The sequence below is a fragment of the Phragmites australis genome, chromosome 12 (genome assembly GCF_958298935.1).
Source record: "Phragmites australis chromosome 12, lpPhrAust1.1, whole genome shotgun sequence".
Taxonomy (NCBI): Eukaryota; Viridiplantae; Streptophyta; class Magnoliopsida; order Poales; family Poaceae; genus Phragmites; species Phragmites australis.
In genome coordinates this window covers 29,585,822-29,646,442 of record NC_084932.1, presented here as the reverse complement: position 1 = coordinate 29,646,442, position 60,621 = coordinate 29,585,822, and the positions used below count along the sequence as shown (strand labels likewise).

Genomic DNA, 60,621 nt, shown 5'->3' with positions numbered 1-60,621 from the left:
GTAGCGTGCCTCCCGTCCTAGTTCAATTCACATGCCGGTTGAATGGTTTTGGGTTATGTCTTTGGATGTGTCCTCTGGTAACATGCATGCCCAAATTAATTCACCTTGCTTTCGTTGGATGGGAGTTGCCTGCCAAGGTATAGGGTACATGCTGGTATTCATAGGATATATTTGGCATAGCTTCAGCTTCAGATTCGAGATCCATACTAGATTTAGAGTTTATATGATAAAATAAAGTAGTTTAAACTTTTATTTTTAATTTAAAATAAAAATCAGATGATTTAACTAAATATCTTTAATTCACCACAGCTCGATCTAATATTTTTAGAACTAGATTTAATTCGCTTTAAACAAAATTAGATCTAGAACTGTGTAAAACGAGACCATATTCATTCAACTCTGCATCTCACCAACAAATACCTGCCCTAATTTATGGGCCCATTTACTCATTTGTCCATGTCACCTCCTTGTCCTGACCTGACCTTGGTTAATTGTTTTCCGCATATCTTAGAGTGTCAGATGTAGATGCATAAATAACATCTAGTAGTACCAGCATTTTCCTTTTGTTAGTTAGGTGAACAGAGGCGGATCTAAAATGCGCGATAACCGCGGTTACCGGTCAAAAATTCAAAAAAAATCGGAGAAAATTCATTTCGCAAAATTTGAATTTTGGAAAAAAAATTGCGATTTTAGCTGTTCGGTAACCGCTCGGTTTTTGTCGGTTACCGAGCGGTTTGGGTCGGTTACCGAGCGATTTTCTCGCATTTTTGAATTAGTCGGTTACCGAGCGGTTTGGGTCGGTAACCGCTCAGTTTTCTCGATTTATCGAGCGGTTTTATCGAATTTCAGCGCAGTTCAACAAAAAACCAAAAAAATAGCTCAATCTTGTAAAATCAATAACTAATTCATCTGAGCTTCAAATCAAGTGAAACAAATTTTGTTGGCTTCCTTGTAATATGATCTACATGATAAAAGTATTTATACTCATAAAAAAGTTCAAAATTTTCTGTGAGAAATTGTAATTGTTAAACCAAGTTAAATGCATAGTTTACTCTTTGCTAATCCAAAAATCATGAAACTAATTTTGTTAGTCTTCTTACATGATCCTATGTCTTTTAAAAATACATGAACTCATGAATTAGTTATTGTAACATGCATGATTGTCTAAATGTGTTGCGACTAGATTAATTCATAACTGACCCATCACACCTAAAAAATTAGTGAAACCACTTTCATTAGCTTATTTATATTATAATTTACGTAGAAAAAATAATAGTAGACATGAAAAAGTTAATTACGGTGCTGTTTCTTAACATATTCACTTTATGCTTGTGAACTTTGTAAAAATCATAGAGAATTTAATAAAACTCTAAATAAAGTGAAATCAATTTTAAAGATTCTCTTAAAATACGTTTTATACAAGAAAAATATGTGTTTGTATGTTACACTTTTCCTTAACGTGAGTTAATAATTGAGCCGCACGTTTCAATTTTTTTCATTTTTTTCAAACTTTCTCCCTGTAGAATATGATGCAAACGACATTATTTTTGAATTTTTTTTTCACAGAAGGTCTTAGAATTGTGTCTAGTTTTTTTAAAGATTTGTTTTGAAATTTTTTTATTTTTTCGAATTTTTTAAATTCAAGATTCGGTTACCGTTCAGTTTCTGAAACCGGACCGGACCGAGAAGGTCGGTAACCGCGATTTTTGGGCGGTTACCGATGATTTTTTAACCCTGGCTCCATCCCCGTACTGCTAGCCAACGGAGCCTCTGAGAACTTTTTATCATGACGTGGGAGAGAAGGAAGAAGAGAAAAATTGGACGGATAAGTTTTTATGGTTTGTTGGTTTATCTGTATGGATTAGTCTGTCTTGCATCTGGTGAGATATGTTGAGTTGAGTTAGTCTAGAGAGATGTAATAGGTATATTTGATTGGTTGCTTATGTTTAGGTTGGTAGAGAAAAATTGTGTTTAGTTACAGTTACCCGTATCAGTATACGTTGTATTACAAAAGAACTCACTTTTTCATAAAAAACATAAGATTGAAAATATTTTTATAAATTAATACATCATATCATAGGAATATTAGTGATTTTTTTTCTGGTTTTTGAATTTATTTGATGTATAAAAATTACTAGAACTTATAAAAGTAGATTTCTTTGGAGAATTTTAATTAAATATTGACTTAATATTTTTGGATCAAACCAATTAAAATAGGTTGCTAGTGAGCTCTAATTTACTCATAAAAACATTTAAATTTTTTTAATTACCCTTATACCCCTAAACAAAAATTAAGAGTTAAATAAAAAAATATACACGTACACCAACTCCACCGAGCGATCCAGGCCCGCAAGAAATGCGATCAAAATCTATTTCCCGCGAACCTAATCGGCACAACGATTTTGCACGAGGGGGGCCTGGCCAGCCCACACGCGCAAGCAACCAAACGCGTCGGGTCTACACATACAAAGTCAGATCGATGCCCGTACAAACAATCAAACACGCCCTACATGATTGCTCTGCATCTGCCACTGCATATAAAGATATATATGAAGGCACCTATGCTTAGATAGAACCACGGATTTGTAGGAAAGAAAAGCTGGCAATCGAGTCACTTGAGGAATGTGACATGCTCTTTAATTTTAACGTGGGAATTTTTAATGTATATAGCAGCGCACGAATTACTTTGGGAAAAGTGTATGTTTTTATGGTTGAGAAGGTGCAATGGTTCGTGTAGATGCATTCTTTTTCATGAATTTTCACTCGTAGCGTGTATTTCAGCTCCAAAACAAACTTACACGTCGCTTCAACCTCATGATCAGCAAACTGCAGACGTCCTGCTAGATCGGATTACATGGTATGGCACCTTTGACGAGAAGATCAACAGAGTTCTACACGTCTCATCTAGGAGAATCTCAAATTTTTAGACGTTGTCTAAGAGAATTTACTCTATGCCTAATTCTTTTGCCATCTTTTTTTACTAAACTCCTGAGAATCTTCTTACATACTTCTCTGGTAAATTTCTGGTTTTTCTAGAGAGCCAATACGTAAAAGATAGTGTAGCATGTAGACGGGCGGATTCAAGGGCGCTTGAGCCCGAGAAACACTTAAAAGTCCTCTAAGTCCTTATAATTTTTAGGCATTTTAAAGAAAAAAGAAGAGAAAAAAAGAAGAGAAAGAAGAAGAAGAAAAAGAGAAAAAAAGAAGAAGGAAAAAGAAGAAGAAATTAAACCCTTTCTAAAATTTTACTCTGGATCTACCACTGTATGTAGATAAGAACAGCAACAACCATTGTATGCATGGCGAGTGAGCAAAAGTTGGCTGGTAGTAGGAGCCCTAACTAGGTATGGGATAGCATGGGGCGTGTGGGCTTCATATCAAATTAAATGGTGTCGTGCAATAGTCTAACGACGTCAAAGATCGTGGTGTTATTCGGAGAGTCCGAATAAATTTTCGAAAAAGGCAAAAATAAAATAAAAATTTCCAGCGCATATGCTTCATTCCTCCATCTCCCATCTCCCATCTCCATTTCCATCTCCTCGCACAATAAAACCTGGATTCAGTAACAACATCCATCCACCCCACCACACCCCCCCTACAATAAAACTCCAAATCCGCCTCGCGTGCCCCGTCCTCTTCGTCGCCGGCGGAGCAGCCACCACTGAACCGCCGCTCGCGGGAGCAGAAGGAGGAGGAGGAGCTCGGTGGCGAGCACTTCCCGCCTCGCCTCCCGTTCCGCCTGCCTGTACCCCGAGATTGGAAGTGGCGGCGGCCGGCATGGCGGTCCCGCTCGTGCTCGTCGTGCTCCCCATCGGCCTCCTCTTCCTCCTCTCCGGCCTCATAGTCAACATCATCCAGGTAGCCTGGCTAGTCTCTTCGATCGATTGACGAAATCTGTTGCCTCTTTTACCCGGTTTTATATGGGCTTTGTGCCTGTGGTGATCTGATGCGGTTGCTGCGCAACGATTTGATTTTTCTACCTCTCCGGGGATTCCATTTACGGGCATTTTGTTGGGTTCCTGAATTATATAGTTGCGTTTCGTAGGTTAATTTTAGCTGAAGCTTGTTTTACTGAAAGATTTGATCTTTTTAGCCACCGATTGTTACGATTGCCTCACCGTTGTTCTGGGATTTCTCCCATTCCAGTGGTCCTAAACGTATTTTTACGCAAAGATGTGTCTTTTAGATGAAAAGCAACATATGGATCTGTTAATTTTCGGGTGTAAATTAGAACTTCTTCAGGAAAAAAAAAGAACTTTCCTTAAAACTACGGCTAAGGAGTGGTACTAATTACTCAGAAACCGCGGATTGTTATGAAAATGATAACTGTTGTTGCTTTTGATCCGTTAATTCACGTGAAGCTGCACAATAGAAGCACCACTTACATTTCTTGATCCGTTCGTATGTGCGAACAAAATTGCAGGCCATCCTATTTATGTCAATAAGGCCCTTCTCGAAGAGCTTCTACCGGCGGATCAACAGATTCTTAGCTGAGCTTCTGTGGCTTCAGCTGGTATGGGTTGTGGACTGGTGGGCAGGCGTTAAGGTATGTAGATATGATCAATGGCAAAGCAACTTTGCTTCTCATTTCACATCTGGATTTACTTGTAAAATGTAACTTTTTTTGCTACCACATTAAAACACACTTTTGCTGGAAAATTGCAGCATTGTGTTGGTTTGCAATATTCGATCATTCCTTGCTTCGGTATACATGTTATAGGGTGCATTTAGGAAACGTTGGGCAGTGAAAATAAGTAGCATCAATGAGCAAGCTGATTCAGTGTCACGCCCTAACAGAATCTGGTAGATGGATGTGTCAAACCAGATACAGTAAACAAAGCAGTTTGAAGAACTTAGCTCCAAAACGTCACATTCGAAAAATGAAGTTCTAAGGACTAAGTCAACAGTACAGTTAGGGGGGCATGATAGGGATCGACAACCTATTTTCTTGGCTAAAGTTGGTGTGATGTGTTCAGAAGTTCTACTGGGCAGAATAGCATTGTTGACACACTATACATTCATGTAGTGCTGCCTTTTGATGAGCTTTAGTTGCATATGCTCTAAATATGGAAGTTGGCCATATTAAACAAGTGTACTACTGCTGTTGGGGCTGTATCTGGCTTGTAAAAATGGGAGGTATTTAACTTTTTCTGCAGACTTATGGCAGACAAAATAGACTAACTATGATCAATCAAATTCTAATGACTAATATTTACATAAATGGTTCAAGTGTACATACAACAACCGAAATGCCAATTGAGGCTTTTGTTTCTACCTTATCATCAGTAAATCTGACTGACATATTGCTTAAGTTCTTATCTTACAAACTTAAATGTTTGAATTGATGTTTATAGAGCAATAAGTGTTATTTTTTTCTCCTGTGCCAAAATAACATCAGCTCGTGCTCTCCAGGTACAACTGCATGCTGATGAGGAAACTTACCGATCAATGGGTAAGGAGCCGACTTTTAAGATTTTCTAACACAAATTGCTGGTCCTTACATTAACCACCATGTCAGCGTAAGAAAAAAAAAGTAGAATTACAATGTTACATGAAGAATTCTACAGGTAAAGAGCATGCACTGATCATATCAAATCATCGGAGCGATATTGATTGGCTTATTGGATGGATTTTGGCACAGGTTGTTATTTTCCATATTTTTTAACAGTTCACTGACAATTCATTATGGTTAGATTTATCTTTAATAACTGATAATCATATGAGACTCCTTTTTTCTGGGCATGTTTTCAGCGCTCAGGATGCCTTGGAAGTGCTATCGCTGTCATGAAGAAATCATCAAAGTTCCTTCCAGTGAGTCTCATTCATTTTTTTTTAAATGAAACATGCAATTTGAATTTGTTTATTCTCATTAGCTAGTGCTGTTGACGTTACAGTACACGTCACTAGCTAATGAGAATAAATTTTTTCAAATTGCATGTTTTAGTATACAAAGAAAGTTATTTTTGAGAAAAGTAAGCAACATAAATAAATAAATTCGAGAGTAGGAAATTTTCTTGTCTAGTACCAAAATGATGATAACATGTTACTTTGTCATGTTTTCACCATAGTGGCTGCAGATTTCAGTTGCTGACTACCTTTGAAGTAATATAAAATTGCTGGAAGATTCCGTATCCTTGATATGGCATCAACTTATAATTATCAAGAAAGAATCAACAAAAGGCTGACTAAAATTTAAAACGCTTGAATTTTATGTGGACTTAGAGTTTTAAAGTATCGGCATCAATTTGTAGCCGTAAGTAGCAAAAGTGGTCTTTCATAAAAAAGTAGCAAAAGTAGGGCAGCAATGCAATGTGTCAAGACCCAAAGTGTGTAATAACTAATAAGTAACAAATAAATAAGTGCTTCTATAAGCACTGTTACCTATTGCAATGGAAGTTAGACAATATGGAAGGGCAGGATAAACCATGAAAAAAAATTGAAGTTAATACCTTTGACAGGGCTAAACCAGTGCAGCTGAAATCTGCTTTTGGTTAAAATTATGAATAGAGAGGTAGTGTAATTAGGTTCAGTTGTTTTGGTCAAAAAAAAAAACGAGGTTCAGTTGTGGAATACTTGTTATTTATGCTTTGCTAGTAGCTCAATGAAGCAGATATGCAGCTTTGAAATCCTGCCTGCTTGAGCATTCGGTGAAATCTCAGATAAAACTTTGTCACAGGTTCTGTTATAGTAGATGGCATATGCTTGATATCCTGTAAACCATTATTCCTTGTTGTAGGTTATTGGCTGGTCGATGTGGTTTGCAGAGTACCTCTTTTTGGAGAGGAGCTGGGCAAAGGATGAAAAGATACTAAAGGTAGTTTCCTACCCTACCTGTACATGGAATTCGAGTGTTCTTTTTTAACGTAGTGATCCTGTTGCTTTTGCATAGCGGGGCCTCCAAAGGTTGAAAGACTTCCCCAGACCATTTTGGCTAGCCCTTTTCGTTGAGGGTACTCGCTTTACTCCAGCAAAGCTTCTGGCAGCTCAGGAGTATGCAGCTTCACAGGGCTTGCCGGCCCCTAGAAATGTACTCATTCCACGTACTAAGGTACTTTGCTATTCCCTAGCTGGAATGCTCTTTATATGGGATAGCTCTTGTATTCTACTGTATTGCCATCTTCCTATTCTTACATCGCAAATTACATACTTCGTTCTTATGACTATTTGAAATATTTTTGTTACTTAGGTCACAGAATACATACATTAAAGATATGTTCATGATGATTAAGATATAGTCACCATAACTCTGGGCAGTTTGCTGCATGTAGAACAAATAACAACCTATTGGTTAAAATTTATTGAGGGCTTTATATATACAAAAAAGATGCAGCCTTTTGTATATTGATTTTTTTTAGATAAAGGATGCTTTATTCCATCAATTGAAATAAGTTCCGGTCTCTGCACTGAGTTTGTGCACATAGCCTTTTGTATATTGATGACACAGACAATGGTTTCTTCTATAATTGCCTCTATTTGGTTGTTTTTCTCACAATGCTATATTGAAAAATTGTAAATGCCATGATTAAATTTTCCAAAGGCTGAAATGGAACAGAGCGGCAAAAAAGGAAAAAAAAAAGTATTTTTTATTTGTTGGTAGTTGCAAATTGTTGTGGTCTCTATCTTGTATAGGGTGCTTCCATAAAAAAGTAGGAACCTGTAGATGTCTCTAAGCAGCAACAGCTGCAAGGCTTGCTGATACACACAAGAGATGAGATATATAGGCTCGTCCATTAAGACAGAGAGAAGTTTGGTATTTTGAATTTATTTTAGAGAATGATAAGAGGCTCACGTGAAAGATACATGTGCTGCCCACGTACAGAAATGTGGATGGATTGCTGCTCTCCACTAAGATTTACATACCCTGTATGTCTGCTACATGGATAATTTGTAGTAATAGTTGCTACTGTAGTATGTGGTCGCTGCATCAGTGTTATCGACAAGGGATCACTTCTAAACATTCACCAGTCTCTTTTGTGCCCGATTCGTGGTTCCTATTCCAAAGAAAATAATAGTAATTGCGAATGTATGGTTGTATCATTCATTTGCCTCCATATTTATTTCTTGTTTGAGACAATAGCACGTTTGAGATCCCGGATTGTTTGGCTAAGGGAGGGGGACGCTAATACTTCCTTCTTCCATCTCCACACCCGACATAGAAAGCGGAAGAATCTCATCGGGAAACTTCAGGATGGTGACCATTTGTACACCGGCCAAGCTGATAAACAAGAGGTGGCATTCAACTATTATAGGCAGCTGCTTGGTTCTGCAGAGGACCGTTCCCGTACCTTGGACCTTGAATCCTTGCAGATACCAACTCATGACCTCGGCGTTCTTGAGGATCCTCTCACGGAGGAAGAGGTGTGGGTCGACGATTAAACAACTAGCGCCCGACAAGTCTCCCAGGCTGGATGGACGACCTCATGGCAGCTTTTTGTGCGGTGTTTGACGGGGATACAAGGAAATTGGGGATGCTCAATTCAACCTTCCTCATGTTGTTACCCAAGCATGCTGAAGCAATTCAAGTCAAAGATTACCACCCCATTAGCTTAATTCATAGGCTAAGTTGGTGGCAAAACTTTTGGCGAATCGGCTTGCTCCAAGATTGCCGTTCTTGGTGTCTACTAATCAGAGTGTTTTCGTCCGTGGGAGGTGCATTCAAGATAACTTCTTGTTGGTGCAACAGACTGCACGCTTTCTCCACCAACAAAAAGAACCGAGGGTCTTACTCAAGTTAGACATATCAAAGGCGTTATTTTGTTTCATGGTCTTTCCTTTTGGTTGTCCTCAGGCACTTGGGTTTCAGTGTGCGGTGGCGCAACATCCTCTGTGGTCTTCTGTACACGGTGTCCACCCGGGTGCTCTTGAATGGGGAGCCGGGGGAGGCAATTCGACACCAACGCGGTTTGTGGCAGGGGGATCCATTGTCACCCATGATGTTCATTCTTGTGATAGATACCTTAAACACGTTGGTTGATCGCGCGAGTGAGGAAGGACTGTTGCAGCCCCTATCTCGGCGGCCGCTTCAGCACAGAGTTTCCCTTTATGCGGACAACGTCGTGCTTTTTCTTCGGCCGGTTCAATCTGACCTTGATATGAACAAAGATCTACTAAAATTTTTTGGAGAAGCTTCGGGCCTGAAGACAAACATTCAGAAATGTTCTATATCTCCAATCCAGTGTAGTGAAGATGACCTTGAAGTGGTTCGTGATGCTATGCCGTGTGCTGTAAAGGAGTTCCCATGTACCTATTTGGGATTGCTGCTCTCAGTTGGGAAATTGACGAAAGCGCAAGTGTAATATTTGTTGGATAAGATAGTTGACAAATTACCGGGTTCGAAAGCCGCCTTGATGCATTCTGCAGGTCGACTGACTTTTGTACGTGTCGTGCTAACCTCCATTCCAATCTATCAGCTCATCGCTTTGGATCTTCCGCGTTGGGCTGTCAAGGCTATAGACAAAACTAGGCGTGCTTTCTTGTGGAAAGGAAAGGCTGAGGTCAAAGGTGGACATTGTGTTGTTGCATGGAGCAAAGTCTGTATGCCATTTGAGCTTGGTGGCCTTGGAATTCATGACATCAACACTCTGAAGTGGGCGCTCCGTATGAGATGGTTGTGGTTTCAGAAAACACAACCGACTAAACCATGGGCAGCTTTCAGCTTGCCGGTGCACAAGAATGTCAAGGCCTTGTTTGCTATATCCGTTACCTCCATGGTTGGTGATGGCCGGAACACGCTTTTTTGGTCTGACAGATGGTTGCAGGGCCAAGCTCTGGCAGAACTTTCGTCTACCCTGGTAGCTACAGTTGGTAAACGGTGTTTTAAGAAGCGCACTGTGGCTGAAGCACTGCATGATCGCAGGTGGGTGAAAGACATTACTGGGGCCCTCAATGTTCAGGCGATTTCCGAATACCTGCAAGTTTGGGACCTCGTGGAAGGGGTGCTGCTTCATCCTGATGTGTCGAATATACACACATGGAAGTGGGCCGCATCATGACAGTACACGGTGAGCTCGGCATATCATACTTTCTTTATCGGAAAGATTGGCTTTGAGCCGTGGAAGAGGCTATGGAAGACGTGGGCTCCACCGAGGTGCAAGTTCTTTCTTTGGCTTGCCATCCGAGACCGGTGTTGGGCGGCGGATAGACTAGCCTGGTGAGGTCTCCAACATCCGGCTCGCTGCCCGTTGTGTGATCAATATGAAGAAACAATACAAAGAAACAATACAACATCTTCTCACGAATTGCGTCTTCACTTGACAGCTTTGGTTTGGCATATTGACACGAGTGGGGCTTGTGCATGTTGCGCCACAACCACATGAGGATAGGCTTAGCGAATGGTGGTGCCGTGCAGCTGCCGAAATTCCCAAGGAGAAGCGAAAAGGTTTTAATACACTGCTCATTTTAGTGGCATGGTCAACCTGGAAGCTTCGTAATGATTGTGTTTTCAACGACGCGAGGGCTGACATACAACGGTTACAATAAGTAATCTGGGAGGAAGCTACACAGTGGTGTTTAGCCCATGCAAAAGGGTTGTCACAACTATTGGACTAGAAGGAAGCTGAGGAAGGGTCGTTTCTTAGTTTCGTGTCCTGTTTTTCTACTTTTTGAGTTTGTGCTTTCCTCTTCTCTTCCTTCTTTGGTGTGAGTTTGTTTCTTTTCATTTCTTTCTGTTTCTCTTGGGTTGCTTTGTTTTGTTCCGGACTACTGTCCTTTTTCCTCCTTCTTAATATAATGGCGGGCAGCTCCCTTGCCGGTTTGAGAAAAAATATTTATTTCTTGTTATCTCTTTATAATCTATATGTTTTACAACATTAAATTTTTGTACTGATATTGTGAAAAATCACAGGGATTCGTGTCAGCTGTAAGCGTTATGCGAGATTTTGTTCCAGCTATTTATGATACAACAGTTATAATTCCAAAAGATTCACCTCAACCAACAATGCTGCGGATTTTGAAAGGGCAATCATCAGTGGTAAGTTTGCTAACTTAAAAGGGTATCTTAAGGCAGACCAATCAGGAAATAGTGTTGCATCAACAAAACACTGAAATGAGTTGTTTATTTTTCATTGCTGTAAAGTTTTTCAAATCAAATTGCATCTATAGTCTGAAATAATAAATAGAGTAGAGTTGTCAATGCTCATTTCCTTATTTTGACATGGAATTACTTAACTGCATTTTTCCTCTAGGTACATGTTCGCATGAAACGCCATGCAATGAGTGAGATGCCAAAGTCAGATGAGGATGTTTCAAAATGGTGTAAAGATATCTTTGTAGCAAAGGTATTGAATTATATCTATTGTTTTTCAGAGGGCTCTGGTTGAAATGCTCTATATATTGGTTGATCAATTAGTTCTCAAGTACCATTTATCCCCCCCTTTTGCTACAGGACACGTTACTGGATAAGCATTTGGCAACAGGCATTTTTGATGAGGAGATTAGACCAATTGGTCGCCCAGTGAAATCATTGCTGGTAAAACTCCAATACAGTAGCATGTACATGTTATATAATAGCATCGATTATACTTACCGTGTCGGTATACAAATACAATCTGCAATGGCAGTAACTGGCACCCTAAAGTTATAGATGGTTATTCACTTTGCCGATTAAAAAAAGTTGGTCTTGCTACCATGGGTTATTGGGCTTTGTGTAAATGTGCCAGGGCTTGTGAGTATCTTTTTACCGATGTGACTGGGGTTACCTGTGCCATGGAAGTGGCATTTAGTATCTTGAATTTTTTATGCCATAGGTACATGGTCTCGCATAACCAAACAATTTAAGTATCGGAATGGTCTTTTTTCTCCCCATCTTTGGTAAACATTTGCTGAAAATGGAAATAGAAAGTAGGAAAGACATTTCGAGTGAGCAAAAGAGAAGGTCATGGGTTTACCTTGGAATTGCCTAGGCCGGTTAGTTAATTGGCAATTGTGGTGGGGGAGACCCAGGGGGTCGTCATATTTTTGGGTTGAGGAACATAATAAGAGATATGGTTGTTTTGGTGCCGTACGTAAGAACACACTATTGGCAATAGAAGTACTTCCTTGAGCAAACCTGTAGCAATTGTTGCGTTGTTGCAGAGAACTCTTCTTTGGCACTTAACAGTCCAATTTGCTAGCCATTTCGTAGCTCAATGATTTTGTTTTATCCAAATGGACATCATAAATGTGCATTAGTACTAATGTCCCTGGCAACCTTGTTTTGAGAAACATAATGTCCCCGGCAACTGACTTCCTATTTCTGCTGATGGAACAGGTGACCCTATTTTGGGCATGCCTCCTTTTGTACGGTGCCTTCGAGTTCTTCAAGTGGACCGAACTCTTATCTACATGGAAAGGAGTAGGGTTCATTGTTGCTGGAATGGCATTGGTAACAGCGGTCATGCATGTGTTCATCACGTTCTCTCAGGCGGAGCGGTCGAGCTCAGCCAAGGCGGCACGGGACCGTGTCAAGAAAGATTGATATCGGTGGTTATATTCTGGGGGTCTCCCAATTCATTTCAGATTGAATTCACATAGACACCGTATTCGAGGGACTTTTGTGAACTGAACACCAAACTTAATATGCTGTCAGCAGGAAGGATACGAAATTTGGTGAAGTAGCTCACTGTGAGCTCAGTCCCTGTTGTACTTCAAATACAGGAAAGACATGTAGAGAGTTGTTTTTTTTTTTTTTGGCAGAGAAGGAACTGCAGTTACTCCTACATGAATCTATTTAAACTTCTACAATTGTGTGTCTGTTCTGAAAATCATCCATGGTTCATTTATCAGCCTCAAGCCTACAACTTTCTGCTTCAGATGGTTCCAGCTCTATCTGATAGTTTTCCGTCCATTGAATTTTCTGCGGCATTGCGAGCTACTTGCGAGACTTGGATCCTTTCACGTTGAAGGCAGCAGGCCAGCAGCACTGTGTACTGCCGCCGCGGCCCTCGTCAGTGTCTGGCCGGAAGGAGGTGGCTCGGCGGCCGTGCTCGTCTCGGCACAACAGGCATGTCGCAGTGTTACATGATACCTATATCTTTTTTTTTCTAAATCAGACGCTCTAAATTCGAGTCGAATTTCGACACTCGTGTTGGATTTCAAGTTGTATTTCACATGTTTAAATTTTTTTGCCGAATCCGACACTCAAATTCGAGTCGAATTTCAATACCTGTGTTTGTATCAGATGACACTGGTATGCCGCCGACTCCTCAGCACGGTCAGGTGGACAAGATCGCCGTCCCCTTTTTTTCCCGCCGGCGCCGTGGCAAGCACCTCCGCTGCCCAGTTGACACTCTTCCAAATTCCACTCCCTCCAGCATCGTCTTCCACTGCCGGCCACACTCGCATCAAATCGACCCCCAAAGTTCGCGACGCAAGCTTGCAATCGTCTCCCAAACCTTCCAGGTGCCTTGTCCGAGCACCAGGCGCCGCAGTTCAGCCGCCGGACGACCCTCCCAAGAGTCCAAGACGGACGCGCGGCGATCGCCGCAGTGCCGTGGTTACAGTCGCGGCGTCGCCACGCCGCTCCCGCCGCAATCGGCCACGTCCGCGCTCACCGACCGCACATCCGAGTTTGCAGGTACTGGGAGCATGGTGTGAGCACCTCTTCGCCACCGTTCACCCTCCGGAGTTCGCCAGCGCCATGCGCCGGCCTCGTTCTGCTTGAGTCCGCCGCGGATCGTCTCCACCGAAACGAGGGTCTTATCTGCAAACTTTTGGATCACGATCCCTTTGAAGGGCTTTTCTGCAAATACTGAGATCTCAATTAATAGTCGCAATCACGTCCATTTTACGATCTTGCGGGGTGTTAGACAGGGCTCGAGATTTAAGATACATGTTGGATTTAGATAAAGCCGTGTTAAATATGGCAACTCCACGATTTTACATAGCAGTCCAACTTATGAATCTTTTCACTTTTGTGTGCAATTTTGTTGAGGGGTAAAAATATTGCTCCAGATAAGGATATGTTCACTGAAAAACAACCGGCTCATCTAATTGAGAGGATATTACCGGCTTTTGCCATCAGTCCACTGATGAATCTGCTCTGTCGTAGATCTGTTGAGCAAATCTCGAGCTGGAAGCCCTACGTGTATATGTGGGATCCATGATCCAAATGATGGGCTATTTTACAAATTTATTGACTACGGTCCACTCTGATGGGAGCTGCCTGTATCCGTAGGATCCATGATCTGCAGACCATTGAGGCATCTGTCTCAACAAGGTCCAAGTGCCACGCCCTGAGATCTTCCCGCTTCGCCCCTGTCTATCCATCTTCGTCCTTGACCTCACTGTGGCGGCTCCACTACCTCTTCCTCATGGCCTTGACCTCACTATGGCGGGTGCTGTCACCCCGAGCCGGCTTCTCAGTCTCCTCATCTCGCCATCTCAAAATGCACCTCACCCAAATCAGACGAAAGTACGACGCATGAGCAGCGCTGGCCCTGGGGTAAGGCGGGCGGGGTGACCGCCCGGGCCTCCAAAATCTAGAGCCCCCAACCAGTGTCCTTCTACCTATCAATCTAATCTAAATCTATACGTTCAAATGAGTCTTCAAATCTATAAATAAGTTCAAGTGAGTCTTCAAATCTATAAATAATTTAAGACCCAATGTTACATTACCTAAGTAACATAACCCAATCAAATCATAGATGATGGATCGTTTCAAATTAACAAATTAACGAAGCATCGTGCGCAAGCCTGATCGTACGATACTGCAAACATGCCATCATCGACCCCAATCAAAACGATCCTAATTACCAGCAACAACAGCGATTACGATCTTTGTCTGTTCCCCTCCCATCCTCTCGGCCTCTCCGTGTCTCTGTCCAAAACGACGTATCTACATCAGCTCACCTGATCCTCATCCCGAAGCTCAAGATCGATCGTTCAAAATTAACGAAGGCCTAATCCCCAACCTCGATCGCGGTAAGCCATTGTTCGCCTGTTCCCATTCCCTCTTCTTCTCCTGATCACCGGCAGGCATGGTCCCTATGCTCAATCGAATCAAGGATTAATCTCCAACTGGATAATTTCATTTATTTGATTCAATTCTTTTACAACTTTACACTAGTTGTCAACTGTTAATGACTTTTTTATTTTAATTTTTAGGAGTGTTTGTACCTAATTATTATTGTGTGATAATATGATATCTAGAAAGCATATATCTAGCAGCGAAAAAAGAAAAGAAAATATGAAACAAGTCGACGAGTTGATAGTCACAGAATGTAGACTTTGACAAAAAAAAAAATACTTAGAATATTGTATTTTATTGATATATAAATATTTGGATGTTTATGTTCGATAGGTCACTATTTTAGTTTTGTTGGGGCCATCAAAATCTCCGGACCGGTCTTGCGTAGAGAGATGGCTGCTGCTGCTGCAGCGGCGGTGGCAGCTCCGTGAGCTCCAGGCCCTGTGTTGTGCAGCGCAGCGGCATCGGTGCCAGCATGACCAACGTCGTCGCCATGGCCGAGCTCCCTCCACTCTCCGACGAGGTTGGCACGAGCACGGCCGTCTTCCTCACGAGTCACTACGCCGGCTTTCAACTGAAAGATCGTCACCACATGCTGTCACCGTCCTGTTTTCCTTTCCTTCGATGCATCTCTGCTCGCTGTGCTCTCTGTATTCTCTGCACAAAAGCCTGGTGAGGAAGCTGTGCAAATTGCTCCACAATGGATATTTTTCTCCTCTTTCTATTTTTCTCGATTGTGGTGCAACTTCAACCAATTCAGTTGCCATTCATATGATTTTTTTTAATAATATTAATTTAATGGAAAATCGAAAATGATTTGCTCCGAGGGCATATTTGGGTGAGGAGGATTGCTTTAGAAACTTTTAGAATTTAGGGCAATTCCTTATAATGCCATCGCTAAACTCATAAATCCCGTATATGCTATCACGTGGGGCCTAATGATATATAAGGGATTTAAGTTTTAATCAGTGACATATAAGAAATTATCTCTAAATCTAAGGATTCAGGTCTCTGTCCACTATATCCGAACATGCCGTTTTAGTTCGCAGATGATATTGTGGTTAAATACAAACTTCTCTCTTGCTGCAATCGCTTGAAATTCTTAAAGATTCTTTGACCTCAGCAGTTCTCATTAGAAGTTGCTATTTTCACATCTATGTATTTTCTCAGTACAAGTTGGATATTTGACTCAAGTTCTTATGCAACCGATCCGATCGTACAAATATCCCTTCAATATAGGCATCCAAATTCCAAGTCCATTGTGTCTCGGGGCAAAATCCCCGGTGTTTTCTTACAGTTTAGGGTGATGAAATTCTAATGTGCAAAGACTCGAAGTGCATTTTAAAAAAACAAACTATCAACCATGGTTCTAGCTCCAACCCAACAGGAGACTGCAGCAGTATGGAATGTGAATTATGGCAAAGGCAAGGCAGAAGAACCTGACACCACCCAGTGTCCAATAGACAGGAAGATCCAGAAGAACTGATGATGCAGAAGTAGCATAGTCAAATTGCAGAGAGAATAAGAATGCCTAGATGCTGAAACAGGATACAAAAACAGCCTTGGGAATAGCCTCAAAATGAATTAGAATATATTGTAGCATTATTATTCATTGGGACCCCGAAGGGGCATCCCCTCAAAAGTTGCATTAGGAAAAACACAGACCAGACTTCTGGTACATACATTTCAGTAAGACAAGATAAAAACCAAGGGGGGAAAATTTATCATCCATCCTGATAACAACAGCTACCACACAATTTGAAGAACGCTAGAGCAGTTTTCTACTATACCAACAAAAACCCGACAAGGGGAGTCTATATGGGGGGCAGCGCCGCCGTACAATTGAACACTCTTCAGATATATATATCCCGCAATCTTACTTCACATCTCATCATCCAAAAAAACCAAGGTTGCCAAAATCTAAACTCGCTGTAGAAATCCGAAACCACAATCTCAAACCTTACATAGAATGCAAATACGTTTAAAAGGTCCTCTGAGGATATATATCTGATCATCAAGCGACTCCCCTGATTAGCTCTATTAACTAACCCATGTTTGTGAATCATGTGAGGTTCAAAATTTGCACCTGATGCACCTCCAGTCCTCTCCTCAACCTATTATGACAAATGCTGTATGTGAAAGAAAGATTCCTAGGTGGCGTCACTCCTGCACAGGGACAAGTAATGAAGTTATTAGTAAATAATCCAACACATGTAGCAAGATAAAGATCACCAAAAAAACTGTGCTTCCATAGTGTCATTTAGAACTCAAACAGTGGGTAATCGAAATTTGCATATGCAACAAGCTTATTGACATAGTTGATCTTTTCTACAAATGCAATAAGGACAGGAATGCCTCGTGTAATCAACAAAAGTCTGGACGCACTGGCAGATCCCAATCCCATAACGGGCTAACTTTCGAAATGCCCTACCCTCTACTAGCAATTTTACCCAAAAAAACAAAATGTAAGTGCATATCCCATGAAGATCCCTCAAGCTACCAAACTGCATCACCCAAAAGAGTAAACATGCAGGAAATGCCATTATTGGCTCTAAACTCGAATTATTGGATTTCAAATAAAGACACTTTATATCAGATCCAGCAGGTTATTCAACTAAACTTAATAATTGAATCAGTTCAGCACCATCCTGTACCAAACAGAAAGGAATTATAGAACATATTTCAGCAAAATTGCTCTAGTGATGCAGATGCAAAGATTGGCCTACTGAAGAAAGTGGCTCAAATGCAGGAGGGCTAGACTCAACAAAAAAAAAAAAGGTTGTAAGTAGCACTAAAGAATTTGAAGTACCAAATCTTGGATACACTAAGATCTATCTACTAGTTCATCACAACACTTGAAGGCTTTCAGCAGCCTGCAGCCATGACCCAAGTTTGCTCATAAACACCAACCAAAACACCAAAACATGGAAATTCAATTATCTTATTTTTTTCCAAGATGGAGAAAAAGGCCAGGGCTTCAGCAGAAACATAGGAAAAAGGCACAATTTTGGACTAGCATTACATGTACATTGAGGCTTTTACACATAAATATCCATGTATAAACACATCCTATTGCATAGACTATCAAGCTAATACGTTTGCAGAAAATGAATTAATAAGGATCATGTTTTCAACATTTGTGTTAGTGCAGTTCATGGGAGACATCTAGACAGAACGAAAAACATATTTCTATGTGAACAAGTAACTACACAAAGTAGAATTGAGGACCATGATCATTTAATTTGCTAAATAGATCATGCTCAGGTTTATAATAAGGGAAAATTGGTACTGTGACACCGAAAGTTTCCCAGTTTAGAAATATACCATCAAACTGACTTGATACATGTTAATACCACTAAAGCATCACTCTGTTCAGTTTTTTACCACTCCGTCCATTTTCGAGTTGGCTGCTGTTACTTGTGACCAAATTGCCATCATCTTCTTCCCCTATCTCTCTTCCATCCTCTCCCATGGGCCAAGCCAATCGAGCAGCGAACAACCGCAAGCCCGTCACTACCTGCTCCGGCTACCGGTGAGCCCGTCCCAATCCCACCAACGAGATCGTCGCTGCCAAATCAATCTCTAATCGACCTTCTACTCACCAAATCGAGCTCAAATCAGCGAACCAAGCTCAAATTGACCTTGCTGCCACCATGAAATCGAGCTCCAGTGCCCGAATCGAGATGCTGACCACTTAATCACCCCCTTAATCGAAGCCAAGCTAAGCAGATACCCAAAATCCAATGCGAATCCAGAGGTGCAGCTTCAAATCGTGGTGATGGAGTGCAACGCTATGTGGATTGATTACTTCTTTTCTCTCAGTCTCATGCTCCAAATGAGATCGTTAGGCCATGAAGTGGCCCCGTCAGAGCTACGGCTTAGGTTCGCACGCGCGGAGCAGCTGGCGGCTCTCATCTTCAGTGGGGTGGCAGCCTTTGCTTAGGTGGAGGAGCTCTGGTGCGGCGGCAGGGAGGAACTGTGCTATGCGTGAGGAAGAATGAAGAGATTGGAGAAGGAAGAAAGGCTAGATATGTCATCTTACCTGCTAGTTTCGGAAAGAAAAAAATTAAAAATGGGAAAGCTAGTGATGGAATTGGATAGAGTCGTAAAAATCTAAACGGCACGATCTTTCGGTGGTATTAAAGTGTACCGAGCCAGATAAGTGGTATATTTCTGAACCAGGGAACTTTCGGTGTTATAGAACCAATTTTCCCTTATAATATTCGGTACCAGTGTTACATGAAAACTAAGAAGCATAAGCTGATAGTAGATGTGATGCCTGTCTAGCAGTCCCAAATGAAGCTATCAAGTAGTGAGATACTTTAACAGCATCTTCAAGTTTACAGTGAAATGGTGAATCTACACCTAACAAAGGTGTATTATTAGCATCTTCAATTTTAATAGCATCTTCTAGTTCCTAAATATTTGTAACATCTGATCAACCAGCCATCATTAGCATTTTTATGTAGCCGTTGCACCACAATGTACAAAAGTTTTACTTCTTTAAGCAATAATGAAAGTAACTGCTTAATCATGATCTAAGAAGGTTCAAAGATATATCTTTATCCAGGCTTCATAGATATTCACATGTCACAAGTAAATTTCTCTGACATTCCCTGAATAACTAAGGCCAGCATGAATAATTCTAATAAATAATAAATGAACAAACTTTCTATGAGAATTAGAATGTAAGTGCTTTCATCTATGTCGGTTTAAAAATACTGGTTACACTCAACATTTGTCCTTTTCAATAGTTTTCAGTTTTCACATTGTCATAGTCAGATTAGGTGATAAGTTATAAGGTCCTTACCTGATTCCACTGGTACTTGAAACTACTAGTTGAAACATTATACAAAAAATAAAACAAAAATGCTGACAAGAAAATCACAACACAAGAAAGAAAAATAGCTAACCTCTATCAGTCAATGCCCCATGTAACCTGCTGAGCTCTTTGCTGTAACATCTGAAGCTGAATTCCCAAGCCCATAACCAAATGGGCCGGTTCCATCAAGCTCAGATCCAGATCTCCAAGTTGTGTCTCCATAGATGGAGCCACCACCTCCTGATGAATCTCCAAAGTTCCTTGCATATCCATTGCTTGATTGGTTGAAAGTATTGACACCACCTGATCCAGCATTCCTTCCATAAGCATTGGAACCCAGACCAAAGTTGTTTTCATTGGATCCATAACCAAAATTTCCACTACCATAGCCAGAGCCACTGCTAGCACCTTGAGCAGGCACAGGAGGGGTTCCCCAGTTCACGTTGTTGTTCCCAATTCCACTAAGGCCCCCATTTCCAGATGAGACAAAGGAATTAGAGCTTGCGGAGTTGGAAGAGTAATTAAGACCTGAATTACCCCATAGATTACGAGCCAGCGAGTTAAACACTGAACCAGTATTATCGTTGACTCCGCTGTAGTTGACATTACTATTGTATCTACCTGAATTTCCACTGTAGTATGGATTGAGCTGCCGTCCATACTGGAGATTATTGTTGAAGCTAGAGGTTCCCCCAATACCTGTGTTCATCCCTGGGTCAAAAGTCACACCAATTCCATAACCAGCACCAAAAGAAGGATAACTACTGCGACCGCCCGATACAAGCCCAAACCTTGTGTCCATCCTCATTCCATAGCCACCTACTGGGCTCGGATTGTAACCTTGGGTATATCCATTGAGGAAGCTATTGGTCCTACCCATGACATAGTTGAATCCACCGACAGGAGAGCGCATGCTAGGTCCAGGTGATAGTTCCTTGGGAACAGCCCTCTTGACTTCAACCATCTTACCATTCAGTTCATGGAAGGTCTTGAACAATGCCTTGTCCACGGCATCTTCTGAATCGTACGTGATGAACCCAAATCCTCTAGGACGCTGCGTGTTGTGATCATACATCACAACAACATCAGTGATCGTCCCGAACTGTTCAAAATACTTCCTGAAGTCTGCCTCTGTCACGGTAGAAGCTAGACCACCGACGAATATCTTCTTGGTGCGACTGGGCCCAGGTGATCCATGAGCACTGCCACCGCTCTTGCTAAGTGCATGCTGATCGTCCCTAGGAACAGCTTTTTTGGCCTCCACCTGAAGAAATCAATCCAAACATTCTGAATTATCTGCAATGGCAGCAACTACTACAACCTATGAACCAATACAATCTGGTGGCATGGATCTAGCAGCACAACATGAGCCAAGCATTTGTAAAAAGCAGCAATTTGCTCACCATGCGCCCGTCTATCATATGCTTCTCCATGATGACCCGCTCAGCGACGGCTGGGTCGGCGAACACGATGAACCCGAAGCCGCGGGCGCGGCCGGTGGCCCGGTCGCGCATGATGACGGCCTCCACCACCTCCCCGTACTTGTCAAAGTACTCACGGAGACGGTCCTCGTTGGTGTCCCACGAGATGCCGCCGATGAACAGCTTCCCGGCGTCCGCCTCCATCTCCCGCTGCGCCACCGCCGCCTCCCGCCCTGCACACACAAAGGAAGCAACTTTGGCGTCAGATCTTAGCCAGGCCGATCGAATCAACCGCAATCGGAACGGAGAGCGGTCCGGGCGGCCGCAAGATCCGACCTTTGGCGCGCCCCTGTGACCCAGGCAGCAGATCTAAGCAAGAAGGACAACGCACCAGGAATGCCCGGCTCCCAAAACCGATCGAACAGCTGCAATTGGGCACCAAATGAGGCGGAATTTGCGACGACGTGGGCCGGGGAAGATCGTGGAATTCAGGGGCGCACCGATTAATCTAGAGGAAGGGTCGCGTTAAAGCTAGCGTCTAGGATCTTGGGGGAGGCATGGCAACCTCAAAGGCCACACCACCACCACCACCTCCTCTTCCTCTTCCTGTTGTGTGTCTCTCTCTATTCTATCTCTCTCTCCTTCCTTTTTATCATTTATTTTTCTGCTATTCTTCTGCTTTTTTAGATTTAGATGTCCTGTGAGTCTTATATATAGCTGTCTCAGTTTTTTATGCCCCATTTCCTCCCTCTCTTTTCTGATTGTATAACGCTTGTAAAATTCACACATTTACTCCTGCAGGATCTTTTCATTTGATCGGGTCATATTATGAATCATGTATTGTAGTATATAATAATATACATTTCAGAAATGTATTTGTACATTGTGAAAGAAATTTCAACTGGAAAAAATCAATCATGGATTCAGGTCTTGTTTGTAACGCTGAGATTTGTTTTCTAATGTTAATGAAATAGAACTGTTTTATATGAAATTCTAAACTCATTCTTTTAGTTTTTTTTTTTTTTTTGCTATGGATTCTTTTATACATTAGTAAAAAAATACTTGGGAGAAGGATGCACATCTGTATTTTTCAAATAATGAGGCGAGTTACCTTTTTATCAGTTCTACTATATGGTATGAGTTCCGGAATTTCCTTATCTTCTTTGTTCTCTTTTGTAGTAAAATCAAATAATTAATAATTCATTTCCTCATCTCAGGAAAAAGTGAATCCAACACACTTTTTTAGGCTCCTCCCTAACGTACACTTCTTCTCGTGAAATATGATTATCGTAACTGTATACACTCTTCTCGTGAGATATGAAATATTTTCTTCCATAACGAAATGGTTTGTACTGTCGCTAACGTCATCTCCTCGAGCTAAGAAGTTTGTTACATGCTCATGTGTTCCACCTCCTCATCTCACATTCTCCGTGTAGCATAGCGTGTCATTATGGTGTACCTACATCCATGGTTGTTTTCATGTAAACTTCAAAACCATCACTTTTCTTGTGGCAACAAGGCATGGTGCTACTCCTATAGTATAAATTGAATAATTATAGTTGATGGTAGACCTTTCAACAAAATACAAATCTGAACTAATAGGAGTTAGTTCTATATTGTTGACTCTTACTATTTCGTAGGTGGTGCCACTTGAATAAAATTCTCAAATTTTGAAAAAGGTGCATACATTAAAATTTTAACATAGATTTTATCTTATATAAAACTGGCCACATCATCAACAAAATGGTGCGAGGTAATGAGTTGTGCTAATAACCTATCTTTGGTACTCTATCGGATTATTTTGAATGTAAACATTTTAGAAGTATGTACGTTGTTCATAAGTGTTCTTTAGGCATTGGGTACTACCTCCCCTACATGTATGAATTTGAACTTCCCTTCCTTTCATGTATTTCGTGCCTAAGCATACACTTAACATTTTGTAGTATTTTGTATCCTTGCCTATGATACATTCAGACAACAACCACTAGTAAATTGAAATATTTCTTAACAAAACCAAACAAAAACAAAACCAAAAGCCAGTGTTCTCTATTTAACTAGAAAAACCGTGGAATGTGCAACTTGCTCTCTACAACATTTTGATATTCATTTTTTTAGAAAACTGTTTTCATATCGGTCTCTCGTCTTTTCATATGATTGGATCTACATATGCCACCACGATCCTGCGACACTTGACAAGAATTATGAGTTTCTCGTAGCTTATATAGTATGGAATCTATTACTATAAATTTCATACATACACATCCTCATTTACTTAATTTGGGTGTCCTCAGATGTCACTATAAAAAATTATTTTTCGAGCCACTCAAAATGTCTTTTCACATACGGCTCATATGATAAATCACTTGAGCAGTTAGCGGGGGGCCTGCGGTTCCACATGTGACTGCTTACGACAAGCGCATGTGGTAATGGTACAATTTCTAGAGGTGGGCGATATAAAAATCTGTTTGTGTAAAAGGTCATTTCTAGAGGTGATTCCTTATATGACCCGTCTCTGATAATGGGATGATTATCGTAGGTGAGCCATATAATTAGCCATCTATGATAATAGTTGACAGTTTATCTAAAAAATTCATATTTTTTTTCATAAGAAGTTAGATATGGATAAACTTTATATAAAAATTGTAGTCCTCGATGAGATCTATAACTTTGTAGTTGAAGTTTTTTTTTCATTTGAAGTAATTTAGATATGCAAATAATCATTTGAAGTTTCAAACATAAAAGATAAAAAAGATTGCATATGCCATTAGTATCACTAGTACTTCTGTAGTGGGATGATAAGAATGTATTACGTGAGCTCTGAGGTCCTTAGGTTCAAGTGCCATAGACCATGCATGCACGTATTTTTTTGCACGAAAAATCTTGTGACTTGTGACCACGAGGGATTCCTAGTCAGGCAAAAAAAAATCGATTCGGGAACCGACTACCATATGTGGTTCTTTAAGTGAAACGTCTTTAGTAATGGGTTTCAACATGTGGTCTCTTTTGCGTATATGGAAATCATCCATTTCCATGTGACTTCGACTAGAGGCGGGTGACTAAACGTCTCTGTAAATGGATAACCATCTGCATCTGAAAATTATTTCTGTAGTAGTGCGTGCTACTATGGTGTTATGACATCTTATCCCCTAAAGCTTCTTTTTTATGTATTTATGAATTGTAATGTAAGCCGGCAAATAAATTGCCTAATTTGAAATTTTGAATACTACATACACAAGTGATTACAAACCAGCGGCATACAATTCTTTTTACTTTTCAAAAGTAGTAAATGATTGGTATATAGGTTTTTTTTTTGCGGGGGGGGGGGGGGAGTCTGTTACCAAACTCTATGATTTTACTAGAATGGAAAATGATGTAGAAATTGTACCGATTTATTGTTTCCCTTATCATAGGTCACTTTGGATATATTGCAACATTGGATTATCCATTGTGTTTTCTCATGTTTTATGTTTCTGTATTTTGGTGTAAAATAAAGGTTAAATCGTTGAATGCAATGTGGGCATTTTGGTTATTTCAAAGGGGCAGCATGACACCATTACCATGTGGAGGTTAATGATACAGCCAAACCTATTGCTAGCGCGTCTTATTAAGGTCACCTACATGGGAACATACGAATTTTCTACTAGAAATAAAAAAATGGCTACATATTTTTTTTTTCCAAAAAACGGCTACATATGTACTATTGTGTAAATAAAATAGTACATCTTAAAATTCATACAATTCAGTTAGGTAAGCTAAACTGATTGTTTTTGTAGTTCCGCCTTCAAATAATATTGTTTCCATCAAGCATGCACGATTTTATTTTTTTTATACAAATGGAACAACATTATACCTACAAATTAATATCATTTTTATGACCATAATATCAATATTTTTTCTTTTTTCCCTTGAGATGTAGAGGTGCATATATATTTTACAAAGTTCTATGCCAATTAAGGGCTTAGCTATTTGATGGCATCTATACTATAAACTAAGACTAGCTAGGTAATCTAGCTAATCTTTAGGATTGTGACTTAAACCAATTTTTACACAAAAATAAATCAGAACTACTTCATGCATAGGCCTAGCAGCAGGTGGTCTGCTAATTTTGTACTTTAGGGATTGTCCTAATTTTCTGATTGGAGGAGGGGAAAAAGGAACACTCATGCCACACTGCATGGTGGCCTTTCCAATGGCTTCTTGGAGAAGTTCATGGCTTTACTGCATAAGGCTGACTCGAGCAGAGCCTCCATCCCCAGCCGTATTCCTGTGCGCCAATGCTACAGTTCCAGTAGAGCCTCAGTGCTGCAGTGATGCGGGAGGGGTGAGGTATTTAAATTTGTGGTACTTTTTCCTTTCTCATTGTTTACAGCAGATGACGGTAGATTTAGAGGGAGAAAAAAGTAATAGGAGGTAGGAAATAAAGTATCTGTTGGAGATAAAAAATATAGAATATTGTAATAGTGTTAGGAGATGTTGTAATAGTATTATAAAAGATAAATTTTTAAAGTACCTGGTTTAAAGAATTTTCGATCTAGAGAGAAGTTGCTATAGAAGATTAATCTAGAGAATGCTATGTTTTTATGTGTATAGGAAAATTAGTCTGTACTTTCGAGAGTACATACTTCGGACTCGATCAATAATTGATTCCATTATAACTTAAGTATATACTAATTTCTGAGATATATATACTAATTTTTGAGATGTATATATTTTTTATAAGTGAAATATTTTTTTAAGATATACATATTTCTTTCTCAACACCCATTAGGTGGAGTATGTACACTGAGAGTATAGAAAATGTTTTTTATATATAACTGCTAGAAGCAAATGGTACAATGTACACAGAATCATACATATATACTAGGCTTCACAAGTCACAATTTGATGCATTTAGAGATGACTTTGTTAAGTTGTTGCTCTTGCTCAGCATGTAAGGTTTAACAGATGATTAATATATTATGATCGATGAAACGATATAAAAATTGCATGATAGCATTTATTTGGATGAGGTATTAAAGGATATTACTACACTTTAAATCGATGGCATTAACATGGAATAGAGAAATCACACAATTAAGTGCGTAAATTGTTGGGATTGGTTGTACAAAGCAAGCATAGGGGCCAAAGTGATAAATTTGAGCTCCTGCTTTTATATTAGCATAGACATAAGATTGCAATTTTGTTTTCTTAAAACAGGAAAGAAGGTGCTGAAATAAAATCGCAAGAATATGCCAGTGCCAACTTTGCTTCATTTGGCTCATATCTGTTGTGTTTTTTCTAGATAGTCCCATAGCTGGCCCCAATATTGACCATGTTATTTGTTCAAAGCGCCACATCATCTCTCAATACATTATTTCTTATTTGACTAATTCTCCTTAAAACAGTGGGCATAATTCACCAACACAACAAGGAATGTTTAGTGTACCCCACATGTAATATGTACTTTTGTGTGTTTGATAATTTTCATATAGATTAGGAAAAGTAGATGCCTTATATTTAGAAGTATCCACGCGTTGACTATGGAGGGGCCAATTTGAATTTCTCTCTTCCTGTTTTTCATGCCAGAGGCATGCAAAGTATGCAACCTTGCTTACGTGTCACTCTTGCTCCAAGTAATTAAATTAGCCAACATTTAATTCGCAGTATTTTTAGTCTGTTCACCACGTACTGCTAATTAACGACGTTTGTTATTTCATTTCCAACACCTACCGAAAATTGGAAACGCGTGAATCTTACAAAAAAAATCCTACAAAAAAGTTCCTGTCAAACTTGCGCGTTTTAAATGGTGTAGTCCGTATTGTGTGGTTATAGTACCATGAACGACTCATGTATCCATCCATCTGTCAACCGCCCAGTGCATGAACATTTACGCGAATTATATGTGGTAGTGAAATTCTACTAAGTTTTTTTAAACCCAGTACAACACGCAGGCACACAAATACACTCATATCATCACACACACGCACTCACGCAATACCTACTGAAGAAAGGAAATACGAAATTTGAAGATTGATGAAGTCATCACATAAGTCTCAGTATCGACAGGTACGCCATTTATTACTAAAAGAAATTTCTGTCTGGATAAGATACACAAGAAGTAAATATAAGATTTAATATCTAATAAGTAAAAAATACAGCCACATCCACTTACCAACTAAACAAATACTTGGCTCTCAAATTCTACTAAGTTTCTTTTTTACTAAGTTTGTGATACATAACCTAGCTAATATATATAATCCCCGTAAATTCCTGCTCTTTGGTTTGCCGATCCAGGTTATAAAAAACATATATTTTTCTTTCTTTCGAACATAAAAGCCATGTATCTGTTTTGAGCCCATCTAGTCTCTAGCTAGGTAGAAAAAACAAGGACATATAAAACTAAGAGTAATGCGTGCTTCAGTAAACAGGATTACAGGGGACATTATTGCTGTACCATCATTAGTCAGCTACATTTGAACTTTGGGCTGGGACTAATGACGTTGACAGGCAAGAAAATTCAAGTATCAATCGCCATCGATCCAACGATATGGCTATGTATGACCTAACCAACCTCGCCAACAGCATAGTCTCACCAAATCAGTGACGGAGCTTCATCAAAATTCAGGGTTAAAAACAAAGCAAATTCGAAAATGTTCAAGTACTAACCATTAAACTAATATATGGCACAATTTATAGTCATAATTTCCTGTACTTGGTTCAAAATACATATTCGAGTGAGATTAATAGATTATAATAACTATAAAAATCAGTAATATATATATATATATATATATATATATATATATATATATATATATATATATATCAAAATTACAACCAGACATGATCTATAGCCACTGCATATTAGCTCTTTAACGACTTTTATCCTTGAAGTCATTCATTATATTTTAATAGCTATACTTATCTATAATTTGATCATTAATATGTACTGGCAAACTATTCATAAGAAAGTTATTTTCCATCTTGTTCCGTAGATAGCAACGCTTGTTCATAAATAGCTAGAATAAGTGAACTCTAACCTAAATAAAATTAGACCACATTGCTGCATATCCTATGTTAAATATTTTTTTGACAAAAAGGCCAGGGGGGCACGACCCCTGTTGGCCTGGCATAATCTCCGCCCATTTAAAGGCAAAAGGAGAAATAAAAAAGAAAGAAAGAAAGAGATGTAGGAATTTGATTGATCGGGCTGGGACGATTTCTATCCCGTACGGGCTTCACTCCTGGTTGTATCATCTGTGGCCTACAATTGACACAAAGGAGCATCACTTAATTTCCTTTCATCTTTGCCCTAAAAAAATATCGATTCCGTTTCCTCTTTATGTAAAGAAAATTGTTATTTTTTGCTTAGACTAGTGTCACATTGTACAATAGCGCTCGTAACAGGTTCAGGAAACTAGCTAGTTTGCCATTTTTTGGCCAAATGGCCTACGTACCGGCTGCCGTGCCCTCCATTTTGCAGCCCTCGTAAATCAACTTGGTTATATTTACCACTAGTTTATACTCCAGAGTTCAGACAAGTTGATATAGGTGCCGGTTCACTGATAGCCGACAAGCTTGTCCGCACGTGGAATACCGACAGGCATGTCGATAATAAGAATACTAACAGATTTGTCAGTATTACACGTGCCAACAGGTTACGTCTATTTTTTTTAATATAAATTTAGGAAATATTAATGAGGCACGGTGAGAACTCAGTGTATATCCTATAGAAGAAGTCACACTCGTTCAAAAATAGCAACTACGGCTACATAGAGGCTGAGGCAATGAGGTGCGCAGATGTTTTGTAATGAGGCTGAGCTAATGACATCTTGAAGTGGTTTATTTTTTACTAATTTTGGTTCGATGTGATTTTGTCGACATCTATTTATTTAGTTGATCTAAATTTGTATAAGTAATTTTTTAATGAAGTAACATTGGGAGGACAAAATCTAATTTTGCGAACTCCCAATCTAATTTTGTGAACAATAATAATTGTGAATCACAATTATCATAGAATCCGATATAGAGGTTACATACGCTGATAACCATAAAGAGATGACGATAACAAATGTTGGCACGTACGGTACGTCTAAAGACTAACATATAGCATATCGCTACTAATTCTAACATGTCTTAAAAAAATGAAAATATGCTGGGTTACAATGGATGCTCTCTATTGAGTGCACCTAGAATATTTGCTATTTCTCAGGGCATCGGGACACTGCGCCTTAACGCGACGGGCCCTCTCCCGCTTCCTTTCCCTCTCTACTTCACGTGCTTCAGCCGCGGCATGCTCCTTTGCGGCCGTCCTAATGCGCTTCTCCTCTTGCTGCTTCATCCGTCGTTCCTCCTGATGTTGCTCGTACTCACGGTGTTCGTAAGCCTCCCTCGCGTTAAGTTCCGGCTGTGCCTTAAAGCTGATGGGTGGCATATCAGACCTTATCATGATCGTCACACCCTATGAGCGCAAGCTTCTGCTCAATTATTCGAAGCCAATCATCAATGTCACTGGGATCTTCGACGCGGGTGAAGATAGGAGGTTGAGTGCAGAGAAACTCAAAGAAACCTCCATGCAGGTCGGCTCCACCCCCAATAGGATGGGCTGTGTTCTGAGCGATGACCTTGAGAAGGTCTAACATCTTCGCCATGGGTGATGGCGGAGGTGGCTCTCCATCACGGGTATTCAAACCCTCCGGATTGTCTTTTTGGGCACCACGGCGGGTTCTCATCCTGTTTGAGATGATAAAATGAAAAAAAGGCGGATGGTCAATCTCCGACTTCACAAAACGGCGTTACCCGGATCCCAACAAGTGATGCATGATAAGGTATCATATAATGGGTAGAATGCACGATCCAAAATGTAGTGCAAGATGTGTGAAAACGTAGCCTAGCTCACAACTCACAACACGTTTCTTTCTTGAGCGCATCACTCTGCAACAAACATCTAGATCACAGGCATTCATATATACAATGACTACCAATCGTCACCCTTCATGCTAACTTTTACTTCTCGCACAAACGGTGCTTGTGCATCTCGCCGCACAAGCGACATTTCATACGTTGTTGCTAACATATTCACTTCCTATACCATTGCCTTACAGGACACCCCATGTAAGCGTCACATGGGTAGACGAACATAACTACCATCGTATGGTGGATGTTCATACGTTATTGCCAACATATTCACTACCCGTATCATCACCGTACGAGACACACCAGGCCTCTGCCTCGCACTGCTTGAGTCCCTAATATTTACCGCCATCGGGATGTGTTCCTTACCCTTTTTTTGTCGATGCAACATGATTTATAAAGAAATCATATAAGGAAACAAATAACTTAAATGCAAAAAACAACCGCACATTACAGTTAAGGGTATGATATAGCAAGTCTATACATATTAGCAAGAAGAGGCAAAAAGAAACTTCAGTGGGTTGCTTTAGTAGATTTGTTACCATCCTAACCCATGGCTTAAGTGTTTTTAGGCTATTTTATTAAACTAAGCTCTGATATCACGCTGTGAAGAATCGTACAAACAATATTCTAATGAATCAGTAAGTCAATTATTTACATAATCATGATTACAATGATTAGCCAGAATACCATCCCGATAGTCCTGGCACGTGTTTTGTGCCCAAAATCGGAACACATGCATTTCCAACATAACATCACAACAAAGCTTAAAAAAGAGCGAGTAATTAATATTATATTATAAGCATTAGAGTTAATACAATTTACAACAGTTTACAGAGAAACTTTGCAGCGAAAAAGTAACACCTATGAACAACAACAATTAGGTGAGGTCATATGCCCTTAGGCTCCACCCAAAAGCACGCCACACGAGTAGACATCACTACTCTTGCCCGCCGCCAGCATCGGCATACATGAAGTAGCCGACAACTACCTTTCCTTACTTAAATTCTGAAAGAGCATCGTAGGTACGAAGGTATTCACAAGACTTAATCTATATTGGGTATATATAGTAACCCGACTCTAAAGATTATGCAATTGAGCTATTAGCAAGCAATATGCCACAAGGTTATATAAATTCATATGCGTAAGCAACCTTAACACCTATGTGTGAGCACCTATACTTAACCACATATATTTTTCTACCCTGCAACCAACAACTTGAAGTTCGCGGTCAGACCGGGGTATAACGGCGATCGGAATCTTGGAAAGGGTGGTGGTCAGACTGGTAGGTTTTCTAAGTGGCCTGGCGGTCAAATCATGGGCGGACAGAAAGGTTTGGCACTGGCAGTCAGACCGGACCGGCCAGCGGTCAGACCGTGTGGTTCGGCCGTCAGACCGGCCATATGTCGACCTGACACCTAATTGTGGAGTTCAATTGAACACTCCGAACTACAACTGGTGATCAGACTGGCCAAGTGGCGGACAAACCGCTAGGAAGGGGTAGTGCCACTTTGGTGAGGTCGCCGGTGAAGGCTCCGGCGATGTCTTTGAGCATGAAGGGTACTGAAACGTTCTAAGGAACTAGGGGAACATTTCTAGAAAGGTTTGGGTGGCTCGCACAGGGCCAAACTCGTAAAACCCCGTGGATGGGACCTAAGCTAGGGTTGAGCTTGACCTACAACTATGAAGTGCGGGGAAAAACTAAGGGAAACAAAGGGGAAAAGGGTTGGGAAGCTTCACCTCGGTGTCGGGAAGCTCGCTTGATGGTTGGCCGGCTCCGACGAGGCTTCGATTTGGAGATTGGGCCTCTCCAGTGGGAACGACGATGGGGAGGAGCTTGGGGAAGACTTTGGGAAGCTCGGGGAAGCTGTCTCCGTTGATCTCCAGACGTCATCATGGTCGTGGTGGTCGAGGTGGAGCTCTCCTCTCTCCTTCGGCTTGGGGCTTGCTCCAGCGACGAAGAAGCTTGGGGACGAGCTTGGGGATGACATGGGGGACTCGTGGATGATCTCCTCCTTCGATCTCCAGCCTCTGTTAAAGGTTTAGGAAAACCTTTTATAGTTTAGTTGTTCCTGTCCAGAAAACTATAAATAGCTTGAGCCTTCAAATGAACATTTGAATAGTTGGCTCAAGCGGATCCAAAATGAATTTATGTGTACTTTACACAGGTGGAGGATCTCCTCTCCCTCCTCCTCTCTCTCCCTTCTTTCTCCTTTCTCTCTCTCCCTCTCTCTCACTTGGATGGGGAATGACCGAGTGGGTGGTTGAGCGGATAAGAGTTTGGTCGATGGCTTAAGTGGCAGTTCTAGATAGTGGAGGTCAGACCGCAAGATTGGGCGGCCAAACCGCTAGTATGCTGAGTCAGACCGTGAGAGTGGTCCTGTACTGAAAACTTGACTCTATTCCCCTTTTCTATTCTTCTTTATCTCCAAGGCATTTGGGGTTTTCTAAAGAGCTCTAAACTATCTCCAAGTACTTTTGAAACATGCTTACTCAATTTAATAACCAAATATGCATAAACATATCGTTGTGATGATTATGCACACTTAATTATGGAATTAACATTGTGGGACGTGACAATGAACAAAGTTATTACCTCGGGATCCAACACTGGTCAAACCTGTGCAAGGCCAGGTATAGCTCGGTGCCGTCCAAGTGTGTCCGATGGGTCGCATCGATCACAGGGTCGATGAGCTCCATACCTAAAAGCAAAGAAGGTTGTACTGCATAACATAATGAATATGACAAGCACATAGTAATGCAGCACAGAATATGCAAAATAAAAATTGAACTCGAGAGAAATAAAAGATAAAGAATAATACATAAATGAAATACAATATGAGGAGAAACGTAGCAGGTTGTTCGAAAACATCATATAGTACAACACATTATGTGCAACGAATTTTGAGTACGTACAAAAGTTGGCAACATTACAACAAAGAGTAAGTTAGTCTGAATATAACATAACATAAACAATCCAAATATTACAACATGGTCTAAATATTATACCAAATGCAAAGGTTATCAGGTACTCTGAATAAAACGTAATACAACATAGTCCAAATTTTACAAGGTCCACATATAACATCACATACTCAGGCTGTCTAGTAACTCCGAATAGTACATAATGCAACATGCTCCACATATTACAACACATACTCACGTTGTCTGAATATTACGTAATACAATAATATGCCAATATTACAAGGCTTTAACACATAGACAGATGAATATTACAAACATAGAGCACCATCTAATTAGTAATATAACATGGAAACAGTCACTCCTTGCTTCAAATAATAGTACCATTCGAAGGATTTTTCTTCTTCTTTGGCTGGCATACCGGGACACACCTAACCTTCTCGCCTGACGCCAGAATGTCTACCGGATACTGCTCGCACTGCCCCCTCGAATGCGGATCTCCTCATACCAGGCACTCCTTGCGGGCACATGCTCCCTCGTCATCATCCATATCATTCCTAATATGCTGAGTCTTGTGTCTCCCCTTTGTGTTGAGCTTGTCGTTTGAATCTAGAATCTAATACAGACCATTTTCAAGCGGCTTCGTGAAGTCCTACACCGCCCGTCACCCAAGCAACTCGTCGGACCAAGTACTTTCTACAACTTCCTTGCGGTAGTACGGTGACACAAAATAATCCAACTCAATGCTACCCTTCGTGCAACAAGTTAGCACATGAGAGCAAGGCAAATGCATCAGTGATGGCTTGTTGCAAGTGCACTCACACTTGTTGTTCACTGGCCACAACCTGCATTCCATTGTAATTTTCTACCTTTCAATACCCAGTTCGCCCTAGTCACACAACATCACCTCGAAGACGTACTAATGGTTACCAACAATATGAACTCTGTGTGACTGGCCCTTCCTGCTCTTCTCTTCCATGTAAGACGTTATCTTCTCCGTGTACACCCTTTGTGTGTTGCCCATATGTAGCACGGCCTTACTGTAACACTCTTGGAGATACTGCTGCGTTCCACGAGTGTCTCCCTCCACAATTGCCACTAATGGCAGTGACCTATTCCCCTTCATTACCCAATTGTAAACCTCAGAGAGGTTAGTTGTTATAATTCCATAATGTGAACCATCAGTATATGCAATGAGTGCCCATTTTTCCAGTGGTTCATGTCTGATCCAGTTAGAGAAACACTTAACCCTCCTTTCACCCTTCCTTCTCCTGGTCACACTCTGCGGCCCAAGTGGTAAAGGCTCAAGGCCCTCAAACTCCTCCTCCCACCGTACAAATGGCTTCTTCAAAACTTCATCCATGTGCTTACCAGTTAGTTTGTCCAGCTCTTTCCACAGTGCATCAAACTTTCTCCTTTGATTCTATTTGCACAACTTCTTAAATAGATCCATCAACCACTTGCTCCTGAATTGTTTGTAGAAGTTTGCTCCGAGATGCCACACGCACCAACGGCTATGCAAATCTGGCCACAACAGTACCTCGCTCACACTACTCTGCAACGTGTTGATAGTATTCAACAACCCTACATGATGATCGTGGAGTACACACACGTCAGACATGTTACCAACAACACCTCTCTGAACCCACTGCAAGAACCACAACCAACTATTCGTAGACTCGCGTTCGACGAATGAAAAAGCCGAAGGCACAACCTGGTTCTCACCATCAACCCTGATAGCTGTGAGTATCTGCCCCTTGTATTTACCTATGAGGAATGTCCCGTCCACGGACATCACCGGTCGGCAATGTCGGAATGCCTTGATCATACAGCCAAACGATCAGAATGCCCGCTGAAGGACTCGATCTCCATCCGGATTGACAAAATCATGAGTAGCAATGCAGGTGTCCAAGTTCCTGCTCTGAATAACCTCTAGCAGTGAAGGTAAGTTATGGTATGAGTCCTTATATATGTCAAACCTCTTCTCTAATACTTTCTGTTTCGCTCTCCATGCCATGTCATATCAAATCTCATACCCAAATCTGATGTTGATAGCATGCATAACTCCAAACGGAGACATACTAGTCTTCTTCACCATCTCTGGGTAAATCATATTTGCAACATAATCAGCACTCATGTTCCTGTGCGCACGCAGAGGTCGGCTCAAGTTGCAAGTATGTGGCTCAATAATAGACGCTAACCATACCGTGTTACACCTCGGCAAGAATCCATGAACTCGTCAAGTGCAACCTTCAGCTAAACATTTTACGTCGTATGTCCGAGGATTAGATATTACCACCTTGAACTCCCTCGCCTCCGAGAAACACCATCTCTTCACTGCATACTGCAGATGGACATTGTCATGAAATATCTGAACTTTGGTCACCACGATGGAATCATACTCCCATGCCGACTCATGTCCATCATTCACCGTCAACTTCTCCAAAGCAAAATTTGTCCATTCTTTTGGGATACCTGCACCTGAGTCCACAAATGTGCGGAACTCGTCGTTATCTACCTCCATCTGGTCCACTAGTGCCTCGTCCCGCTCTCATTGATCAGCATACATCGCGGCCTGATTTTCTTCCCCATCGTTATGTTCTTCTCTTGCAGTCTGTAGCTCAACTAGTATACTAATCTGCAGGGGTACCTCGGAACCACACTCTCCTACACCTCCTCATGGACAATATTTTCACCAACAACTTCTACGGTGCTAGGCCCGGCTTCTATGGACCTAACATTGCTCGCTTCTACAAGGATACACTAGGAAAAAACCCTGTCTCAACCCTAGTGACACAAATTGCTACCATTGCTTCGAACATGTATCCTCCAAGAGCTCCCACTGTCAGTCGGTTTCTCGACGTCTAGGAAATAGAACCTTCATCATCAACCGTTGATGTGCCAGACTAGGTTGCAGCAGATTATACAACCAATCTAATACTTGGGACTACCAAATCTCTCTCGAACTATGCAATTCGGTGTCCACATGCTGAAAGTTACTCAGATCCACCCCACTGTCATAATGCATGATATATTGAGGGCCATAAAAAACCCTGAACCCCACTATCGTCGACATACCTGATTCAACAAACATAATATACTCCGTCAGGTTAAATAATTGTAATCAATATACAACAGCTACGATCACAAAATCTATTTAACCTCATCACTTGTATTCTACATAACCATCAAATATCACCGTTAACATACTCTTTTAGTTCACACTATACCATTCTAAATATATATTGCTGTCAAAAAAATTATTCCATTTCTATTCTAAATATCCTATAGGTATATAATATTTATACTACATATTCATAACAATTCAACTTCAAACTAGTCTAGAATATCTAACTATTGCAAAATTCCTAACTATATATGCTCTATGCTACATTATCTATTCTACACCTATCTAAATTTTTCCGCTCTAAATTTTAAATGAATCACATTTCCCCCTTCCATTCTAAATACAATTCTACGAAAATCCACAACAATTCAAATGTAAAATTCCTACAATGACAAAAAATATATACATTTAATAATATCCAATTTTCAAATTATATTAAATAACCTATTTTAACTCTATATTACCGAAATATTTGAACTTTTCTAACTATTCTACATTTCCTAACTAACTATACTATAATTTCTACCTACTCTATTATATATCTTATATCCTTATTTTTCTAAATTATCTACTCTACTAGATATTTCTCTAATATTCTCTAACCATTTTCCTACAGGTACTACTAATTTTTCTAACTATTCCTAATTTCTAACTAATTTCTACTATTTTTCGTAAATCACCTACGGTTTTTCTACTACTCCTATTTTTTTTATATAATTTTCCAACTACTCCTCATTTTTCTAACTACATCTACTTCTTAACTAATCCTAAATTTCTAACAAATTCTAACTATTTTTTTAAAAAAGAAAAACACTTATCGGCGCCGCTCTGCTCGCCGCCCAAAGCTGCCCGCTTACCGGCTGCCGCTGCCCGTCGGCCACCGCCACCGCACGCCGCCACCCGTCACATGCCGCTCCGCGCCACCCGCTCGTCGTCGACGCTTGCCGTCGTCACTCGTCACCGCCCGCTCTGTGTATGGTCGCGCGTGGGAGAGAAATTAGCGTCCGTGGAATATATAAAAGCTTGTCGGCACGCGGAATGCCGACATACCTAACGCGGCACCTGTCGGCATTCCGCGTGCCGACAGGCCATAACGCGTCACCTGTCGGCATTCCGAATACCGACAGGCAACTATGCTCCACGCAAAACTTACGTGGCACCCACATTTAGCCGAGTCCATGACCTGTCGGTATTCTGCATGCCGATAGGTTCCCGAGCCCAGCGCTATGTAAGTTGTCGATTTTCGGAGTACCATTATGTACCTTATCAATATTCCGCGTACCAATAGATACATATTCTTGCAATTTTTTGAATTTAACTATTACTTTTACAAGGTTCTAATAAAATAATATTATTTAAAAAACTCGAGGTCCAACAACACAATTCAAGCTGATTGGCTGGTGATAGTATAATCCACGTAACACATACATGAGAGTGAGCGAGGGAGGTTATTGGATGGGTTATTTGTTTATTCGGTGCATGGATAAAATCTCGTGGCCCCGGGGGATCGTCAAGGCTGTTAGAATTTGTATATATATATATATATATATATATATATATATATATATATATATATATATATATATATATATATATATATATATATATATATATAATATATATAGCGCACGGAAATAAGAGAATATATGTTCCTTCGTAAAAAAAAGCTAGGTTGATATTTCGGTGAGGCCTGATATATCAACAGTTTAGGCGCATGGCCTGTGTATAAATATTTTGCATAAAAAAGTTATATATATTATTTCTGTAAAGCTCACGCTTAGAAATACATGTCGTTGGTGCTTGGTTGCATTTCTACTTTCAGAGAGAAGAATGACGTCAATGGATCAACACATAATCGAGTTTGTCGGAGGGTTAACTTCTATTGCAGGGATTCTGAGGGATCCCTTTTTAAGATTTGGCCAGAGGATGATTCTGAATATGTTTGCTGGAGAAATAAATGGATATAAATGCAATGACAGGTGTGGTGGAATGATCTGATGCAGAACGTAGTAAATGCACTGGAGAATTTTTAGACAGGTTCGGGCCGCACTGAGCGTAATACCCTACTCTTGTGTGAAAGCTATAAATGTCCTGAAAATATCTCTCAGGGATGTTGCTGGTTACAAGAATGTCTGTCTATCCTAGAGCCTCGGGCTCCTTGTTCTTGGTGGTCTCAGCTTCTATGCTTGTATGAAGATGTTCTTCGGTCTCTGAGCAAGTGCTTGAGAGTTCGGGCGTTCCTCTGTTCTGGGTTCACTCAGATTCGGGGTCGTCTTTGTCCGTGCCCGCCGGCTGCCTTAAATACCCGCCGGCGGTAGCGTGCCCCGAAAGGGAGGGCACGAGTTCTAATGTGTCATAAATGGAAAGGCAGTCATCATGACCTCTGTACGAAGTGACGGGGGGTTGAAAACGCGCCCCCGCCCGGTCTTTGGTCGTCATAATGGCGCTGGCAACGGGCGCTGTGGAGAGGGCCCACCGGGCAGCCGCAGAGCGGCCCGGCGTGCCCGTTCGGTCTTGTACGCCTGCAACAGCAGGGCGGCAGACGGAGCGCCTCGGGCCTTGCGATGCTATCCTGAGGCGCGCCAGATGACGCGGGATGGGACCCGTGCATTAAATGTCCCCACGCCCTTCTGCCAGAATATGGCAGGGATTGACACCGAGCGTGGCGGGAGCAGTTGGAGGTGACAGGCCACGCGTGCTCTTAAATGCGGCATCGGGCCTTTCACAGGCTGACATCTCATCGCTGGACCTCTGTGGGGGCTACCGACGAAGGACTTCTTGGGCCATCGAGGAACCGAGTGCTCGGGTCACTGTTCACCTCTCCGAGCACTCTCTCCCGGGAACGCCCTCTCTTGGTCCTCGGGGAACCGAGTGCTCGGGGCCACTGTTCACGGCCCCGAGCACTCTCTCCTGGAACTACCTTCCTTGGGTCCTCGGGGTACTCGGGTGCTCGGGGGTCACTGTTCACCTCCTCGAGCACTCTCTTCCCGGTACTCGGCTCTCCTGGTCGTTAGGGGACTTAGGTGCTCGGGGATCACTGTTCACCTCCTCAAGCACTCTCTTCCCGGTCACTTAGTCTTCGCAGATCATCAGGGAACCCGGGTACTCGGGGACCACTGTTCATGGCCCCGAGCGCCCGCTCCCGGGACTTAGTCTTTTCGTACCTCGCGGAGATGAACCCCGCGGGAAGGTGTCACGTGGCGGATTGCTAGTCTAGCCTCGGGATTCGGGGACTCTGATTCCTGATTCACCGACAGAGTCTCTTTTTTTCCTAAACAAAAGTCAATCACTACAGCACTATGTTATTGCTAACTTGGCTAACATGATAGCTGAGATTAAGCACGAGAACATAAACGACTCTATCTCAACCATCCAAATTCCGACTAACTGTATCCAAGCTAGTACACACTCAATGTGGTCTCTAAAGAGCAACAACATAGGCACCAATGAGGCATTATATTGTGTTCGAACCCTAGTTCGGTCAATAAGAACGAGATCATCTGACTTCAAGGGAGAACGTCAACAATACCTTGACTTTGAGTAATTCTCAGCCATGCCATCGAAAACGGGAGGTCCCGATCAAATGCAAAATGAAATCAGCACAATACAATATCTATAGTATTTTTACTACGTACATTATATAAGCACAATACAATTTGCTAAAGAATTCGATTGCAAATCCCTGTTCACATAGACACATATCATTTGTTCTTCCCTGACTTTGCCCTTGCAAAGTTGGAGGATCCGGTTCCCGGCCAACAATAGTTGAGCCTTCCACTAGGGTTTATGCTGTCATTGATATTTTAGGGCACGATAGATTAAGCTGATTGACAAACCCAAAAGTATGTTTAGAACACGCGGTTCCCACATGAATTTCGTAGGATATATACCTACATCAGGTGAGAGTGAGCGTTTCATATATCCCGTGAGATTCCTAAAATTTATGCTTTTTAACCCGAGCCTAGCTAAAATATCATAAGGAACTCGACGTCATGGTCTCTGTGTCTTCATCATTGGAGCTGAAAGGAATTTGGACATACATGGGCATACCTTTGCATGTGTCATCATCATTCATGTCTTGCAAAAGAGTTGCATCACTGGCCTACCTCGAATATTTCTTCCTTGTCCTATTTACTTCCTTTTGAGTGTGCATGCAATTTTTAGCCAAAGTGATGCACTAACAGCCATCACTGATATTTGAGCAAGAAATAAAAAAGTTATAAAAGCTTATCATTCTGCTTACAGCCATCACTGATATTTGTCATGCAGCTTAAGGCCCTATTTGGACCAAATGATACTCATAGGAAATACGGTGCATTGTTTGAAAAAAAATTCCATAAAACTCATTAGTTCCAAGTGGACCCTGAGCTTATCATTCTGCTTACATGACAGCTTATCTTACATGTTAGTACCTGCATATTTAATTGGAGGTTCTGCACATGACAAGTCCACATTTGATGCAAGCACTTGCAGTCTTGCAATGTTGTCGATGAATGATTGGAGGGTGATTGTTGAGTATAAAATTGTCATTTTGGACAATGAAATGGTCTCCATTTCTAAATACCAATTTAATATATTTATAAAATCGAGTTAAATTGTAATACCACAAAGTTTTTTAGGAAAAATCTACATTTGTAATTCTCATGTGCTCAGTGTAAATATCCATAGAGATATTGATAATCAAATTTGTACGTCTCGAAACATCACCATATTTTTACTGAAGGGACATAAAATGTGATTTTAGTGCGGTAAGGCATAAACAGAAGTAACACCCGCGAAACATTCCAATCTCACTGTTCCCGAGTAAACAATTTGGAACAATGTTCCCGAGTAAATATATATACATGGAAAGCTTCTTTAATTTAGCTAACCGACTTCATACATGCGTGTATTATATATATATAACTATTTTTTTGTAGTGCTGTGCATCAAAGTTCTCTAGAAAAAAAATTGTTGGGTTCTTGGGTCAAATTCGACGTACGTACTCATGATCATGGCCCCCCTTATGGAACCAATTTCAGGATCCAATGAGTTAGAAAAAGAAAAACCATGAAGAACCAATTCCAAAGCTCTGGTCCCCCTTCCTCTCATAATCCGAGGTGTCCTCTGTTCGTTTTCTCTTTTTCAAATGTCCCCAATCAGGCAATCCTTCTTCATATAGTATCCTTTTTATCCTTCTAAGAATGGAATTAGCTAGCAGTCATAGCATATGTGTTTAGATAATGTAGGATGTGTGTTTGTAGAAAATCAAAACAAAAGTGTACCTTCCCAAGTAATGCAACAAGCCAAGTACGAGAGGCATCCAATATTTTTTGCTTGTGCAAGCTGGGAGCTAGGTTGTGTCAAAATTAAGGCATACTAAAATTTTGTTATGGTTATTGAACCTTCTAATAATAATAACTCTGGATCAAGGACCGAGAAGTTTTTCTGATCTTAAAAGTTTCAAATTGATCCAAATGTCGAAATAAATGAAGTCTTTTCTTGCGGACCGAGCATAACTATGTTTAGGGCCCGGGTTCGAGTTTTAGATTCGATATAGGTGTTCATATTTATTGGGATTAAATTTATTATGTCTCTAATTTTGTTTATGCATGTGCTATGATATGATATGTGTGAGTGTATAAATCCGATTTGTACTTAAAACAATAAATACTTTTCTTGGAACCAAATAGAATCCTCAGATGGGGAAAAATGGGATGTGTATGAATCATTCAAGCGAAAACTCAAACTACATCAACCAAATCTTCTGTTTATCGAAAAAACAATTGTGTCACTGCGCTTCACGGGCCCGGCAAAATCGATGAATCTCAAAGTAATAAGGAACGCAGATTTGATAAATAAAGAAATAACCACTCAAAAAAATAAATAGCTAAACTGAAAGGAAAAAGACGTGAGAAGTCTCAATCATAACGATGGGGAAGCACTACATCACCCTGCAGTCTACAGTTCTCATTATCTCTCTTCCCTTAGAAAAGGAGAATAAAAAGCAAAAAAAGAACAAAGAAAAAGAAGATCGGCCAGTGCTCGCCACCTCTCGCAGCTCCACGGCGCGCACCATCACACGGATACGCCTCCCCTTACTCCCCGGGCAGATGAGATCGAGCGGGCTGCACTGAAAAGGTTCCATCTTTTCTGATCCAGGAGCGGTATTCTCTTATCTTTTCCATGGAGTCTTCTTTGCTGGAGTGTTCTTTCAAAACAAATTCGAGAAGTATTGGGGTGTTCTGACCTCTTGGGATAGCCGTTTCTTGATCTGGGCGGGGGTAATCTGTTTGCAGGCGGAGGGCCTCGCTGCCGGTGGGGAGGGAGTCGGAGATGAGCCGGGGGCGGTCGCCGGAGCCGCTGGATTTCTTCATCTGGACTGTGGAGGTGCTGCTACTTCTATGTTCTTAGTTTCAGTTTTGGTGAACTATATTTTATTCTTTTCATGTATAACATTAGTTTGGATGCCGAAATGCATGTTTGATTTCTCCGTGCGAATTTAGGACACTCGGGTGCTGGGGATTAAATTGTAATATGAACTGTTTTTTGGATAGTAACCCTTGAACAAATAAGGGACGGAGAGAGTCATTCTTCATTCAGTGGTACTTGGAGTACCTTTCCCCTTATCTTTTACTTTCCTCCAATTGGTACATTTTTTTTTTTGGGTGAGATCATAATTTTCTGTTGCTTATATGTAGTCAGTTGTCACATTTGTGTGACTAGTAGGATACAAATTTCGGAAGTCGCCCCTCCTATGACTTTTGCTGATTAATTTGTAGGATTCGTTCTGTAACTTCCTTCACTAACTTGCTGTGAGAACAATTTACTCCTGTGTGCAGTTTCACATACTATGCTACTCAACCTGTGCTGCTAAAGGGAAAATCTTTTTTTTTTTTTGTTGCTCGATGGGCATAATTGGGATGCTGGCACGGAACTTTCTTTTGTGGAGCATGGACTGTTTCCTTCTCCATCTTTAGATGTGTTAATGTAGGTTCTCTGCTTATAGATAAGTGAAAAGTCAGATATGTGCAATAGTTTTATGGTAAATGAAAGGCACCGCCACACTGCTTTAAGACTTCCATATTTATCTATTCTTGTTGGCTGAGAACAGTAACACACTAACACAACTATAAATAGAGGGGGGCAGGGGGGGAGGGGTTGGGAAAATGCATGTGCTGAATCTAATTTACCATTTTGTCTGTCGGCAAGATGGCACTTTAGGCCCTGGCTGAATAGAGCCTGAAATATTAAGCTATTTGGCTTTTTAGTTATCTGTGGAAAAGCAATGTTGGTAGTAATGGGCCTGTTCTTTTGATTCAGACAAAAATATATGCTTTGTTTACCTTGGAACTGATTTTCTTGTTGATGAGTGATGATACCTGCTAGACCTGATGCTCAGAACTTCATGCTTGACTCTGCATGCCATTTTTTTTTGGTTCTGCCCTCCCAGTGAAACAAGCTTTTTCTATGACAAATGACCTACATGGACTGACAGACAGACAAAACTGGCGTCTTATGGTTCTACTGAATATGTCTTAGGCTTGTAGCTACAAAAGGGAACTGATTTGTTCCTTTTGCAACTTTGCAAAAGTCTATCAGGCTGCTTGACCTGGAGATGATTTAGCAAGCAGTGCATAATCATGTCTTTTGTCGACTGACAAGGGAACTATTTACACTACAAAAGGCATAATCAGAAAGGGAAATTTTAAGTTTAACATTGAAAACAGGCACAGGATGGAAATGATTGCATGTCTGGTTGAGGTAGCAACGTTAGGCATTGTCAATTTTTTTTGTGTTTTTATGAAAATCTTCTATGTGGTGCCCAAAATACGTTAAACATTTATTTTTGCCAAATCTTGTTTCCAATGGAACTTGCCGGTTGCTATTTCTGCCCTCCAAACTTACACCTTTTATGTGTTTCATACGAATGAGTTTAAACATTGTATAAGGGAGCTACTCTGAGTCTATTGACTGTGAAATAATGTGTACAAAGTGTCAAATGATCTACGGTTATGCTTTCCTTCTGACAGTAGACCAGCATAGAGCATTTCTTACACATAGAGCTAAATTCTTTGGCATATGGGCCGCAATTGTTCTCTGCAGGATGTGGGTTTATGGTTGGAGGAAATAAATCTCGGAAGCTATCGCCAGGCATTTGAAGAAAATGGTGTCAATGGAGAGTATCTAGAAAGCCTGTCGATGTTCACTACAGAGCAGATTCTTCGATTTATAAGACGGTGTCATATGAAATGGGGAGATTTTATCACACTTTGTAAAGAGTTGAGGCGCATCAAAGGTTCAAATTTCTGCTGCCTACTTCTACACTTGAGCTTTCAAGAAAATTTACACATGCATATTTATGTTATATGATGCCCATCACAGTTCGAGGTTTTTTTCAGTTTCCTTTTGAGTTAGCATAGCATGTGACATGAGTCAAGCAGTTAAGAAAAATTATTTTCTTTCCTAGCCCATCACAGTTTGAGTTTTTTTTTTCAGTTGCCTTTTGAGTTAGCATAGCATGTGACATGAGTCAAGCAGTTAAGAAAAATGATTTTTTTCCTAGCGGTACTTCTCTATCTTCGGCAAATGAGGTATTGAAATAGTGAAAATGATCCTGTAAAGTTCTAAACAGCTCAGTTATCAGGCTTATAATTCGTGAAGCAAAGACATTCCTGCCATGTAGTAGGGAAATGTGTGCTCTAATTGAGCAACTCCTTTTGCCAACCTTGTACCACAAGTTGGCAAACTTGGCATAAACAAATTTCTTGCTGTTGTTTTGGTGATGTTGTAACTGAAGCTTAATCAGTATATAAATACTGTTTTGGTGTAGAAATATGAGGCAAACAGTTTCTTTTAGTGCATGGCAAACTTTATGATACAATTATATCATGTTTCCTATTGTCCTCAATGATGTCAGTAAGTAACGTGATTTTCCTTGTCAAACACCTGCACATGCACAGATGATTTGATTTAAGCATAACCCAGTCACCTAGAAATAGAATCTAAGATGACCATGACATTTCACTGTTCAGTTATGACTTAAGCATCATAATTACAGTGCCACATATCTGTTTTCATTTTTCTAGAGCTCTAGTCTTCAGAATGCAGTGTGAAGCTCAGTACATTTAGCACAGCCCAACAGTAACCAATAATAGTATCTGAAGCAATAAAATAAAATAAAATCTGTTCACCAAATATTTCCTAGGAAAGTACCGTGAAAGCTACTGTTTATACCAATGCTTAAAAGTCTGACAGTGTTGCCATTCAGATTATTTTTGAGCGGGAAACGTAGGAAAGGATCCAACTATGTTAACATAGCATAAAAAATATTTACAATCCTAACTGTCATGTATTTTGCTCTCCTAGAATCTGGAGACAATTTGATATTCCTTATCTGTCTTTCATTGTGTACATCTCAAAATGTTTACTTGAATTGCCTGGTCTAACTCCTAATAACATTTTTCACCAGTTGCCTGCCTGAAAGGGGAGCAAGAAGTCCGCAGGCCGTGGTGGGCGCCGTCATGCCTATCGGTCGTGTTTGTGAGGGTGGCCAAGCGGAACCGGCAGTCCCGAGTCGTCTCCCTGAAGCTGGAAGCTTAACAGGCTTGTCATCAGCCACCTCACTGCGCTGGCTTTCTGGTCCACTGTACCATATAGTATTCGTTCTCAATGGTCTGGAAAGCTGTTTGCTGTAGAATCATCAAGTGTGACCTGTGTGTATTTCTTGATTTGTTTTTTCTATATATATGGTTGAGGATTTGAGATGGTAATGTGTAGACAAGAACATACATATGTTGTGCAGATGTTGTTCTCAGTTTACTGTTCCTTCTAGCCCACCAGCCTAAAGAATGTTCTTTGAAACTTGCGCAGAATATTTGTCATGAAAATCTGCTCTTTTACGAGTTCCTTTGGGCTTTTGGCTATGGACTTGGCCGCTGATTTGGTTGGTTATATAAGACACCATTGCTTGCCTTGAGACTGGAATTACTGACAACACTAGCATAGCAGCATACTGTGCAAGAAGATGCAGAACTCAGATGCATCAAGCAGTATAGATCAAAAGTTCTGAGCCATTGATGTTTTCAGTCTCCTGTTGTTGCCTTTTTTTACAAAAAAAAATGGTTTAAAATCTCCAAAGAGACTAGATAGACTCTGTTCAGTGACATTGAGCATTGTGCTTTTGTAATCTTTTTTGTTCTGATATATTCCAATTTTTGTTTTCAATGCTATGGTGTCTCAATTGCGAGTCACAATGGATTCTCAGTCACAATGAACCTTGCAAAGTTGCAAGCTTTTAATCGCTTATCGTGCACAATATTTTATGAAAGTGGTTGCTGACGGGTACGATCCACTGAATCTCAAGTGTATTTGTTATAGCTAGTGCGGCTAGATTTGTTGGTTTAGGCACAATCGATTGTTCCTAAGAAAGATCCTCTTGTTTAGGTACAAACTTATTCGCCTATCATAGAAGGTCACACTTGTACAAATTTAGATGTAAGCACAATTGTCTCGGACGGGAACAATATGGATGTGCATTCAACATCTATTTTTTGACTGTGCAGTAGCTAGACAAATGCAGGTTGCAATTTCAGAAATGGTAAATTTTCAACTAGGCAGCTCATATGAAAATGTAGCTAAATTTTGACAGAATAATAAAAGTCTACTGTTTTGAATATTATCAGTTCTGTTGCCCCATGTAGGGTTTGTGGTGCAGTGGAAGGATGTGCAGCAAATTTGAAGGATTATGTCAGGTATGTTTTAGGTACTTGTCCCGGAAAGCAAGCTGACAGATGGAAAACTTTACCGGAGAACTATCGAAGAAGAAGACGAGTTTGATGAGGCTACCGGTGAAGTGAGCTGCAGCGTGACGGTAACCATGCCCGATAACATGTCTATTCACGGATAAATACTGGACGTGTTATTTGTTTTCAGTCACAAGTATGTTTATAGACGAGCAGCTGTGTCTGACAAGCGGATGAATAAGAGAATATGTAAGGGTTACTCGTGCTTGTATCACCCATTTACCTATGTAATCATATGACAAGTGTGCCAAATAGTGAAACCCCAAATTCCTAACTGACCATGGTCACGATAAAGCTCCTCTATACCCATGCATGTCAGATTGTTTTGCTAGTAGATAATAGGTATATTTTCAATTATTTACCTATTATTATTAACAGAGGTCAGACATATTTACGAATAAGAAAAATCTAATAGGTATAGATATTAATAAGCTCTACCGGGGGGGGGGGGTTGCTGCTTCCGATTGCCATCTCTATCCTATCTCACAATTTGTGAGGCAATGCGAAACAGATGAGCACAGACATCTGGAGATGGAGGAAAATATAGTGATTATGAGCAACTCCAATCCTACCGCTTTACAAAATTACTCTCTCCGTTTTTCAATACTTATCACTTTTAATCAAACACACGTACCAAGTATACTAAGGGTAGTACCAATTTTAAATAGAAAATAATAAAAATACCATTAAAAACTAGCCCAAATATTCTAGTACCTACCGTAAATAGGTGGATAAGAGATATTTTATAAGAGTAAAATTAAAAACTACATCTTAAAATACGTAAAATGACAAGTATTTAAAAATAAATGAAATAATCAAAAGTAACTAGTATTACCATCCTACCCCTCTCCACCAAGCGGTCAGCCCGGTCGTCTCACCGCCGACAGCCCGTTACCCCTTCCGCCTTCCGCTACCAAGGCAGCACCCTCCCTGCCCCGGTGCCCACGTCCGACGCTTCCGTTACCGCTCACCGGCACACCACCGGCCCCCTTCATCCGGAACCATTTCCTCTCGTCAGCGAGCAGTGGTCACTGCACATGGCCCCAGACGTGTGGGGGCCCACGCATCAGTGACCACTGTCAGAGGATCCCGTCGCCCTTCATCCCCTCCTCCTCCCCTCGGCTCCCCAAGCCCGGGCTCCACAACCATTTCATTTCTCGAACTTTTTTTTTCCAAACAAAAATCATCTCCTCGTTCATCGAACCCGGAGCGGCGGCGGCTTCGTCAAAGGCGGCGGCGGCGGAGGAGGGCAGCGGTTTCGTTCCCCCCCGCGGCGAACCTGCTGCTGTCTTCGATGGTGCTGTGAGTGTTCCGTCGCGCTGGTGTTGCTCTTGTCTCGCGAGAGGGGGGACCAACGAGATCTGGGGTTTCGGGGTGCTGCTCGATTGGGTGGGAGGGAGGGAGAGAGTTCTCGACCGGTTTCGCCAAGGGTTGGTTTGCGCCTAGCGTGTAGGATTTTTCGCGCGTTTTCGAATTTGCTGTTTGACGCTGCTGGGTTCCTCTTCCTCCTCTTCTCGCTCCGTCAGACCCGCGCGCCGCCGCCGGGCTTCTCGCTGCACCGGTGGGGAATCGCGGGTGCTCCGTGTGGTGGTGATTCGTTGGGCGATTAGTGGTTCGCAGCTCGAATTGATGTGCTCATGGGAGGAAAATCGCGGCTGTTCCGTGTGCCGCGCTGTTTGGTGCCAGGCTTACTGCAGAAATGTGTCCCGCTTGCGCGTTTCATTACCAGAAATTAGCGAGAAATCATGTTGATGATGTGAGATACGCGTTGTTGTTACTTTGGGAAGTGAACGAATGATCCTCAGCGAGGCAAGTTTTGCACACGGGTGGTTGATAGCTTCTGTTGTTTATTGCAGGTTTGGCTCGGCTAGGTTCTGATTTCGGATGGGAACCTCGTCAGGCGCGAACTTCCACCAGCAGCCCCCGCAAGGGATGCCGCCCCCTCGCCACAACGGCCGCACACCAACCCTGCAGACGTCTCTCTCACTGGCCGCCTCGTCGGAGCAGGTTGGTTCGCCTCCGGACACGCAGGAACCGTTGTCGAATTCCAATCAGGGGCACGACTCTGCTACCGAGAGTGCCAGCTCCCAGGGGACATGGCCTGGGGAGCCGAGCAAGAGTGGTGGGCCTGTTGTACCAATAACAGCTGTGAGGGTAGTGGACAAGGAGAAGGAGGTGCTCGTTAATGGTGTTCCGGAGCTGCAGGCTGTCCGTAGGATCCCGAGTGCTGGTAGGATGACTCTCAGGGAGGTCGCTCGGGACAAGGTTGACCTCGTCGCTGAGAGGATGAAAGTTATGAGCGAGGAGCTCTTGGAAGAGATCAAGACTGAGCTCCGGTCAATTCTGGAAGGGACTGGTGGTTCACACCATATTGAGGAGTTCTTGTATCTACAGAAGCTCGTCCAGGGCAGGGTTGATTTGACACCAGCAGTGCTTTCGATGGCTCACCATGTGCAGCTGGAGATCCTTGTTTCCATCAAGACTGGAATCCAGGCGTTTTTGCATCCCAGTGTCAACATACCCCAGAGCCGTCTCGCTGAGGTTTTCTTGTACAAGAGGTGCCGGAACATTGCTTGCCAGAGTGCTCTCCCTGCTGAGGAGTGTAGGTGCAACATTTGCACCAACAGGAATGGATTTTGCAACCTCTGCATGTGTGTGATCTGCAATAAGTTTGATTTTGAAGTCAATACTTGCCGCTGGATTGGTTGTGATGTCTGCTCCCACTGGACTCACACAGATTGTGCAATTCGTGATGGACAGATTGGGACTGGACAGACGATTAAGAATGGGATTGGCCATGCAGAGATGCTTTTTCGGTGCCAGGCCTGCCAAAGGGCATCCGAATTGCTGGGATGGGTTAGGGATGTTTTTCAACAATGTGCACCTGGTTGGGACAGGGATACCTTGTTACGGGAACTTGACTATGTTTGTAAGATATTCCGTCTAAGTGAGGATTCAAAAGGGAGGAAATTGTTCAGGAAATGTGCTGAGCTAGTTGAAAGATTGAGGAGTGGTTCTGCTGAATCCATGAGTCCGAGGATGCTGATGCAAGCTCTCCAAGGTACATGTGCTTTGTGAACCCAACTTACTTGTACATGTCTTGTCAATGGCTCACACATAGCTTACTTGTGGTCCTGCAATTTTGTCCACTTGTATTTAGGTCTATTTAGTAGCCCATCTTATTGCGCTGAGTTACATTGTACTTCTTGTGGTGCTTGTTTGCAGCTACAACCATGGTTGGGATTTTGTACTTTTCTTGCTTTATAGGTGGAAATGGAATGATACCAAAAATTACTTGTCAAATACACTATTGGAACTTGTTGGTTGTTTGCTACAATTTACTTTGCAAGCTAAATTCCAGTTAGTTGTTTGTTTCTTAAGGTTGGATTTAGCTGCACTTTGTGCATGCATGATGTATTCAACAACTATTACCTTAAAGCTACCAACTTTTACTTTTGTTTTCACATTGAGTGCTGGAAAACAAGACTGATACCTCAAGTCCATATAAATTTCTATCAGTCATGTTTCATGTTTAGCTATACACCTTTAGAAAGGCAGAAATTCCTTTTTGTCGTATTCACATTCAAACCCATGCTTTAATGTTTAGATGATCTATCTCGTTCTAGCCTTGCTTGCTGGTTTGAATTGTCTACTTTCCAACCTGTGTTGTATCTCAGTACACTGCATGCCCTTGTACACATCATTATAACAGCTGTAGGAATTTGCAAGTCAATAGGCCCATCTGAACAATTTCTGAAATCCTCAAACAATAGTGCTGTCTTCCACAAAACTTTAGTAAAATCATTGTTTAGAATTACTGAAAGCTGTAGCTATTCCACTACATGAACTCTACAGGCGCATATGAAGTTCCCAACATTCTTGAAATGTTAAATTGTTAATACACATGCACTTTTTTTGTGTTGCTTAACATACAGGAAGTACGACTGGTTGACATGATGGTGTTTACTGGCATCCAGCTCATATTATTTCCTTGGCATAACTTTTACTTATAAGTTACTTGAAACAACTAAAACTCTTAGGTCGTTGGACGGTTGCTCTACTGATTATAATTTCCATGGAAATCATCATCACACAATCTCTGTATAAGATGAACTATCGTTTTTAGTTCCTACATTTAGAATCATTCCCAAGTGACTGTGATTGGACTTTGTCATTGTGTCGTTGAATTGGTTGTCTTCCGTAGTTGTTTTACAGTCATATTTTTTCTTGTCAGATTAGCTACAATTATGGGGTAAATGTTTTCCACTTGTAATTGGCATGTAATTGTGATTTTAGAATTTTTTATCATCTTTCATACCAGCTCATTCTGCCACTGGCCCACTGTACCCATGATAAATCGCTCCACAATCATACTCCAGGCTGTGATCTCTAGCTTGTGTGCTTTAGGGTATGTTTTTTGGCTAAACCTCCCTGCTACTCTTGGTCAGGGTACCAGTTCAACTAGTTTGAAGTTCAAGTGTTCAACTAGTTTGAATGGCCGGTTATGCTTGCTCTACATTTAGCATTGGTCTTGGTTCCTACATAATGGTTCTTGACAATTGACACTGATAGAACATTTGCAATCGGGTGTGCTCAGTCATGTTGGAGTTGGTTTGCGTCTCTGCATGTTTATGGGATTTGGCTGCAAACAAAGTGTCTGATAGCGAAGAGGGTAACCATGATGTATTTCCATGTGGAAGTGTTGTTTTACTGAATTTATCTGCGGTTTGTCTTTTATTTGTGTTTCTGATTGGTATTTCCAAACGGGTTTGTTTAACACTCCCTATATTTCCCAGAGCTCGAGATTGATTCCCCAAAGAACTTTGAGAGTGAAGAACCAGGGCGCCTGATCACTCCCCAGGAGGCCTGCAATCGAATCGCCGAGGTCGTCCAGGAGGCCGTCAGAAAGATGGAGCTCGTGGCTGAGGAGAAGATGCGAGCGTACAAACATGCCCGCCTCGCTGTGGAGGCCTGTGACCATGAGCTGGAGGAGAAGGCCCGGCAGGTTCAAGAGCTGAAGGCGGAGCGTCTGCGGAAGAAGCAGCAGGCGGAAGAGCTAGATAGCATTGTGCGGCTGAAGCAGGCGGAGGCGGAGATGTTCCAGATCAAGGCGAGTGAGGCCCGGCAGGAGGCCGAGCGGCTGAGGAGCATTGCGCTCGCCAAGTCGGCAGAGAAGGCGGGGCAGGACTACGCCAGCCTGTACCTGAAACGCCGCCTGGAGGAGGCCGAGGCGGAGAAGCAGCACTTGTTCGAGAGGATCAAGCTGCAGGAGAACCAGCGGCCACCGCCTGGGGCATCATCGGTGACCCCTCGCAGATGATGATGCTGTCCGAGATCCAGGACCTGCTGAAGAACAACCGCAGCATGCCATCCGCCAAGTCGGACGGGCAGCAGTCCGAGATCCAGGATGCTGCTGTTGTGTGCTGTGCGACTTTGTGATGATCCATGGTAGTTTCTGCGATGTAAATTGGCAGCAGAAGCGTAACGTCGTCGTAATCTTGTTTGTTTATTACTTATTACTAGTGACTGACTGCTGGAGCAGATTTTGGAACTTGGATGCTGGAAAATGTATTGGTTTCTTTTTTCGACAACAGGTAACCATTTTCCATTACCACGGTAACGGAATAATAGTCTTGCAACCAGAACAAAAGACCAAAGGAACGTACTGGTTTCTTGATCTGTTTGATGGAAGCTCTGGACCTTTACGGCCCCGTTTGGACTTGGGTTTAGACGGTGAAAGCAAACGGCAGGTTGCTGTCGGCGCACGAGCCCGGCAGAGGGTTCATGCCGACCTGCCGAGCCCGTGGACGCACGCACGGGCAGCCAACTCCGGCGCGACGCCGGTCACGGCCGGCCGCGGCTTCGGCAAAGAGAACGAGCGTGCACGTCATGCCGCCTCAAGAAAACGTGACGCTGCAGCACATGCTCTTTCGTGCCGTGGATGCCACCAGTGGCGAAGCTACAGATAGGCGGTGCAAAATTTTCCGTTAAATCTAAAATTACTAGCTTTAAACAACAAAGTTGTATATGCTAGCTTAGTACTCGGGTGTTATAATAAAAATATAAATATTAAATGTGGTAATATTAAGTATAAATTTAAGATATAGAGATGTGGATTCGTTATAGAAGCACCGCTGAACAAATATATTAGGAACAATACTGTAGTTTGATTTCAGATGTGATGTGAAAAGAAAAATAGATTATCTGATAATTCTCTTATAATTTTTTTATTTATATTAGTAAAACGTCATATATCTATAGTCGGTAATGAGAGGATGGAGCTGAATAATAATACTTTCTCTGGTTGTAAATATAGGTCGTTTTAGCCTTCTCAATTATTCTCTAAATATAAGTTATTCTCGAACTTCTATGCATTTTTTTCTCTTTTGTTCCTGTTTTACTCTTGTTTAATAAATGATACCACTCTCACAAATGAATGAGTTATCTTTTTCAATGCAGAATAAATGAAGAGCAACAAGATCATTTAATCTACTTTCTTAATCTTTGTGCACAAGTCTAAAACGACCTACATTTGCAATCGGAGGGAGTAGTAGTTAAATTATTCAAATTTTAATGATTTTTATTAGATAGTAGAAAAGTATGAGAAAAAATGATACGTAAATCAATCCATATTTTATATAATAGAGAAGAGATTGCTATGCGCATGCACTACCATCGTATTTGTTCCAACTTCGCCACCGGATGCCACGTGCGCAAAAGAAGGGGAGCAGTAGCAGCAGCTTGATCACGGGGTTCGATCAGGTCGCCGTGAACAAGTCAACGACGACGGCGACCACGCGTAGCAAGCACTTGCCTGGTCGGCGGATGCCGAATCGGGAGCGGAGCCAAGTCAAACCGCTGCTGGTTGGCCGGTATGATAATCTCTTCGGCGCGAATCTCGACGATGCGTAGACGGTCCCGAATCCAGATCGTCCTGGTCGACGCAAAGGCAGGGCAGGCCAGCACGCCGTTCTTCTATAAAAGCCCCTCTGGTTGTCCGAATTCCTTCCGCCCAACTCTCGTGCCCAACCGTCTCCTCTTCCCTCCTCCTCTCCTCGAGCCGGTGCCCGCCGCCGTCCCCGCCTCCGGCGAGCTCGCCTGCGCGAAGATGGTAAGCGACTCTGCCGTCTACTTCGTGGGATGGATTTGCTGGGGATGTTTCGGATCGAGTCGACATCTCTCTCTGCGTGGAGTGGGGGGGGGGGGGGGGGGTTATCTCGCCTTTCTCGCTGACCTGCCTGCCCGCCGGCGGTCCCCTCGTGCCGTCGATCCTTTTCCGGATCTTCCGTTTGGTTCGAGTAGATAGAAGGGTGGTGGAGATCTGCTCTCTTTCGCGGATCCGCGTAATGTGTCGCTTCCTTCGGATCTTGGCGTGGTCCGGGTGGCGGGTAGTTACCGGATCCGATCGCGCTGAGCGAGGTGGCGAAGAATTGGGGAATGAGACGGTGCGATTTCGAGGAGTTAGATCAGGGTGGATTAGGTTTTCGAGTTGGTGGATAGGTTTTTCGCCTTTCGCGTTGGTTGTGTATATGCTTGAATTCCTCTTCCATGTTTGGAGTCGGTTGCAGATAGAAAGAGGTAGTCAGCCAGATATATAGACCTCCACTTGTAGCTTGCTTTCCAGATTCATGATTTTGTTCTTCTGCGATAGTTAGGATTTGGGAGTAAAAATCGTTAGCAATGTAATTCACTATTGAACATCAACAAAAGCCGTTGTAGCATGTTGCTGTAGGAATCATCGGTGATCTCCTATCCTGCTAAACATGATCGAATGTAAATCGTGCTTGCGGGAACGATGTAGAGTTGTACGCGTTGTCGTGTTTAGGTTTTGGCAACCGTTTTGTACACCTGGTTACTTTCTGTGGACCAAGATGCTATGCTACCAACTCTATAGTTTCTAGCATTGTGGTTTTCAATTTTGGGCATATATGGGAAGAAGGATGCATTTTTGTAAGGATGATGTAATAATGCCAAATAGTTTGTCATTGAAATGATAGTTGGTGGTGGTTGAACTACCAGCATCTGATATGGGATGGAAGTGGATCTTGTGATATAGAGATAGAACTGCTTTGGATTAGCACTTTGCATAATGGACCATCAATTAGTTAGGGAACAGGAATAAGTAAACTTAACTGTTTTGAGTAGGTTTATTCCTTTGATGGAGGGGGACTGGACTACCCTCCGAATTGTTGACTTGTTTCTTGGACTGGACTGGAAATGACAAAGGAATCAGAAAATTGAACCTTTGAGAGTTCCTCTCATATAATATTACTTGAAGTGGTGGGGAGACCATCTATTGCTGTTACTGCATTGTGCAAGGATGTTGTTTTTTTTTTTTAAAAAAAAAAAAATCTTCTACCTCATCTGGCAACCTCATGAAACTTGAATAAACTACTGACATTTTTGCTATTTGTTTGACACTTTAGATGTAAAGTAGCTATCAGATTGACTATGAATATATATGCTGAACGTTGGCTTTTGTATGGAACTTGAATAAACTACTTACATGTGTGCTATTTGTTGGACACTAAAGATGTAAAGTAGCTGTCAGATTGACTATGAATATTGATTATGCTGAATGGTGGCTTTTGTATTGACAGACTACTTCAAGGCGCCTTGCTGACAGGAAGACTGCAAAGTTCCAGAAGAACATCACCAGGAGGGGGTCGGTGCCTGAAACTACTGTGAAGAAGGGGAATGACTACCCTGTTGGACCTTTAGTGCTCGGGTTCTTCATCTTTGTTGTCATTGGATCATGTATGCCTTCTATCCTTCTCAAAAATTCTCTTCCTGATTTATTTTGCTATGCTGCTGCTGTGTTACTTTAGAATGCACACTTGCATTGCATATTATCTTTTTTTTTTCCTATCGAAATATAATGACTATGGTTCATCAATCGATTTAGCTTCTAACCTCCATGACCGTGACTATAAACTCTTTTTGTTCATTCATATTACGTGTAACATTCAACGAAGAAATCGTTCTCTCAAGTCCTGATTTAATACTTGTTAGTGGTCAGGATGCACTAAGTGGTACTCTCTTTGACATTATTCTAGCAGTATAGCCTATTACAGTACTTGTTCTGTATGTTGGTTTTACTCCTTGAGTTTATTCAACTCGGCTAGTCATCTCATTTCGAATGTTACGCTTTTGCAATTCCACTAAATCTTTAATTGAATGGTTTTCAAAATATGATAGGAATTTATTTGGTTAATCGAGACTGTAATGCAATTTTTACTTGGTGGCAGTAATTGATGACAAAGTAGCTACACTGTTGAGGCTATATTGAATGCCTAATCGCCTACTCACAAATCTCACACTGCACATGTATGAAACCATTTTCATAAAAAAAAACATGTATGAAATCAGATTCCAAATTGCCAACCACCAAATCTAACACAGCATATGTATAACATAATTTCATCAGAACTTTGCATGGCTGTGCCATTTTTGTGCTTATCGATATGATGACTACAGTTTGTTTATGCTGTTAGAGATGAACTCAGTATTTTAAGTAATAAACTAGTGATCTATCTATAATCAGGAAGACTTCTGGCCATTTTGCCACCAGTTCTGACACGTTTCACCTCTCTGTGTCTTTGCAGCGTTGTTTCAGATAATCAGGACAGCAACCAGCGGCGGGATGGCGTAAGAACCTGAACTGATCTTGATCTAATCCCAGAGACGAGAGATCTGTTTGTTTGTTATACACGCATCCAATCCAGAAGTGGGTAGATGTTAAAAAGTCCAATGTTGTCATACTGTTGCCGTGTATCCGTTTTTTCTCCCTCATGAGTGTTTTGAGTCTAAAACCAGCGTCTGAAGAACTGTAAAGGAAACTCGTATATCTTGACATGTTAAATGGATAGTATAATGTGGTTCAGTCTCTGGTATGAATTAACATTCGCTGCTGGAAATATATAATCTGCGCGTCTCGTTTTCAAGCTGGTTGGTGACTCCGCTCCGCTGACATGCCGCAGCCGATTCTGTTGGTTGGGTTTGCAAAATCTCCAGCTGCTGTACTGGCGATTGCGGTTCTTCAGTCAGCGAACTTGGGTGTAAAGTGTAATGCTATCTGGTTGGGCTCAGTTCCAGTTCCAGTAGCTCAGCTCAGCCTGCTCAGAACTCTACTTGCTCCTCTCCCCGTCCCCGGAGGCCTGGTCGGTGACTCAAATGATGACCACAGCAGGGTCTCCAAGAATGCCGCCTTGGCTCTCCGGTGGACCGCCATTGCTGCCCTGTGTTTCCTCCGGGAGGTCCGGCGGCCGGTCTCCTTGACGTCCCCCGCTTACACCGGCCACAACCAAGGCAGGGAGGCAACCAGAGCTCAGAAAACATCAGCATTACCGATCTGAGCCCCCTCAAACTGAAATTATCTTGTTACTCGCTAGTCACTACACACCAACAGATGTAATGTGACATAGGGAATTGCATTTACAGATTTGGGATGCAGGCTACAAAAGCTCATATCAACATTTCCTCCGGGTTGGTTGAGTTGCAGGCACTTTTCAGTCTTCCAAAAGACCCTCCTTTTTGTTAATCAGACTACCATGCCGACGTTTCATAACATCCTTCAGTCTACCTTATTACAAAGGGGAAAAAATAAGGTATTGTGCACAAGTTCAGGTTCACACTCAGATTTTGCATTTTGCTTTTTTGATTCATAATCTACCGAAAATCAGCCAGTCGGTTTCCCGTGCTACAACCGATCGATAGTTTGTTTACTTCCAACTATTCAGTACTCTAAATCAGTTCATTTTTCTGTTACCGGGTTACACTAAACTACTACTTTTTCATGCTCCAAATCTGCGGCTACAGAAAATCACATGTCAATACCACTGTAAGAGGATGCAGTAGGCATGATTTCACATCCTAGTTTTAGTGTGGATGCTCCTACTCGCCTGCTCGGGATCAACGACGATCAACGTAAATGGAGAAGAGAGAGAAGGGAAAGACATCTTGCTGCATCGGGAACAAACAAGGGAAAACAAGTTGGATGCACCAACTAGCTGTCGTCCACGCCTACCTCATGAACTTGTGGTTCTCTATCTCATATCCATTGCAATCTAGGTCTCGGCAAGTATGCCATTTTTCTCGCCAAAATCATCATGCCTATTATTTAGATCTATCCATCTATCACATACTAGGGATATTTTATTGCATAAGAAACACAATTACATTTCCAACCATAGTTTTTAGGGTAACAAAAATATAGCAGTGTAGTATATCTAGCCCTGCAACTGCGTGGGCAGTTTGGCTAGCTGCCACCAAGGGAAAAACTAACTTGAGACACTGAATTATGTGAAGGGAGCAAATGAGGGATGCCTGCCATTGATAATTATAAACAATCGAGGATGTGCTATGTGCCCCCTCCAAGTAGCAGGTTGCTATGTGCCATATCAGGATGGTGTGGGTATAAGTGGATGTATGATCGAAGCTTGTTCCTTATTTCGTTAGGATGTTTAATTTTGCTAGTGTGATGATATATTTATTTCTCTTTGTGCGATGATTGGTCAGTTATACCTCTAGTTATAAAGAATGTATTATCGATTTTTTTATTGTTCGACAAACTCATAGGTAGGTTAGTAACGTTCCGGGCTTGTGGTGGTCTTTAAGGTTTTTACCGGCTTTACTACCGGTTTTCGAATCAGCAGTGATTAGTCAGGATAATATAGGATTATCACTGTTGGTTCACACCTAGAACCGGCAGTGATACTCAAGCGCGGCGTCAAAAAAAGATGGCTTTAACGCATCAGTTGTGAGAATAGTAAATCTAAATGAATGATAGAAAACGTAATCATCTTGAAATGAATGTGTTTTCTACCATTCATTTATATCATCTTAGTTACCAAAGGTGAAGTGTTGAAGGCATCTTATTGCATTGGATCTCAGATTATGGCAAAGATCATAGGTGTCATATAGTTGTGACAAGCATATCATCACCACTTGAACCTTCTTTCTCTTCATTTCATCACAACTGATAAGATGGAGTGGAAGAAGATGCACAGTGGTAATGATAATGCCACCCTTTGCCTTGTCATCACAAGCAAACATCCTATTCAATCACTAAATCAAGCATCATAGATCATAGCAAGATATTCAACCAACTAATAGCATGATAATTGGCATCATATTGCAATGGGCCTCAGATTAAGGCAAAGGTCATAGGTATCATATAGGTGTGACAAGCATATCATCATCACTTGAATCTTCTTTCTCTCCATTTTATCACAATTAATAAAATAAAGTGGAAGAAGGTTCAGAGTGATGATGATAATGCCACCCTTTACCTTGTCATCACAGGTAAACATCCTATTCAATCACTAAATCAAGCATGATAGATCATAGCAAGATATTCAACCAACTAATAGCATTATAATCGACATCTTATTGCAATGGGCCTTAGATTAAGGCAAAGGTCATAGGTGTCATATAGATGTGACAAGCATATCATCATCACATGAACCTTCTTTCTCTCTATTTCATCACAACTGATAAGATGGAGTGGAAGAAGGTTGAGAGTGACAATGATAATGTCACATTTTGCTTTGTCATCACAGGAAAACATCCTATTCAATCACTAAATCAAGCATGATAGATCATAGCAAGATATTCAACCAACCAATAGCATGATAATTGGCATGGTAATACACCAGTAGAGAAAACCTTTGTATAAATGCCCTAAGGCCACTGGCCAACTGAGAGGAGGGGCACCGAGGCAAAGGGGCTCATCTTGTCTTTAGTTCAATTTGGTTGAATCTTAATCCAATTCAATTCTTAGAAACTCCATCTTCCAGATCAACATCTAAGTCAAACCATGGTTAAATCTCTGGATCATTTCCTTTAGCTCAGTTCTTAGTCAATTTAAGTTCAATCAAATCCGCATCAAATTCATATTCGAATGCAAATTCGAATCAATCAAGCCTCCTTTAAATCTAGCTCAAATCCGTAATTCAAATTTAATCCAAATTATCTCAGATCCACATCAAGTCCTCAAATCAAGTCTTCATCTCAGTCCTCTCCAAATCCAACTTGAAATAATAGTTCAAATTCAGTTTGAATTATTCTCTCCGAATCCTTCCAATTTAAAATCCCTTTTTCCTTCTCTTTCATGGGCCGGCCTCTTCCCTCCTTCACAGCCCATCCCACCTGCATCCTGCTCCCTCAATCAAATCTTCCTCTATCCCGGTAGCCCGACGCCCTTGGAGCCCACCAAATCGCTCAACCCAATCTCCTTCCTCCTCCTTGACCCGGCTCTTCAGCACGCCATGCTTCTGCGCGTGGTCCGCCTCGCCTCATCCCAACCCAGCTGTGCACCGGGCCGTGAACGTGCCCCTGTCCTCTCCCACCGACGAATAGGGCCCTCGCGTCAGCTTCCCCTTCCACCTCCTGCTACCTCTATACCACCGGTCACGAAGACTTTCGCTCCCACTCGCGCAAGCCGACACAAACACTGCCTCCAGATCTTTTCCACCGCCGCTACTCTACTCTCTATTCATACTACGTATTTCCATCCCATGCTGACCAGAAAAGCAGCAACACTCGATTCTCTCCGTGTGTGAAGAACAGAGCCACCACCTCCTCTCGTCTCTCTTCCCCACTGAGCACCTTGAGGTGTTGATGTCATTATCACCGGACAGAGATAGTGACAATGAAACATTATTTCCTTGCTAAACCTTCATCATGAGTGTTGCAACGCTGCAATCTTA

The 60,621-nt window shown here is 41.6% G+C and overlaps 4 protein-coding genes and 1 pseudogene across 6 annotated transcripts; 4 read left to right on the top strand and 1 right to left on the bottom strand.

Moving 5' to 3' along the window:
* Positions 1–3,466: 3,466 nt before the first annotated feature.
* Positions 3,467–12,761, top strand: LOC133886247 (1-acyl-sn-glycerol-3-phosphate acyltransferase PLS1-like). Its single transcript, XM_062325996.1, has 11 exons — positions 3,467–3,858; positions 4,424–4,546; positions 5,413–5,452; positions 5,568–5,641; positions 5,752–5,811; positions 6,737–6,814; positions 6,890–7,048; positions 10,844–10,969; positions 11,184–11,276; positions 11,384–11,467; positions 12,248–12,761. The coding sequence occupies exons 1-11, from the start codon at positions 3,493–3,495 to the stop codon at positions 12,452–12,454; spliced, it is 1,410 nt and encodes a 469-aa protein (XP_062181980.1). The 5' UTR covers positions 3,467–3,492; the 3' UTR covers positions 12,455–12,761.
* Positions 12,762–16,524: 3,763 nt separating this feature from the next.
* Positions 16,525–21,879, bottom strand: LOC133886695 (heterogeneous nuclear ribonucleoprotein 1-like). Of its 2 annotated transcripts, none has more exons than XM_062326479.1 (4): positions 21,524–21,879; positions 21,170–21,420; positions 19,858–21,030; positions 16,525–17,110 (listed from the first exon to the last, which is right to left on the bottom strand). In XM_062326479.1, exons 2-3 carry the CDS (start codon positions 21,389–21,391, stop codon positions 19,867–19,869), a joined length of 1,386 nt encoding a protein of 461 aa, XP_062182463.1. In that variant the 5' UTR covers positions 21,392–21,420; positions 21,524–21,879; the 3' UTR covers positions 16,525–17,110; positions 19,858–19,866. The 2 variants fall into 2 exon arrangements, with proteins under 2 accessions (XP_062182463.1, XP_062182462.1); XM_062326478.1 differs by having other exon boundaries at positions 21,579–21,879.
* Positions 21,880–42,084: 20,205 nt separating this feature from the next.
* LOC133887109 (uncharacterized) lies at positions 42,085–46,033 on the top strand. Of its 2 annotated transcripts, none has more exons than XM_062327028.1 (4): positions 42,085–42,248; positions 42,407–42,497; positions 44,214–44,406; positions 45,580–46,033. In XM_062327028.1, exons 2-4 carry the CDS (start codon positions 42,444–42,446, stop codon positions 45,708–45,710), a joined length of 378 nt encoding a protein of 125 aa, XP_062183012.1. In that variant the 5' UTR covers positions 42,085–42,248; positions 42,407–42,443; the 3' UTR covers positions 45,711–46,033. The 2 variants fall into 2 exon arrangements, with proteins under 2 accessions (XP_062183012.1, XP_062183013.1); XM_062327029.1 differs by having other exon boundaries at positions 42,088–42,274.
* A 1,997-nt stretch (positions 46,034–48,030) lies between these two features.
* Positions 48,031–52,589, top strand: LOC133886710 (OBERON-like protein; annotated as a pseudogene).
* Positions 52,590–53,788: 1,199 nt separating this feature from the next.
* On the top strand, positions 53,789–56,795 carry LOC133886753 (uncharacterized). Its single transcript, XM_062326566.1, has 3 exons — positions 53,789–54,023; positions 55,513–55,669; positions 56,518–56,795. Exons 1-3 carry the CDS (start codon positions 53,817–53,819, stop codon positions 56,562–56,564), a joined length of 411 nt encoding a protein of 136 aa, XP_062182550.1. The 5' UTR covers positions 53,789–53,816; the 3' UTR covers positions 56,565–56,795.
* The last annotated feature ends 3,826 nt before the right edge of the window (positions 56,796–60,621 follow it).

Bases quoted from the DNA above. Each gene is read 5' to 3' on its own strand.
- LOC133886247 (XM_062325996.1), top strand. From the start codon at position 3,493: ATGCTTCATTCCTCCATCTCCCATCTCCCATCTCCATTTCCATCTCCT. The intron at 5,453-5,567 runs GTAAGGAGCCGA...AGAATTCTACAG, and splicing joins GGAAACTTACCGATCAATGG to GTAAAGAGCATGCACTGATC. The intron at 10,970-11,183 runs GTAAGTTTGCTA...TTTTTCCTCTAG, and splicing joins TGAAAGGGCAATCATCAGTG to GTACATGTTCGCATGAAACG.
- LOC133886695 (XM_062326479.1), bottom strand. From the start codon at position 21,391: ATGGAGGCGGACGCCGGGAAGCTGTTCATCGGCGGCATCTCGTGGGAC. The intron at 21,031-21,169 runs GTGAGCAAATTG...TGATTTCTTCAG, and splicing joins ATATGATAGACGGGCGCATG to GTGGAGGCCAAAAAAGCTGT.
- LOC133887109 (XM_062327028.1), top strand. From the start codon at position 42,444: ATGAGCCGGGGGCGGTCGCCGGAGCCGCTGGATTTCTTCATCTGGACT. The intron at 42,498-44,213 runs GTGCTGCTACTT...TGTTCTCTGCAG, and splicing joins TCTTCATCTGGACTGTGGAG to GATGTGGGTTTATGGTTGGA. The intron at 44,407-45,579 runs GTTCAAATTTCT...ATTTTTCACCAG, and splicing joins AGAGTTGAGGCGCATCAAAG to TTGCCTGCCTGAAAGGGGAG.
- LOC133886753 (XM_062326566.1), top strand. From the start codon at position 53,817: ATGCGTAGACGGTCCCGAATCCAGATCGTCCTGGTCGACGCAAAGGCA. The intron at 54,024-55,512 runs GTAAGCGACTCT...TTGTATTGACAG, and splicing joins AGCTCGCCTGCGCGAAGATG to ACTACTTCAAGGCGCCTTGC. The intron at 55,670-56,517 runs GTATGCCTTCTA...GTGTCTTTGCAG, and splicing joins CTTTGTTGTCATTGGATCAT to CGTTGTTTCAGATAATCAGG.